This window comes from Quercus lobata, chromosome 9, assembly GCF_001633185.2.
Source record: "Quercus lobata isolate SW786 chromosome 9, ValleyOak3.0 Primary Assembly, whole genome shotgun sequence".
Classification (NCBI taxonomy): Eukaryota; Viridiplantae; Streptophyta; class Magnoliopsida; order Fagales; family Fagaceae; genus Quercus; species Quercus lobata.
The window spans coordinates 20,905,409-20,971,733 of NC_044912.1; the positions used below are offsets into that span (position 1 = coordinate 20,905,409).

The 66,325-nt window shown below is 35.8% G+C and overlaps 3 protein-coding genes and 1 pseudogene across 5 annotated transcripts; 2 read left to right on the forward strand and 2 right to left on the reverse strand.

The window, feature by feature from the left end:
- Positions 1–9,053: 9,053 nt before the first annotated feature.
- On the reverse strand, positions 9,054–14,149 carry LOC115960599 (8-hydroxygeraniol oxidoreductase-like). Of its 2 annotated transcripts, XM_031079536.1 has the most exons (7): positions 14,004–14,149; positions 13,112–13,254; positions 12,974–13,011; positions 12,405–12,807; positions 10,787–11,023; positions 10,111–10,269; positions 9,055–9,274 (listed from the first exon to the last, which is right to left on the reverse strand). In XM_031079536.1, exons 1-7 carry the CDS (start codon positions 14,038–14,040, stop codon positions 9,164–9,166), a joined length of 1,128 nt encoding a protein of 375 aa, XP_030935396.1. In that variant the 5' UTR covers positions 14,041–14,149; the 3' UTR covers positions 9,055–9,163. The 2 variants fall into 2 exon arrangements, with proteins under 2 accessions (XP_030935397.1, XP_030935396.1); XM_031079537.1 differs by lacking the exons at positions 12,974–13,011; positions 13,112–13,254 and having other exon boundaries at positions 9,054–9,274.
- A 33,816-nt stretch (positions 14,150–47,965) lies between these two features.
- On the forward strand, positions 47,966–50,597 carry LOC115960601 (annotated as a pseudogene).
- Positions 50,598–55,029: 4,432 nt separating this feature from the next.
- On the forward strand, positions 55,030–60,207 carry LOC115960602 (dnAJ-like protein slr0093). Of its 2 annotated transcripts, none has more exons than XM_031079539.1 (6): positions 55,030–55,536; positions 57,788–57,886; positions 57,996–58,071; positions 58,629–58,702; positions 58,841–58,911; positions 59,888–60,207. In XM_031079539.1, the coding sequence occupies exons 1-6, from the start codon at positions 55,507–55,509 to the stop codon at positions 59,928–59,930; spliced, it is 393 nt and encodes a 130-aa protein (XP_030935399.1). In that variant the 5' UTR covers positions 55,030–55,506; the 3' UTR covers positions 59,931–60,207. The 2 variants fall into 2 exon arrangements, with proteins under 2 accessions (XP_030935399.1, XP_030935400.1); XM_031079540.1 differs by having other exon boundaries at positions 55,037–55,536; positions 57,788–57,865.
- Positions 60,208–65,140: 4,933 nt separating this feature from the next.
- Positions 65,141–66,077, reverse strand: LOC115960600 (putative gamma-glutamylcyclotransferase At3g02910). Its single transcript, XM_031079538.1, has one exon. It carries the CDS (start codon positions 65,863–65,865, stop codon positions 65,317–65,319), a length of 549 nt encoding a protein of 182 aa, XP_030935398.1. The 5' UTR covers positions 65,866–66,077; the 3' UTR covers positions 65,141–65,316.
- Between the last annotated feature and the right edge of the window lie 248 nt (positions 66,078–66,325).

A 66,325-nucleotide genomic window follows, 5' to 3' on the forward strand; every position in this document is an offset into this window, starting at 1 on the left:
ATTTTCAATTCTTCTCAAATCACAAAATTTATCAAATTAATGCATGTGAATCATATGTATATGAACTAATAACAAAAGCCCATTGATTAAATATGAACAAAAACAAGTCAAAAATCAAAAACCCCAAGTTTCTCTAGTTAAAAAATCATGAAGAAAATGCATGAAAAATGTAAATAACTTGAAAAAAGAAGGGTAGTTAGGTCTTACCTACACTTGAGGACAAAAACCTTTGAAGATTTAAAGAGGAAAATGACAGAAAATCTTGGATTGGATCGGTCGAGAAAGAAAAGGAAGAAAAAGAAAGAAGACTATTTGAAAAAGTGAAGAACACGTGATTTGGAAAAGTCATTTATTTTTCTTTTCTTTCGAATCTCAATTGGTCGAGTACTGATCAGGTACCAATCGAGCCAAACAGAAATTTTGCTTTAAAAACTTTTAAATTTCGATAGGTTGAAAATTGGTTTCGATCAATCAAAAAATAGATTCGACTGATCGAGCACCAATCGAGGATCAATTGAACCAGGTAAAGACCAAGCTTAAAAATTAAGGGACTTTCGATTGGTCGAAAAGCACATTCAATCGATTGAAATTCTAGAAAACTGGATTTTTGAAAAACAATAGAAGTTTTATCCAGAAAACACTCAATTCAAAGAATTTCATGAACGAAATGCATGAGAATGAGTTTAAAAGTTTTTCGAAAACATTTGTTTTCAACCCAGAACTTCAAAAACAATATTTTTTTTTCACTTTTTACCCTCAAATTTTCAACCAATGAACATATTTTGTATCAAAATCATAGAATATATAATATTGGATGACCAAACCAAATTCACACACAATTTCATGTACTTAGTTTAGCAAAGAATAACTTGTGAAGTGTGTGCAACTAGTAACAGTATGAGATACATGTGAGATGATATGTAGATAGTAAGTAATCACAATGTCTACATTATTCATCACATAAATTTGAAAGTGACTATCAGTTAAAGAGTTACATCATATAACTCTCATATCTCCTAGAAAACAACCTTGCAATCATGTTTTTTATTTTATTTATTTATTTAGCCTTATTGTATACATGCCTTTTTTTAAAAAAAAAATTTATTTTAAGGCTACACCTTATTTTCTTTTTGTGCATGTGCTACACTTTCACGAGCACAAAATCTTATGATATGCATTAAGGTGTTCATGATTGATTAGTAAACAGTGGTGAGATGGTTATTTATGCCTTTCTCTTAGGATTTTTTAGTCTTTACAATAAAAAGCATGTGACTTCAAAATCAAAATCATGTGATAAAAAAACTATAAAAAACTCACACACAACATGCACTACATAGCTCAAACTAGCAAAGTGCAGAAAAATTAGCTCATCCAAGCTAATCAAGGTACTTAGGCTTGTTATGCAAAGATAATATGGCCAACCTTAACTACACATCCATGATATGTAATACAAAACATATCCTTCCACATTCCTCTTTCCATTTTTTTTGTTTTTTTTTTTTTTATTATTATTTTTTTGAAAAACAAACAAAAAACAACCTAATATGAATGCATGAATGTAATACAATGCAAATTCTAGAAAAGAAAAGAAAAGAAAAAAAATCAAGAAAATGGCCACAAAGGATTTTGAGATGAAGCACAAGGACTATGTTAGAAAGACTCAATTGGATTGAGCCTTTTGCGCTCATCCATAACCTCTTAGATGCAACTTTAGTTTTGGAGTTATTATTCATATTAGAATGATGAGCAACTTTAACATTGGTATAAAGGTTTAAAGTTTTTACTAATTCACCAATAAGTACCATAGGATCTTGTGCTTGAGGCACAGGTACTTTTTGCTTATCTGCTCGCTTTGCAGCTTGCAACTTGAAACAGTTTGGGTGAGTATGCCCAGCTTTTCCACAAAAATGACAAACCCATAAAAGTCTATCATGCTTCTTGTCCTTAGGGAGGTTAGGACTCTTAGGCTTAGATTTTGTAAGATCAACCCTAATCTTCCTAGGAGCAAGAACATCTTCTTTTGGTTTGACAACTTCTATCTTAAATGGTTCAGAAGAAGAAAAAAAGTTTGTGGAATGAGTTTCAGACACAGAGATGCTATCAACAAAACCTAAACTTGATTTGTCTAAGGGAGACTTCTGAATACTCAACATGTGATCAAGTTTATAACTAGCAGACCTATTTATTTGTTCTCTAGCAACAAATAATTCTAGTTCTAGGTTTTTAATCTTATCAATCAACATAATAATTTCAGTCTTCACCTTATTAACCAGTTTATTAGCATCAAGCAAATTCAACAACAAGTTTTTCTTTTCATGTTCAAGAGTGACTATCTTCTTTAGCCTTAAATCCACTCTCATTGCATCCTTTGTAGCAACCTTGCATAGCTTGTTGTAAGCTTCTTGCAAGTCAGCACACTCAGAGAATTCCTCATTAGAACGGTTCTCTTCAACCAAATCACTTTCATTAACTACAGCTGTAGCTGTGAAAGCAAAGAAGTTTCCATCTTCATCACTTCCAGACTCGTGATTAGAAACTTCATCATCACTAAATGTTACAGCCATAGCTTTACCCTTTAATCTCACAAATGTTAGACATTCAAATTTCATATGACCATACCCTTGACAACTAAAACATTGTTGACCTAGAGAATTTCTAGAAGATAGACCAATTTTTTCTTTTGATTTATCAGCATTATTGATTTTAGTTGGTTCATTTTTTTTAAAGTTCTTAGGTTCAGCATTGTTTCTACTTCTTGCCCTTCTATTATTATTCTTGAGAAAGTTTCTAAAGTTCTTGGCAAGATATGCAATCTCTGTAAAAGAAGTTCATTATCAAATCCATTATCATCAACATCATCAACTGACTTAAGAGTCATTGATTTGGATTTTTTTGTTTTGGGTAGGTCTAACTTATAGGATTGAAGAGATCTTACAAGCTCATAAACAAGGATGGAGTCCACATCCTTGCTTTCAGTAATGGCAGTTACTTTGAGTCTAAAGTCTTTAGTTAAGGATCTAAGAATCTTCCTAACAATCTTAGGTTAATCATAAATTTCACCCAAAATAAATGCAAAATTAACAATATCATTAAGCTTAGCATAGAATTCATCAAAATTTTCATCTTCAAATATCCTAATGCTTTCAAATCTAGTTGTTAATTGCTACAACTTGTTAATTTTAACTATTTTTGTGCCTTCATGCATAGTTTGGAGGATTTTCCAAGCAGTATGAGCAATCTCAACATTTGAGATTCCCCTAAACTCGTTCGTAGAAACAGTATTAAAAATATTATTTATAGCTTTGTTATTAAAAGTGGCTTCTTCTTTTTAGGACGTTGACCACTCACTAACAGGAGTAGTTAGTTTCTTCCAACCATATTCTATTGAGTTCCACACTCTCTCATTTATAGATTTCAAGAAGGTTTTCATCCTTACCTTCCAATAGGCATAATTATTCCCATCAAAGTGTGGAGGGATCACAAGAGAGTAACCGTATTTCATGACAACATGGGTCAATGATCAATTCTTAGATCAAAAGATCTAACACAAGAGCTAACCTGCTCTAATACACTTGTTAGTTTTTAGACCCTTTAATACAATATGTTTAACCCAAGTTGATTAACAAGTTTGTTAATTAAATCTAGGTTAAACAAATATGTGTAAAACAAATATAATGCAGAAAGTAAAGAGCACACAGATTTGATGACTTAGGAAAACCAAACAGGTAAAAAACATAGGGAAGATTTAACCTAGCTATCCTCAAGGTAAAAACAGATATACTATAAAAGAATTGAAGTTTGTACAATAAGACTTAGACCACTAACATCCTATTGCTACCTCATGTAGAAAACTTACTACCATGACCACGTGACAGCTCCGAATCCACGAACTACTTCTTTCCTTGATCAACAGCAACCACAAGTTCTCCTATTTGTGACTTTGAGATGCCTCTCAAAGGTTTCAAATCTTCTTGAAAGTTCTTTATGCAGCAAATAAAACAATCATTAAGTTCTTGATGTGAATCTTAATCTTGATAGTTCTATGTGTGTGTTTGAAGATAAACACCTCTCAGATCTCACAAAAGATTCAACACACAACTCAACAAAGACTTCTAAAACGTAGCTAGGGTTTTTCCTTTTATACTTCGAGTGAAACACTTAACTCTACATGTCATATTGGCTTGGGCAGGTTTGAGAATTCTGTAGAAAATTGCTGATCCATGATTTTCAATCGATCAAATCTAATTTTTGATCGATCGAGCCTTGCAAAAATTGAACAGTAATTTCCTACAATTACTCGATACAAAATTTACATCAAACCAAACTTTGAGCACGTCTAAACCTAGACTAAATATTTTGATCATGGTTTGCCAATATATACAAATTGAAGTTCTAATACATTAATTCCTAAAGTCTTAGAACCTAACAAGTTATATTTTTAATTACATGACCTATTTAATAAATCATGTAACTTATTTAAATAATTTAATGAGTTCTGTGGTTTAACACTTGTAGATAGTTTTATGAATCACCATATAATGAAACACATGATTGTATTGACCAATACAATACAAACATATTTATCTTGTCAAAGAAAAAATAAACTTAATATAATCATTTGTTTGAATTTAACTTGAAAACCTTACATAGTGCACTTAAAGAATTGTACTTTTCACTCTGAAAAATATTGGGTCCTTGGGCTTATTGCAAACAAGCCTAAAGAACTTGGGCTTGAATTTTGCCTATAACAAAGATACAAATTTTTTTTATAAGACTTTGGTAGTTGAATTTTGGTTATTTATTTATGATTATTTTATGATCTTGGTCTTAGCACATTCATCAAGTATCTTAAAGTAATTTTTGTTCTTTTATTTTTACTATCTACTTTATTAATCAAGTTTAATAATATTATTAAAATATTTCTTCAGCTTACCTATGATTTCATTAAGTTGTGCATCATACAAGTTGTTCTATAATATAACTCAAAAAAAAAAAAAAAAAAGAGTCATATTATATTCTATATAATAAAATTTGGGTCCTAAAATTGTGGTTGCACAAAATTGTTACACTCTCCTTGTGCTAAGTGGCTAATTTTTATTAAAGTCTCTTTATATGTGACATAATTTCTTCATAGTTTGGGATAGCTTCAAATAAAAATCTAAAAAAGTTGAAATCATTTTGATTTACACTCTTCATGAGTTGTTACTATTAATTGAGGTAATATAAATTCACACAAATTGTGATTAGAACATACCTAAAAACACAAAATCCTTTGATGTGAACTAATAAAACATATACTGTATATGATATTCGCCATTTAGTGGTTGTCACCAAAACATTTACAATAAAAATTAGGGGCTGTTTGGATAAAAAAAAAATGATCACTCATCACTCATCACTCAATAACTCATCACTTATCACTAAAAATACCCCAACTTCCTAAGGTGGCATGTTTGGCACTTGTTTCCAACTTCTGATAATTCAAAAAATTTTACTTTTTGTGAGACCCACGGATTGACTTGGTGTAGCTTTTACTTCTTACTTTTTTTTTTTTTTTTTTTTTTTTTTTTTTCCTTCAACCTCCAATACCCAAACTCATCAAACCGAAATTGCTCTCAAACCCAAAAAATTCATTAGCATCCTTGACAACCAAATTCTCTAGCTTCATCAACAAACCCAAAAAAGGAGAGGGTTGAAAAGAATGAGATGAATTGTTGCCCCAATCGTTGACCCAAATCATTCTTTGGATTTCTCTCCATCTGGGTTTTGTTTCCCAATAACACCTCCAAACCAAACCCATCTCCGATCTGAGACCACCCACTAGAACACCTAGTTCAAGAAATCACTCAAATCGGTGTGCTTAGAAGCTAGATCAAAGACATGCAAGACCGATTCCACCCCTTTTCTCCGCCCCTTTCCTCTCTTTCATTTCTTACTTCTGGGTTTTGTTTTTGTTTGGAGAAGAAATTTTTAGATTTATTGTGTGGATGAACATGTTTGTGGGTTTGTATTTGTGTGTTAGTGTGTATGATCGGTATCATGTGTTTATGTGTTTGATATTTTGGGTTTGAGAAATCAATACCCATGTGTTTCTCTTTTTTTCTTTTTCTTTTTTTCTTTTTTTTTGATAAAGTTACCCATGTGTTTCTGTGAAGAAGAAAAGAAAGAAAAAGAATGAAGAAGAAGAAAGAAAGAAAGAAAAAGAAAGAAGAAGAAGATGGAAAAAAAAAGCCGTTGAGTGAGTCTGTGAAGAAGAAAGGAGAGAAAAAGTAATGAGGAGAAAAAAAAATATAAAAAAATAAAAGTAAGGAAGTGACTTCTCTGACCGTGGGTCCAAGAAATGTGTGTGTATTTACCAAAATGCCATCATAACTCAGTTTCCATAACTTGAAAACACCCAAAAGTTGTTTTCAGTTTTGCTAATTCTTTACTCAAAAATTAGAGAATTAAGTGATGTAAACAAAAATTGAAAACAAATCCAAACACGCCCTTCTATCATGGGACCCACCAATTTTGAGTTATAGGTGATAAAAACTAAATGATGGGTGATGGAAAACATGAAATCCAAACAGCCCCTTAGTATTCATAAATATCCATTTCCAAATTCAAAACATTTACTAGAAGTTTAATATTACTAAATTTTTTTTTTTTTTTATATACAAGATAGAATTTCTACTCTAACCTAATCTAAATATATATGTATGTAAATCTCCCTCCTAGAGACTTAAACCCTGACCCTCACTCCCCACACCCCACAAACATTTATACTTGTGGAGTGAACATCAAACAAAGGGTGTGTGGTGGTTAATATTACTAAATTTTTAAAAACGTTGAAATACTATTTCAATTAATACTCAATTATCAAAAGTTTTAGCAAATTTTTTTTTTTAAAGTTTATTATTTATTTCAAACTATTTTATAATCTTTGTAGTTTTTGGTTTTTGATAAATACTTAGAGCTACATGACGTGCATTTGTTATGCAATTTAAAAAATTATTTTTATTCTTTACTTTTACTTTCTATATTATTATTTATTTTAATTATATTAAAGTAACCCTTTCTGGACAACTCCAAAATGGCAAGTTCATTTGTGCTGCTACTTGGAATCAGTTAAGACATATAGAGATGGAAGTGATATGGTGGAAATTAGTATGGTTTCCTCAAGCAATACGAAAACATGCTTTTATGGGGTGGCTTTGAAAAATAGGTTGACTACAAAAAAATAGATTGATGCAATGGGGTTTCTCTGGATATAGTTATTGTGCATTCTGTAGAAATAAAATAGAGAGTAGGGAACATTTGTATTTTGAGTGCTTCTTTACCAAGAGAATTTGAAAGCATGTTATAGGGCTTTGCCTAGTAACTGATGTTCCTATTATTTGGAATGAAATAGTCTAATGGTGAGTGACTAATACGAAGGGCAAAGGTTTTAGAGCTACCTTCTACAAACTGGTTTAGTGGGCCACAATCTATCACATATGGTTGCAAAGGAATAGTAGATGTCACAAAGGAGTTGTTTTGACAGAGAAACAAATTATGCTGAGAATTAAATGAGATATTAGAGCTAAAATGGAGCATGTTGCTATGGCTGGAAATACCATGCTTCACAAAGTTCTAAGCTCTACATAGGGCTGCTTGCACCTTGTTACCAGAGCATACTTCTTTGATATACTAATAGCTCTTATGGCCAATTATGTTTTCTAATGCTTTCTATAGATTAACCAGTTGTTTTAGTCAGTCTGTAATAGGAGTGCTAGTTCGTTTTTTGTTGTTCTCTGGTTTGCAAGTTGTAAAGTCTATCAGATGAGTTGGCTCTATTTTTATCAGAGTGTGTAGGCTTACTCTCTTTTTGTTATATAAAATTATTGAATTCTTGGAAAAAAAAAAAAAAAGAAGTCAGTGGCGTGTGAATTATGGGATCACGTGGGTGTAAACATTTATGGACGTAAAATAAAATAAAAGGCATGAAAAGATCATTCTGCTGTTGGGTTGCGACTCAAGATAGGTTTCTTCCATGGCTGGAGATAGAGACAATATATATATATATATATATATGTGCAGCAGTTGCAGTAGGGCAAGGGTATAGAGACATTATGCTAAGTTATCTTTATGGTGTTTTAATTTTCTGTAAAAGACAAGGGAAAGTCTTGGAGTCTAGAAGAGAGAGGACTTTTTTGTAGGGTAAATTTTCAAGAAAGCAGAAAAATATATTATAATTTTCAAGCAAGAAGAAAATTCAGTTTGAGGACTCAAAAAGAAATGTTCTGGATATTTTCCTATAAAATATTATGGATGGATAACAAATACTATGTATGGATAAAAAAGATTATGATTGTAGACCGACCATTTGTTCTTTATGTAAGGTTTTTGGGTATGCCACTACCTACTGCGGTAGACTTGTTTAACATATCCACACTTACAAGACACATCTGTGAGAATACTATATCTACATGTGAGACCAGCATGATAATGGAAATAGTATATTTGAAAGTGACTTTCCCAATCATTATAATTCTATTTCCTTTTGGTTCATTTTTTCTCCTTAATTATTTCTTTGTAATCCTGAGTTTCCCAAGAAGATATATAACTAAGAGTGCGTTTGGATTGGGCGTTTTTTGCCCAATCCGCGTTTGCGTTTTTCAGTTTTTTTTTTTTTTTTTTTTTTTTTTTTTTTTTTTTTTTTTTTTCACGCGATTTTCCCACAAGCGGCTACTGTTCATGCACTGTTCAATGAACAGTAGCCGCAAACTTTGACTTTTCAAATTTTTTTGGACCAATCACAGCACATCGTGTACTGTTCACGGACCCACAAATTTCACTTTTCAGCAACTTTTTCATTAAAAATGGGTCCCACGATACTATTCACACATTTAAAAATTATTTCGCTACAGTGTTTTTCAGTTTTCAGTTTCAGTTTTCAGTTTTCAGCTGTATCCAAACGGACCCTAAAGACTTCATATGCTTTTGTAATTTGTGTGGTGCCAACAATTAAAAACAGAAAAAGAAATGTCCCTTATCTTTCCTTTATTACAGTGCTTATACAAGTTAAGAAATAAGGGGGAAATTTTCATGTTCCCATCGTCTCAAATGTATCTTTATTACTTATTAAAAAAAAAGTATCTTTATTAAGCAACATGCATCTTGCTATCACTAGTATGATCAATCAAAACTTGATAAGAACCTTCACACAATCAGGCTGCTTCAATTTCTCAAATGCTTTATCTATATCTTTCACTGAAACTTCATGAGTCAAAAGTTCATCAAGTTGGATTTCCTGTGAAAAAAGAGTAAATCAGCGTTTCAAAGTTCCCAAAATTCGACATGATTAGTAATTTTTATTATTATAAAATAATTTTTACACAATATAATTGGAAATTTTTAAGTTTTCCATCTGAATATGAAAGCATAATCAGTGTTATCCCTATCCAAGGGGAGGGAAAAAAAAAAACAAACATGTGAAAGGAAATAAAAAGTAGTAGAACACACTAAGGTATAGATATTACTAATTAATTTTATTAATAAAAAGTAGTAGAACACACTAAGGTATAGATATTACTACTTAATTTTACTACGAAAGATATACAAACTAATATGATCATTATTTTTGCTGAATAAATTAATATGACAATTAATGGTGGGTTTTAATTAGCTCATTTAATAAAATATTTTTATTAATTGAATCATCCCACACTCTTGGTGTGATGGTCACTTCATGGGAAATTATTGTGTACTCCCAAAGTACCATAAATGCATACTCCCTCCTCTTACATAAATAGTGGGTCCCATCATGAACTTAATTAGTGAAACCCACTATTCATGTGAGAGGAGGGAATACGCATTTATGGTACTTCAGAAGTACCTAATAATTTTCCTCACTCTACAAGTATAAGTGTTTGTGAGGTGTGAGGGGTAAAGGCAAAGATTCAAGTTTCCGGAAGGAAATTTCATATACATATAGATTTAGATTAGGCTAGAGTGAAAATTCTATCTTGTATCAAAAAATAATAATTGAATTGTTCAAAAAATCAATTTTCATCTGTGAACATGAAGCAGCCACATTTTTTTAGTAAGCAAACTGTGAACAAATTGAACATTGTAATTAAAATTCACCTTATTTTTGCATTTGTCTATTATAATAGGAAGGTCAGTTCTGGATTTGAGCCCTCCAAAAACGCAACCCTTCAAAGTTCCACCAAACAAGAGGGAAAGGAAATTGACCTGGACAGTACGATCAATTCCTGCCCCAATTACAATTGTTTGTCCTTTTCCCTGACCATCATGCACAACCGAAAAATGTATTAAAAAAATAAAATAAAATAAATAATCCGCAATTAATGTATATATAGGTGTAATGTGTGTGTTTTTTTAATGAAAAAATATATATAAGAGGTGTTAAGTTATGAGGAGCCGTGTTTGTGTTTGATCTAGATTATAATCCAACCATATATAAAAGTGTTACCATTTTTAATAGAATATTTTCAAGATTTAGTCTATGAAGCATATGCTTGGGATATAAGTACCCTTTTTGACTCCCTTTTTTAGTCTATTGTGAGTATGCTATGTGTAATATAAATATTATTGTTTCATATTAGGGTTGAAGTGTTGTTTGAGTGAAAAATTGTACTATCATATTTTGTACTTTTTTCTGAAATTAGTAAAATAACTGCAATTCTGTGTACATAAGGAATGGCCATATTGGTTAGGTGTTGTGTGTGTTGCAACACTTAACATTGTTATATGAAAATATATAAAAAAAAAAACATGCATGTTGAATTTAGAGACGTACCATTTTTGTGGCTTGGAGGGCTTCATTGATCAAGGGAGGAACCCCAGTGCACTCAAAGCAATAATCCACACCCAATCCACCTGTTAACTCTTTGATTAGCTCGAAAATAGATTTATCATAATCATTAGGGTTTATAAAATCAGTCATTCCAAAAACTGTTCCCTTTGTTTTTTTCTTCTCATTTATGTCAATGCCAATTATCTTTGCTGCTCCTTGCACTCTCGCCCCTTGTATGGCCTGCAATTTACAAGGACATAATTTCATCCTTGATCCACCTTTGGGACATTAAAAGGAAAATAAAATGAGAGTTTTTTTTTTTTCTCTCTCTCTCTCTCTCTCTCTTTAGTAGGTTATCTGAACTGCATTTAAAAAAAAAAAATTCAACAAGGTATAGCCATAAAAATATTTAAAAAAGAAAAAAGAAAAAAATGGAAGCAGATAGAGATAGAGAATCCAACAAGTTATGCAATCTCATCAAATCGAATCAAGTTATGCAGGTTTATATTAAAAATAAATAAAAGAATCTCATATAAAAGTCTACTCCTCATATATGTTACAAAGTTGGAAATTGAATCTTAAAACTATATATGAGACATATTTTATGTCAGAAAAGCACATGATAAAGCCATATCTCTAGTATTTTGTACTACAATAAATCAGACCATGTTATATGATCGACTCTTTTTTTTTTTTTTCCTCTCTAATTTGAATTATTTGCTTTGAACTTAAGACTAATTATCCGAAATAATCATGTCCCTCTCTGGCCTTTAGGACTTGAGTTATAGAGTAAGCTTATGTCATGCGCCCTTCATGTACCTCTATAGATTTGTCATATATATCACATGTAATACGACAACAAAAAATTTCAGTACACATTTTTCTTTTCTATGACCAATTAGGTTAGGTATTATACATCCTGAAATCTTCAAACATGTGAATGTATATTGATAATGGGTTTTTATCTATCAAATTTTCATTAATTATTAAGATAATTCGATGGACAATTGGACACTGAACGTTTTGTTTTTTTGTGTTGTTATGGGTCCAAATGATTGGATGAAGTGAGAATGAAATGTGAATCATTATTTTTTTCACTTACCATTTGTGGATCCCCTTTAACGTGAAGTTCCTGATCAGTCTTTCCTTTTTAATTAGTGCTTTCACATTCACTTTGATTATTTGAAGTACCAAATTGGAACCCTAGCTGTACCTAATGAGAGTGGATATATATATACACTCCACTTAGACCATTTAATTAGTGGCTGTCTTTATCTATTTAATAATAGTGGCTGAGTGCATTTCAACCTTCTGTGCATATGTCTGTGGTGTTTTGTTTTCATACTTTTGCCATGTTCTAGTGGGGTAGGTATTAAAAACTCAGCCAGACATAATTATTAAAATAGCACACTAACAATTAACAATTATGAAATTAAGACAAATATATAATAAAAAAATGTTAAAAACTATAAATATTATTGTATAAAAATTTCAAACTAATATGTCAGCTGTGGGTTTCAATGTTGAATTATTTACTGTGATTTATGAGTTGTGAGATATGACACACCAATATAACCCTAATATCACTCTAAACTTGTTGAGAAAGAAAACACATACATACCCCTAAGCCAACAGCACCAAGACCAAGAACAGCCACAGTTGATCCGCTCTCAACCTTGGCATCCTTCCATGCAGCCCCAAAACCAGTTGAAAATCCACATGAGAGGAAGCTAGCATGTGGAAGAGATATAGTTGGATCAAGCTTGACAACATAATTAGCGTCAACAACCATGTACTCGGACCATGTTGAGCAAGTAAAAGCGTGGTACAATTTCTGGCCTCTAACAGACATTCTTGAAGTTTCATCAGGCATTAGACCACTTAAAGGTACAGGGTATTTGAGGCATAAGTTGGTCTTTTCTGACATACAATTCTCACATTCATAGCACTCCCCGATATATGTTGGAATCACAAGATCTCCTTCTTTTAGATCTGTTACTTCCTCGCCCACACTCTCTAGCACACTGCATTATAAATGAATTTTTTTCACTTTTCATTTTGCATTCAAAATCTAACACATCACTATGTAAGAGCTTATTATATATATAGTACCATTTATATTAATCTTTTAACATCAATCATATATAAAGTGTTGTTATTGGTCTGAAAGTTCATTAATTGAGAGCTTACCCAACACCTTCGTGTCCTAGAACTCGAGGGAAAAGAGGCTGTAGATCAAAAATTAATAGCAAATCCCTTTAGCCCAAAGAATACAAGTTGAAAGTAAATGATAGGACTGGAACAATTGGGAAGGAAATGAATACTAACAATTGGGAACCCTTTGGTGTATAAGAGGTCTGTGTGACACACACTAGCATATAGGATCTTGACGCGAACTTCAGATGATTTTGGTGGCTCTACTTGTATCTCTTCCACCTTCAACGGTTCCCCATTTCCCCAACATACCGCCGCTTTATATCACACATTCACACCCCATTGTTGAACAAATTAGAGAGAGAGAGAGAGAGAGAGAGATATATATATATATATATATAAGTTTATAAGTACAAAAAATAAATAAATAAATAATAATAATAATTAATAGTATTACATTTTAAATCATATAATACAAGGTGTAACAAATTAAATCTAAAAGTTTTACGCTTTACTTTTTGAAACTTTAGCTTTCAATTTATTACTTTTAGAATTATAAGTTCTAATATATATATATATATATATATTTAAAATATTAAAGTTTAATGTTTACTTTTATTTAATTTGTTAAACCCTTAAAATATAGGATTTAAAATATAAATTTTTTTTAAAAGTTTATAATACACAAATATGCATGCATATTATATATTACACTGAATTCAACAATTATTTATTTATTGAAATGAAATGAAAAGGTACTAAATTAATAAACATCTGAACTAATAAATTAAAAATTAACTGTATTACACAGATTTTCAATATATATATATATTTGAAGAACAAACTTCATATTAACTATCAATTATATATGTAAAATCTACAACAAACATAAAAAGGAACTTATAATAAGAGTATGGTTGGGGGCAGGAGGGGTGGTTTCCCTTGTTGGCTAAATGACTGAAACGTTGGGTACTGCATCTTCTGATATCAGACGTTTTTACTAAGCCATAAATATAAGTAGGAAATGAATCGATGATTATTTTTCTAAAAATGTAATCAGGCATACCTTTGCATGTAATGATTTGTAAGTCCCTCTTTGACATTGCCCAAGCAATCCAAAGTAACCAATACGATTCTGAGTTCAGAGCTCTTTGTGTGTGTGTGTGTGTGTGTGTGTGTGAGAGAGAGAGAGAGAGAGTAGGTGGGTGTTGAGGAGCTGAGTCTTCTTTGTGATTCTTTCTCCTCTTAAGCAATATAATATATACAAACATTTGGGGGAAAACGTGGTTTTGTCCTTATTTTTAAAATGATTTTTAAAAAGATTTCGACAATGTTCTTGTTTTGAAACTATTAAGCATTGTATTCCTGTTTTTGAAACTTGATTTTAACAAAATTGAGTTATATGAAAATTTTTAAGTAAAACTCAACTTTACCAAATGTTGAATGCTAAAGTCGAGTTTCATTTAAATTTTTTAAAAAAAATTTAAGTTGCAAAATATGTATAGATTTCGACATTACTAATATCGAGTTTCACCTGTAATTTAATTTTTTTTTTTAAAAGTGTTTCAATTTATTTATTTATTTTTGTTACACAGATATCTAAATCATATAATATTATTCGGTACATACAGTGTGCAATGAGTAATAATTATATTTTTTTGGGCTAAAACAATGAGTAATAATGTGATTGCGTACAATAGATAAGCAAAAGTCATTATTGAATGTCCCACATATTCAATTATTTCTATTATCTATATAAAAAAAGACAGTTGACGTTCTTTTCTTTGACAAATCGATACAAGCATGGCTTAAACGGCGGCTATTTTATAGGGCTGAAATTATTGTGAGCTAAAAAAAAAGTTGGAGTCCTTTTCGGTCTTTTCCTCTTCAATTCTAGAGGTTCTTACCTTTTTTTTTTTTTGAATAGCTAGAGGTTCTTACTTTAATATTCTGCTACCCACATGTTTGACTGAATTTACTGTATTATTCCTGATTTCACGTGTGAGCTAAAAAAAGGGGGCCCCTTTTAGTCTTTTTGTTGTCAATTGGAGAGGTTTCTTTTTTTTTTTTTTTTTTTTTTGAGAAACCACCCCAAGAATAAGGAGGAGAAATTCATTCAAGGAAAATCATAACAATATACAGCAAATAAGTCCGGAGGAACATCCTCCATCCAAACTTGATAATCAAAACAATTACAAGCCATATGAGCCAAACCATGCACAACTCTATTCCCCTGTCTGCGAGTGTGGCAGAAAGACACCTGTTGAAAGGATTTGGATAGAAGATTAATGTCATTCAGAATGTGACCAAAGCTTGAGGACATAAGTTCTCCCTTATTAATGGCTTTGATGATGATCTCCGAGTCACCTTCAAAGATTACCTTGGAAAAGTTCAGATCCTTTGCCAGGCAGATTGCACTGCGCGCTGCCAACACTTCCACTGTCTCTACAGAAGTAGGCAGGAGAATAGGGTGTGTATAGGCAGCCATAACTAGACCTTGGTCGTTCCGGATAATGGCTCCCAAACCAACAAGTCCATTGGATGAGAAAGTGGCACCGTCAAAGTTAACCTTCATCCAACCCAGAGGAGGAGGAGACCATTTAGCTGGTTTGAATGTGGGAGGAGCACGGTGGGGAGTGGAGGAAGCAAGCTGGAATTCCTGAAGGTTTTCAAGGGTCGTTGAGTTGATTTTCTCAATTGGAAGAACCTTATCACCCACACGGATCTGATTCCTTCGCGTCCAAATTAGCGCTACTGTCATGGCAAATAAATTCGATAGGTTATTATGATCCTGGCTTAGCTGAATGACATCCAGCAGAGAAGAGCAATTCACGGCAAGCTTTGTTAACCATCTAAAATGGACCTGCCACACCGGATACAGATAGGAGCAGGACCAAAGAGCATGGAAAGATGTTTCTTTTTCGTGAAAGCAGTGTGGGCAGGAGTCATCAGTCAGAATTTTCCTTTTCCTGAGGTTCACTCTGGTGGGTAGGGCCTCCGTACCAGCTCTCCATAGGAGAGATTTAACTCTATTTGGAATTTTAAGGTTCCAAATACCTTTCCAAACTTTTTTAGACAGTGACAAGTCAGAGGAAGACGGCTCGTCATTCATTTCACACTCCAGTAGCAATTTATACCCGGATTTGACGGAGTAAAGCCCATTAGAGTTCCTAGGCCAAAATAGCACATCCTCACAGCTATCTAGGCTTAGAGGGATGGCTTTGATCAGAAAGGCTTCATGAGGCAAGAAGGAGGAGTCAATCACATATTCACGCCAGCAGCATTTATCATGGTCAATCAAAACAGAAACTTTAGCATCATAACCAAGAGGGCTATAGGAGGAGATTACCTTTTGAGGCCGAGGGGTTGGAAGCCAAACATCATGGAAAATGTGAATAGAGTCACCATTGCCCACTCTCCATTGTAGGCCTTTTTTAATCACATCCTTGCCCTTCAAGATACTTTTCCAGGCAAAGGAACCGTTACCTTCTTTGGCCTCAAGAATTGGAGAGGTTTCTTGCTCTATATTCTGCTGCCCACATGGTTTTTTTTTTTTTTTTTTTTCCTGAAATTACTAAGATACTCCTAAGTGCATGGGTGCTCTACAAGTCTGTGAGGGTCTTTTTTGGTATTTTTGTCTATCACATCTGTCATGTAATATAAGATTTTACATTGAATCATAGAATTTATTGTGTTTTTAAATTTTGGAAATTTTTTGGATTATTTTTACTAGAGTAGTTTGTATTGTTACTTCATCTTAAATTTTAACTTGCTTAGGTAATCCTCATCTACTTTCCAGACCATCATTCTGTTTAATTTTCCATTTACAACAAGTGAAGGGGGTTTGAACTTTGAATACAAGTTTTGAACGTAATTAAAACAATTTTACTGTGTTATAATGTTTTCTCTCTCTTTTTTTTCTTTTGGATAGGAAAGTTACATTGCTCTTAATATTTTTTTTTATTATTATCAATAGTAGTGTATAAAAAGAGGACACCAAATGGCAATGTGGACATGTTTCTTGTTTGAGCAAAAAGATAAACAAAAAATACCTTGTACATGATTCTCAAAGAAAATAGAAGTAAAAGACAATAACTTGGACTTTTGTTGATATTGTTAAGGGCAACCATGTCGTATATAAAGTTCATTAAGAGTATCAGCATTGGTGGTGTAAAAAATTTAGCAATTTGACATCATAATTCAATATAATAAAATAATATATCTATTACAATAAACAACAACCACCACCACCAACACAATAAAATAATATAATTTTTAATAAGAATTTTTTTTTTTTTTTTTTTTACCATCTTAACTATAGTGCAGAGCCATCTTTGACTGTGCACTATAGCTCAACTGCCAAATTTTTTGGCTTTCTTTCCATATGGGTGGTAGGTAAGCCCATGGACCATTTCTTATTCCCATAGCATTCACATTGGTTTACTGGTGTTTGGAAAGGTGGAATAGATTTCAATTTATAGTGTTCGACCCGTGATGATTACTCTTTATCAAAATAAGATACCAATTAATTTTCGGTGTAAATGGCAAGGTCGATTCTTGCCTTAGACGAGTTATGCGACCTCCTGAGGCCCCAAATTAAGGAAGGCCTCCAAATTTTAATTAATTAGGTTAGTTTTTCTATTTTTTAAATTAATTATGTAAAATAAATAAATAATATAAAGGCTCAAACCTCTTTTTATTTTTTATTTTTTGGCACACAACTACACATTGCTATAAAAAATTATTTTTTTTTCTTAAATCTTTCTTTGTATTTGTTGTTGCTGCTCCCGCGTTGGACTCTCTCCACGGCCATTCAGATTCTCTTTTGGTATATTTGAATTGAGGGGGAGGGAGGGGGAGTAGAGTAGAGTAGAGTTGGCCCAAAATTAGCCTATTTTCAACCAACTCTACTCTACCCCCCTCCACTCCCTCCTCCACTCCCCCTCCCTCCCCTCTCAATCCAAATGGACCCTTCAGGTTTGAGGTTTTTCGGATCTGTTTGCTTGCTACTTGTTTCGGTGTTTGTTTCTTCACTTTCTTCTTTTTGTTTCTATAATGATAAGTGATGTAGTACCAATGCAGTTTCAGCCTTTACTTTATCTGTGGAAGATGGGTAGTGCACCACTTTTATTCATTCCATACGTTCATATCCTAACTTTTTTTTAAATACTAGTATTATGCTTGTGCGATATATGCACGGCTTAATTAAAATTTATATATGTTGAAACTATATTAATAATTTGTGAGTCACACAATAAAAACAAATTAATTAATTTTGCAACATGTATACGTATATATATTGAGTCACTTTGTGCATACATTGTGTGTGGTATATAAATTTTGCATATTAAAACATAAAATTATGATATATAATCAAAATAAATATTTAATTTATTTTAAATTACTTGAAACATTTGGCAATAGAATTTGAGGTGAAATATTAAAATTTGAGATTAAATCACATCATTATGATTACATTTGTGTGTATATATATATATTAACATAAAAATTATTTATTCAAAACAATAGAGTTAATTTAATAAAACAAATAACATATTCTATCATTTTTTCCACTTCTTCCATATAGGAGAGTTGTGTAGCAACCACCTTTTTTTTCTCTCTCACTCTCTATCTCCCTCTATTTTTATGCCTTGCATTTGATTCTGTGACATATTTGTATGCTTATTTAGACTTGCATATTTGCAAGTTCTGTTGTGTCTCCAACTTGCATGTCCAGCATGTGTCTAAAATATTATTTTTCCATTTATACCAATTAGTATTTATATATATTCAAATTTAACCAATAGTAAATATATATAGAATTATTGGCCTAATTTTTGGAAATTCACATGCTTTTTTACATGTCACACCATAGTTTTGGTTCATATTTTTTCAATTTTTTAGGAGACTCATATCCATTCTCAGCATTGATCTTATTAATATAGGTCGTTCAATAAAATGTTATGTCCTACAAAAAACATGTGGTAAATGTTATCATTCTAACACAAATCTCAATATTAACAAAAAAAAAAAAAAAAATTCCTAACCTATTCTTTTTCAATCTTTATAAAGGTCCCAATTAACAAAATGCAATGACTCAATTTTTTTTTCTTTCTCATAAAGGCTGAATTCGGATTCTTCAAGATTGTATTGAAATACAACATATTAAAATAGTCTATTGGTGAACTATTTTAGTTCACAAAATACTAATTTAAATATATATATATATATATATATATTGGACATATAAAAATTGAGAAATATTAGAATTGACATATTTTATAATTGACGCCCATTAAGTAAAGTCTCAAAAATAAAAATTACAAATATTAATTGTAGGGGCACAATTTAGTAACCAAATTCTTACTGTTACAAGTTTTGGTCGAAAAAGCCCAACACAACGAATTCTTGTAGAGTATGTTCTAAAGAACTCGGTTTAAGTAAGTTTAAACGGATTATTGCATGGGTTAAGGGAACACACGAACAAGAACAAATGCTATTGTGTTGAAAGGTCACCCGGAATGATAGAGCTAAAAACTTGATTAATAGATACAGATCAATGCAGTAAGATTCCTCTACAGTATTCTCTCCTTCTTTCTCGTCCTCCCCTCTTGGGGGACTTTTACATATTATATAGACCCTTTCCAATCATCTAGGCTTTACACTTGTTGATCATCCAAACCCCCACTTGAGCTCCTGTTCCATCAGACACCTCTCTCAGTTCTTTGTGAGTTGCGGTAGCCAAGGTAGCACTGTTCAGGGGTCTTCTCCATATTAATGCGGCTAGGAGAGTAGTTGTAATGCATTTAATGTGGTGGTGGCAGTCTTTGCTGAGATATTTCAGGCTTCCTTCCTTTTTACGTATTTAGAAGATGGACTGTAGTGGCTTGGATGTACCTTTGCTCCGGATTTTGCAGTATTCGATGAGAAATTACTCCTCGGACATGTTTTCTTTGCCTCAGTAGGCCTGAATAAGGATTGCTTAGGTCACGCTGGCTCCTCGGATGGGCTGCGTCCTCGGACGGGCCTAGGGCCTAGCCTGTTATTTTGGGCCAGTCCCCACAATAGCCCCTCAAAACTCCGGTTTTTGATCTCCTTCCGATGAGAAAAGCGGGGTTTTGACATTACAAAGGATGAAATTAATTAGCTCCTGATTCACACGTGTGGGGACAGTTAATTTTGACACGCTACAATTTACGAGGCGCGGCTATTTACTCCAGGTGGCTTCATGTCTCCCTTATCTAACGGCAAGGCGCAGATCTAACGGCTGACATTTTTCCCAGAGTTCTTGAGCGGGAGCGATTCCCTTTTTCCCCCTTGCTATATAAAGCCTTAAGGAGACTTGTTTTTCTTTTCGTTCACCAGAATATAAGAAGTTTAAAGAACTCCAGAGAACTCCAGTGCCCAGACATCCACGAACACTCCCGACCTTCGGATTTCTGTAACTATTTCTGTGAGCCATCCTTCCCTGAAGAAATTTCTAAGTGTTTCAGAGATTGTCGCAGGGACACCCGTAAGTTCCACTCACTTCGTTGCTTCAAATTTCTCCTCGGCTTTCAATTTTCACCTCAGTTTTCTCTCCCATTCCTCCGGTTTAACTTAGATGGGTAGATTCAAGGATCTAGTAGATACTCCGGCTGCCATGGAGATTTTTAGGGCAAAATATCATATCCCATCGGGGGTGGTTCTGCAGTACTGTCCCCCAGAAGGAGTATTAACAGATAGAGACATAGGTCAAGTCGTCATTCCCATGATTGCTTTTATAGAAGAATGAATGACACTTCCTATGCGTAGGATTACCCAGGACTACTTGTTCAACCATAGGTTGACACCGCATCAGTGCGCTCCAAATATGTTCAGGATCTTAGGCTGCATAGATGTCCTGAACGAGCGGATGGGTCTAGGTCTTACCTGGCACAATGTAGTTCATCTGTACGAGTGCCACTATCTCGAGAAGGGGGGGTATTATCTTAAATCTCGGTCCGAGGTCGTTAGGCTAATCTCCTGCCTCCCCCTATCCAATAAGACTATGAAGGATGATTTCCTCATTGCCTTAGGAGAGTGGAGTGATGGTTTTCATTGTCTAACTCGGGTAGGAATTCCAGGTGCGGCGCCTCTAGGGCCAATCCTTTAGGGAGGGGGCTTAGCTCTTTAGATTCATTCCTTTTTTTTTTTTTTTTTAAGAATCAAAAAATTTTATAACTTAACCACAATCTCCTCCTCGGCCATTTTGTAGATAAAGCTCACGTTACTCCTCGGCTAAGCCACATAAACGTTCCGGCCTTGAACTATCTTTTGAGGTCAGAAATCTACGTTAAGGAGGACGGGCAACTACTCGCGGCTCATCTGGTTTTGGGCTACCAACCCCTATCCCGCGCCTTCCAAGACATCGGCCATGCCATAAGAGCTGGTAATTTGAGGTTAGCTAGGATCGATGTGTCCAAGCCCAAGTTTTTAGCTCGAAACGATCTCAGGCCAGTCATTTGCATTCAAAATCCTCCACCAGTTGCGCAATTGCCTCCACCAGATAATCTCGAAGTTGTCACACAAGCTGAAGAAGAAGCTGAATCATCTCGTCTTTCTCTAGAGGAGGAGATAGACGAGTTCTACTTCGAAGAAGATATCCCCAAAGCTCCTCTGATTGAGCTTTCAGATCCCGAGGGAGAGCAGGATCGAAATTCAGTGGTCGGCGTGCCAATTGTTATAGCCTGCTCGGACGACTCCTCAGACGAGGAGGTAGATAATATGGCTTCCAGCAAAGGAAAAAGCCTACGAGAGTTGATGGCCTCTCGAGGCAAAGGTCAATCATTGAAGGCGCCCTCCAAGTCCCAGACCCCTATTCTTCCCCCCGTTGCCCCTCAACCCCCTTCCGATCCTGGCCTAAAAGTTAATCCGGACCTGAAGAAGAAGAGGCCGGTTGAAACCCTTAAAGAAGACGAGGTGGGCCCCCGCCCGAGTAAACAACCAAAAACGACCCGGGAGCAGAAGAATAAAAGGGCTCCCTCTGTAGAAAGTCGAGAGGAAGGGGACCGAGCCGAAGTGCATGTTAATCCACATACTTGGAGCTCGAAGCTCGAGGTAGACAGGGTTGCCATTCCTTGCACCGCTTCGGTACGAGAATACAATAGGGGCCGAGCGGGATATATAGCTGAGGCCCTAGAGCAACCGTGCTCCTTCCCCGGGACATGGAGGCTTACAGGCGATTCTCACAGCCTGAGCTCTTCCTATCCTTGAAGAGGGACCTTGCAATGGTAAAGCAATTCGTCCTACCTTTGATAACATCATTAGATCCTATCACATTTTAACATATCGTTTTGTTGTTTTGTGGGCAGATTACTCAGCAAGTATTCGTGGCCGAGGAATATTGCTGTAACAACCGCAAGTTAGCTGAAACTGAGGCTCTGTCTCGTGCCGAGGTGGAGAAGTTTGTAGGGTCCCTTAAGCAAGAGAATTTTGAACTTTCTAAGAAGGTCAAAGAGGTTGAGAAGGGCCGCAAGAGCGCTGAGGCTGGACTGAAGAGTGCTGAAACCCAAGCCGAAAACCAGCACCAAAAACTGTTCGGGACCGAGACCGACCTTGCCACTGAAAGGCAAAAAGTGTTGGATCTTACGGCCGCATTATAGAAAGCTGTGGGGGAGGCTCGGCTGGCCAAAGGAGAGGCTTAGCTAGTTAGGGAAGCAGCCGAGGCTAAGAAGAAAGCCTCTTATCAACTGAGGGTGGAGGAGACTGAAGCTAGGCTTTCCGAGGAGCTATCAGAGGTATGCAGGGATTATTGCAACATCTCATGGGCTCATGCCCTTCATGCTGCAGGGATTCCTGCGGACTCGGCCTTAAGGTTGCCTGAGAAGGTCTTTTTCCCTCTTGAGATCCGAGAGATCCCAGATGGCGCCACTGAAGCTTTTGAAAAAGCTACGGTTATTCCTAATGCCATCCCTTTAGTTGATAAGGCCAAGGATCCTGCTAAGGAGTCAGTCTCCGAGGGCTTAGGGGCAGATTCCCAAGCTGAAGGCATTCCCCCTCCTCAGGCAGAGCAGAAAGAGAATCCTCCTACTGAGACTTAACTCCAATAGTTTTTATTACTGTATTTTCTTTAAAACGGGAGTTGTCTTATCTTTTGTTCTTTTGTAAAGACTTCCCTTTTGTACTATTCTCGGCTTATTAATATAGAATATTCTTTTTCCCATTTCTCTTTTTGTATTTATGACTGATGTTGATATAATTTCATTATTTTGTTCAAAGTTAATGCTACTGTTCCTTTAGTTGATGTTTGCAACAATCCTTAAGATTCTATCAATATAAAGAAATGAGGAAGGGCAATGTCGTGCGGCGAACTTAGAACAATAGATGTTATTATACGAAACTACGAACGTACCTTAAAATTGCACAGGAGTCCTGAGTTGTTAATTTCCCCTAAGTCTGTGGTCCGAGGAGTCATGCAGGACTTAGGTTCTGTTTAAAACTTAGATAGACGCCATAAGTTGTTAATTTCCCCTAAGTCCGTGGTCCGAGGATCCATGCAGGACTTAGGTTCTGTTTAAAACTTGGATAGATGCCATAAGTTGTTAATTTTCCCTAAGTCTGTGGTCCGAGGATCCATGCAGGACTTAGGTTCTGTTTAAAACTTGGATAGATGCCATAAGTTGTTAATTTCCCCTAAGTTTGTGGTCTGAGGAGCCATGCAAGACTTAGGTTCTGTTCAACACTTAGATAAGTTATTAATTTCCCCTAAGTCTGTGGTCCGAGGATCCATGCAAGACTTAGGTTTTGTTTAAAACTTGGATAGATGTCATAAGTTGTTAATTTCCCTTAAGTCTGTGGTCTAAGGAGCCATGCAAGACTTAGGTTCTATTTAACACTTAGATAAGTTATTAATTTCCCCTAAGTCTGTGGTCCGAGGATCCATGCAGAATTTAGGTTCTGTTTAAAACTTGGATAGATGCCATAAGTTGTTAATTTCCCCTAAGTCTGTGGTCTAAGGAGCCATGCAGGACTTAGGTTCTATTCAACACTTAGATAAGTTATTAATTTCCCCTAAGTCTGTGGTCCGAGGATCCATGCATAACTTAGGTTCTATTTAAAACTTGGATAGATGCTATAAGTTGTTAATTTCCCCTAAGTCTGTGGTCTGAGGAGCCATGCAGGACTTAGGTTCTGTTTAAAACTTGGCTAGATGGAAGTTGACCAATGGATATGCGATGATCACGGAACAAAAAATAGGCAGAGCTGTTTTCATTAATAATAATATCTTCTTAGATTATTTACATTCCACGGGCGAGATACAATTTTTTCATCTAAGTCTTCTAGGTAATAAGCACCTATTCCGGCCACAGAAGTGATGCGATACGGTCCTTCCCAGTTGGGTCCCAGCTTGCCCCAAGAAGGGTTCTTAGCACTGCCCAAAATCTTCCTCATCACGAGGTTGCCTGGACTCAAAGGTCGCAGCTTTACATTAACATCATACCCCTGCTTTAGCTTCTAGTGATAACAGGCCATATGGATCATCGCTTTTTCCCTTTTTTCCTCAGCTAAGTCAAGACTTCTCCCCAGTAACTCGTCATTGTTTTTTGGGGTAAAAGTGCTAGATTTCAATGTGGGGAAGTTGTCCTCAAGTGGGAGTATGGCTTCGGCCCCATAAGTCATTGAAAAAGGAGTTTCGCCCGTTAACCATCGCGGCGTCATTCGATAGGTCCATTAAACATGGGGGAGCTCTTCCACCCATCTCCCCTTTGCATTATCCAACTTCTTTTTCAACCCGCTCACTATGACCTTGTTTACGGCCTCAGCTTGCCCGTTTCCTTGGGGGTAGGCAGGAGTGGAATATCGGTTTGTGATCCCAAAGTCGCAGCAGTATTCCCTGAAGTTTTTACTATCAAATTGAAGACCGTTGTCCGAGATGAGGGTGTGAGGAGTTCCGAAGCGCGTAATGATGTTTTTCCAAATGAATTTCTTGGCGTCCACGTTCCTGATGTTGGCCAAAGGTTCAGCCTCTACCCATTTGGTGAAATAATCGGTGCCGACTATTATGTACCGCTTATTCCCTGCTGCTTTAAGGAAATGACCGACAATATCAAGACCCCATTGAGCAAACGACCAGGGGCTGAAGAGGGGGTTAAGGACTCCCCCCGATTGGTGGATATTTGGGGTGAATCTCTAGCATTGATCACACTTCTTTGCATATTCTTAGGCCTCTCTCTGCATGTTTAGCCACCAGTACCCATGGGTGAGTGCCCTATGCGCCAGCGATCTTCCTCCTGTGTGACTTCCACAAATCCCCTCATGTAGTTCTTCGAGTAAGGACTCGGATTCCTCTGGGTGTATAAATAATAGGTACAGTCCAGAATAGGAACGCCGGTATAGCTTGTGGTCCTCTGACAACCAGAACCAAGGAGCATTCCTCCGTATCTTCTCGGCCTCCAGTTTTTCTTCTGGTAATGTATCGTCTTTGAGGAAGTTCATTATAGGATCCATCCAGTTGGGATTCCTTCTAATCTAATGGATCTGAGCTGTGTCTCTTCTGGTTGAACTTGTCTGGCATAAATCCTCAACAAGGATCATTCGTGACAGATCATGCACAGAAGACGTGGCAAGAGTGGCCAGCGAATCCACATGTGTGTTCCCACTTCTAGAAACATGCGTCAGGTTAAAGGATTCAAATTCTGACTGTGTGCGTTTGACTCGACCGAGATACTCTTGCATTCTAGCATCTCTAGCTTCTAACTCACCCATCACTTGGCCAACGACCAATTTGGAATCCGAGAACGCTTCCATTGTCTTTCCACCCAATTTTTGAACCATCATCATTCCTTGAAGTAAGGCCTCGTACTCGGTTTCGTTGTTCGTAGCTGAGAACTCGAGTCTTATCGATTTTTCAATGGTAATACTTTCGGGCGATATCAGAACTAGCCCGATCCCAAATCCTTTTTGGTTGGCCGCGTCGTCCACATAGACCTTCCAACGCGAGGTTTCTCGAGTTGAGATTATGCCAACCGATTTTCCATCCATGTTTTCCCTTTGTGTTACTGTTTCCACAGAAGGCTCAGCGAATTCTGCGACTAGATTCGCGAGGACTTGACCCTTTACAGAGAACCTAGGCATGTATTTAATATCAAAAGCACCCAAGAGCGCGCTCCACATGGCAATTCTTCCCGTGTAATCGGCACTTCGGAGCACTGATCGAAGGGGAAGCTGGGTTAGAACAATGACCGTGTGTGCCTGAAAGTAATGAGCGAGTTTTCGCGTGGCATGCACTACTGCCAGAATTGCTTTCTCCAATGGTAAGTAGCGCACTTCAGCCTCATGTAATGATTTACTTACGTAATACATTGGTCGCTGTATTCCATTATCATCCCGTATCAGTACCAGGCTTACAGCATGAGGGGCTACTGCTATGTATGCGAACAGTACCTCGTCTGCCTCAGGGCTAGACATGATGGGTGGTCGCGACAAATATTCTTTGAGTTGCTGGAAGGCCAGGACACAATCCTCTGACCACTCAAACCCTTTCCACTTATTTATTAAGAGGTAGAAAGGTCGGCATCGGTCTGCAGATCGTGATATGAACCGGTTCAACGCTGCGATCATGCCAGTGAGTTTCTGCACTTCTTTCGGATTCCGAGGAGCCTGTAGGCTATTAATTGCCTTGATTTGATCTGGGTTTACCTCTATTCCTCTGTGGGTTACCATATAGCCTAGGAATTTCCCAGACCCGACCCCAAATGAACACTTGGAAGCATTGAGCCACAACTTATGCTCCCTTAAGACGCCAAAGATAATCTCCAGGTCTTTCACGTGCTCGGACACCACCTTACTTTTTACCACCATATTATTTATGTAGACTTCAATGACCTTGCCTAGCTGCGGTTCGAACATTCTGGTCATCATCCTTTGGTAGGTTGACCCTGCGTTCTTTAGTCCGAAAGGCATCACCTTATAGTGGTAGTTTCCGACAGGTGTCATGAACGTCGTTTTCTCCTAATCCTCTAATGCCAGTGGTATCTGATGATAGCCCTGGAAGGCATCTAGGAAGCTCATTCGAGGGTGGCCTACAGTCGCATCTACTAGTCGATCTATTCGAGGTAACGGGAACAGGTCTTTTGAGCATGCTTTGTTCAAGTCTATGAAGTCCACACAGACTCACCACTTCCCTGTTTTCTTTCTTACCACCACCATATTTGCCAGCCACTCGGGGTAAAAGACTTTTTTAATAGCCCTTGCCTTTTTCAGCTTCGTCACTTCGTCTCTAACGGCATTGGCATGCTCTTTCGAGGGGCGTCAAGGTGGCTGTTTTTTGGAATAAAAGATGGGTTAACATTTAAGTAGTGACAAATGAGACTAGGGTCAACCCCCGGGGCATCGTAACCGTCCCATGCAAATATATCAACATTTCTCCTCAGGAACCCAACCAGTTCCTCTTTTTCTTGAGGAGGTAAGTCCAAGCCGACCTGGAAAAATCTCTCTGGGTTATTGTCAACGATAAACTTTTCCAAACTTTCACACCTTATCTCCTTGGCTAGCCCACTGACTTGCCCCGCCGAGGTGGTTGATTGCTATAAGTTTTCAGAAGCCGATGACTCAGCATTAGACTGATGTGAGATGGCGGCCACCATACACTGCCTAGCCATGGCCTGATCTCCACGAATCTCTTCCACTTGGCCTCCAGACGGGTATTTTACCTTTTGGTGAGTGTGGAAGATACGGCTTCTAGGGCATGGATCCATAGCCTGGCTACTATCATTGTGTAGGGCGAGTAGGCATCGACCACGATAAAGTCCACCTCCACCACCTCTGACCCGGTCTGTATGGGTAATCTGATCTGCCCTTTTGATACAACAGTCTTCCCTTCGAAGCTGATAAGGGGAGAGTCATAAGCCATCAAATCCTCCGGCCTTAAGTTCAGCCCCTTGTATAGATCAAGGTACATTACCTCTACTGCGCTGCCCGAGTCTACCAGTACCCTCCTCACATCGAAACCTCCGATTCTCAGCGTAACCACTAAGGCATCGTTATGAGGTTGGATAGTTCCCCTCTTATCTTCGTCCGAGAATCCTAATATTAAAGAGCTTCCCTTTTTAGACCTTTTAAATTCTCTTTTCCTGTCCTCGACGGAGAGCCGAGCCACAGACAGCATCCTGGAAGGAAATGAACCGGTTCTTCCTAGAGCGGCGAGGATGACGTGTATCGTCCCCGTGGGAGGTCTTAATGATACATCTTTTCGAGGCTCTTGCATTGCCTAGCCTAGATGACCGCTTGAGGGGTGTAAAAGGTGACATAACTTTCCTTCTCGGACTAGCTGATCTAGGTGATTCCATAGATTCCTGCAATCCTCAGTGGTATGCTCATGGTCCTGATGATAATGGCAATACAGGTTCTGTTTGCATTTCGAAGGGTCCCCAGCCATTTTTCTCGACCATCTGAAGAAGGGTTCGTTCTTGACTTTCTCTAGAATTTGCTGTACTGGCTCTTTGAATACGGCATTAACCGTTTGCATGTTGCTTTGTCCAGCTTGTCTCGAAAAATCTCTCTTTGGCTGGTTATGGTTATATCGTTCCGACCTGAAATCATTCCCTTTGGGATGAATGATCTTCTCCTTTCCTTTCCCTTGTAGCTGATCTTCTTCCACCCTTTTGTACTTGTCGATTTTGTCCATCAACTGATGAACGTTGGCAACGGGTTTACCAGTGAAAGATTTCCTTAAGCCATGCTCGGTGGGGAGACCGCTTTTGAATGTGCTGATAGCGACATCATCGTGGTTCTCATCCAACTCATTATACATCTCCCAATACCTATCCGAATATGCCTTTAGGGTCTCTCCCTCACGCATGGACAAGGACAATAACGAACTTAGGGGCCGAGGGACTTTGCTATTTGTAATAAAGCGAGAACAAAAAGCGTGAGTGAGATGCTTATACGAGCCTATGGAATTTGTCTTTAGGCTGTTGAACCATCTCATCGCCATTGGCCCCAAACTGGACGGGAAAACTTTGCACATCAGAGCCTCATTTTGGGAGTAGATGGTCATTCTTTGGTTAAACTGGCTCACATGCTCCACCGGGTCTGCTCGGCCGTTGTAGATGGCAAACGTTGGTTGATTGAAACGTCGGGGTAATTTAACCCCTTCGATCCTATGCGCGAAGGGTGATCTGGAGATCTAATCCAATGCCTTGTTCATGGCATCATTACCCAATCCCTTGCTAGATGGGCTCTTATACCTCCGTGCAAGGCGCAACTCCTTCTCGTAAGAAAAATTTTCACTCGAGGGAGTTCTCGACCTCCGTCTGTAGCTGACGTCCTCCTCCTCATTAGAGGACGCATCTAAGCTGGAGGGAGATTGCTTTTGCCGTGCATGGCGCAGCTTTCTTTTCAGGTCTTCTATTTCTCGTTGCATGGCCTGATGATCGTTTCGCCTTTGGGATACACGACTACCTATTTGGGTACGGCTTTGGCTGTCTGGGTAGTATGTACGCTTCCCTCATGATTCCTTCCATTGCCTGGATTTGTTCCCGGGTTGGGAGGATTATTTCGTCGTTGAGAGCCAACAGGTTCCGTCAGTTGAGGGTCAGTTTGGTGGGGATTCTCCTGGTGTGGACCTGATTCTGTCATGCCTAACCATCGTACTTGCTAACACTTAAGTTCTTCCCACAGACGGCGCCAATTGTAGGGGCACAATTTAGTAACCAAATTCTTGCTGTTACAAGCCTTAGTCCAAAAAGCCCAACACAATGAATTCTTGTAGAGTATGGTCTAAAGAACTCGGTTTAAGTAAGTTTAAACTAATTATTGCATGGGTTAAGGGAACACACGAACAAGAACAAATGCTATTGTGTTGAAAGGTCACCCGAAATAATAGAGCTAAAAACTTGATTAATAGATACAGATCAATGCAGTAAGATTCCTCTACAGTATTCTCTCCTTTTTTCTCGTCCTCCCCTCTTGGGGGACTTTTACATATTATATAGGCCCTTTCCAATCATCTGGGTTTTACACTTGTTGATCATCCAAACTCCCGTTTGAGCTCCTGTCCCATCAGACACCTCTCTCAGTTCTTTGTGAGTTGCGGTAATTAAGGTAGCACTATTCAAGGGTCTTCTCCACATTAATGTGGCTAGGAGAGTAGTTGTAATGCATTTAATATGGTGGTGGCAGCCTTTGCTGAAATATTTCGGGTTTCCTTCCTTTTTACGTATTTAGAAGATGGACTGTAGTGGCTTGGATGTACCTTTACTCCGGATTTTGCAGTATTCGAGGAGAAATTACTCCTCAGACATGTTTTCTTTGCCCCAGTGGGCTTGAATAAGGATTACTTGGGTCACGCTGGCTCCCCAGATGGGCTGCGTCCTCAAACGGGCCTAGGGCCCAGCCTGTTATTTTGGGTCGGTCCCCACATTAATATATACTTAAATACAATCACCATTAATATTAGGAAAAATGAATAATAGTAATAACATAAATAATGTTAATAAAATTACAAAACAACAAATAATCCATCGTTGTTCTCCCTTTCGGGAATAAAACGTGATGTGCTAGGAACATGTGTGTGTGTGTGTCCAATGCAATGTTGTATTTCCCCCAAAATGAACTGTAGTTTTGTGGCTCGCCGCCCAGGGTTTCTCTACTAGGGTTTATCTCTTGCTAGGGTTTCTTCAAGGTGCGTGTAGAATTCTGTCCCTACCTCTATGTAGGTTTCTTTTTCCCTTCAGTACGCTCTGCATTTCTGCTAGGACAGGTTGTGGATCTCTAGTATCCTTTGTTTTGGTTTTCTTCTCTGCTCTTTCACCATGGCATTGCTTGATGATCTTTGGTCTCGTTTCTCTCTAACCGAAGAACAAGAGCAGGGTATTGATGTGCCCCAGCCTAGTGTGCCCCTTATATACAGATTGGCAGCCAAGTTTTTTACAAAGCGGATAGTGAATGTTGAAGCAGTTGCTCGAACTTTTAAACCGCTATGGAAACCGAGTGGTGAATTCAAAATCCGAGACATTGGAGGGAACATCATGGTTTTCAAATTTGATGATGCTCTGGATTTAGATAGGGTTTTGGAGTGTGAACCGTGGTCCTATGATAAAAGCCTTGTAGTGTTCCAATGTGCAGTGGATGTGGAATCTACCTCACTTCTGGAGTATACCACCTCTGCTTTTTGGGTGCAACTTCACAACATCCCAAAAAAGAGTATGACTCAGGAAACCGACGAGGCAATGGGTAATACGATAGGTAAAATTGTGCAAGTGGCTGATCCTGAGAATAATGGCCAAGGGTGTGAGTTTTTGCTGATCCGTGTGTCCCTTGATATCACTAAACCCCTTCCATGTTGCTGCAAGCTTTGGTCGGAGGGTGAGCATATTGGATGGGCTCTCCTCAAGTTTGAGTGCCTTCCAAACTTTTGCTATTGGTGTGGTCGAGTTAATCATAGTGAAAGGGATTGTGATCTTTGGCTTCAAGGAAAGGGAAAATTGAAAAAAAAGAATCAATAGTATGGAGAGTGGCTTCGGGCAGAACCCATTAGGCAGAATCGTAAAACTGTGGTTGTGGTTTCAGGAAGATGTCGTGGAGATACAATGTGGAGGAAAGGTCCAGCTATGCCAAAACACACTAGCCCAGCCTCAACACCAAGCCCCTAATACGGCATTAATCAAAATAAGATGCTGATGGAAGGGGGGGACCATTTCATGGAGGATATTTGCAATTTGGAGAATGATGATGTAGGTGGGGTTAGTGATAGGTTGGCTGTGAAGTGTAACATCTCTAAGCAACAGGTTCCAACACTTGTGGACAAGTCTAATGAGTCTATTCCTACGGGTATTTACTCTTTTACTGCAAGTAAGCCGAATCTAGTTGATATTACCAATAGTGAAGTCATTCCGAGTGAGACAAGAAAATGGAAAAAATTGGCACATGTAGCAAACAACGACAACTCCTCTGCTGAAATGTCTGAACAAGTTGATTGACGTCCTCCTCTAGACTTGGCAGATACTAGCATGGTGAAAAAGTTGTGTAGGAATGTAGGGGGGTCAGAGAATAAGGAAAACAATCAAGTGGTTGCTGGGGTCTAACACCACCATGTCTAATGAGTTGCCTAAGCTGGAATTGTCGTGGGCTTGGGAACCCATAGACAGAAGAAGAGTTGGTTGCTTTGATTAGCAAAAAAGATCCCAAAATCGTGTTTTTGATGGAAACCAAAGTGGAAAAAATTACTATAGAAAGAATATGCCGGAAGTTGAAGTTTGTGAATTTTTTTGTTGTTCCTAGGGTGAATCAGGGTGGTGGTTTAGCTTTGTTATGGAGAGAAAACATTAATTTGGTTGTGCTCACTTCTTCTGATCGTCATATTGATGCTAGTATAGACTTTGGAATGGATGACGCCTGGTGTTTACGGGTTTCTATGGTGACCCTGAAACTACCAACCGGGAACATTCCTGGTCTTTACTAAGGGATTTAAGTCAACGTTTATCCCTACCGTGGGTTTGCATAGGGGATTTCAATAAAATTATTTGGTTGAAGGAAAAGCAAGGTTGGTTGGATCGTACCGAGAGACAGATGCAAGGATTTAGAGATGCCTTAGACTTTTGTGGTTTGAAAGATCTTGGTTTTAATGGTTTTCCCTTCACATGGTGCAATAGGAGACCTTGGGATCAGAATGTGTGGATTCATCTAGATCGTGGGATAGCTATAGTGGATTGGATACTTCGTTTTCCTACTACTTGAATTCACCATCTGGATGTGTTTCATTTGGATCATAAGGCCATTCTTCTTATTTCAGATTCAGAACAACAAAGGTTTTATTGTAATGGTATGCCGTTTTGATTCAAAGCAATGTGGTTGAAAGATAATTCATGTGAAGATGAGGTGAGACAGTCAAGGAATGAAGTTTCTGCATCTTCTCCGGAGGTAGTGTAGACAACAAAGTTAGACAAGTGCTAAGAGAATCTAAGAACCTGGAACCAGGAAACATTTGGGCTGGTACAGAACACACTTGCAAAGAAGTTAAGAAAGCTTAGTAGGGCGGAGGAGGCTGGTTTATATGTTACTGCTCCTAACCGTATTTACAAGCTAAGGAAAGAAATTGAGGTGCTAAAATCCAAGGAAGAGACCATGTGGAAGCAAAGAGCACATGCCGATTGGCTGAAGGATGGAGACTAAAACACTAGGTACTTCTATTGCCATGCAAACCAAAGGAACAAGCATAATTTAATTCTGGGTTTGGAGGATGAATCCGGGCTGTGGGTAGAAAATGAAGACCATGTGGGCAGTATGGTGGAAGAGTATTTCCTAAACATTTTCTCTACATCAAATCCCACGGGTTTTGATGAGGTTTTGGTTGGCATGTCACCCACTGTTACTGCATAAATGAATTTAGAATTGGACAAGAATTTCACAAGTGAGGAAGTCTTTAAAGCTCTCAAACAAATGGCCCCTCTCATTGCCCCCGGACCCAATGGTATGTCACCCATTTTCTATAAAACTTTTTGGCACATGCTTATGGGCATGTTCCTACTAATTTCAACTCTACTTTCATAGCTCTCATACCAAAAATTAAAGATCCAAAAAAAGTTTCAAACTTTAGACCAATCAGTCTCTGTAATGTGGTCTACAAACTTATTGCAAAAGTTCTGGTTAATTGGCTGAAATGTATCTTACCATATATTGTCTCAGATTCTCAGAGTGTTTTTTTATCAGGTCGTCTCATAACTGATAACATCTTGGTGGCTTTTGAGACATTACACTATCTTAAAAGAAAAACCCAAGGGAAGTTGGGCTTCATGGCCTTAAAGCTTGACATGAGTAAGGCTTATGATTGGGTGGAATGGGCTTTTTGGGAAAAAGCAATGTTGCATTTGGGTTTCTCTAGGAAATTTGTGAATATTATCATGTCTTCCATCAAAACTATCTCTTTTTCAACCATCATTAATGGGGTCCCAGTTGGTCACATCATTCCTAGCAGAGGCTTAAGGCAAGGTGATCCACTCTCCTCTTATCTCTTCCTGATATGTGCTATGGGGTTTCAAGGATTGATCCACAAAGCTGAATCAGAGGGGTTGCTTAAGGGTGTCTCAATTTGTAGAAATGGTCCTCGGGTGTCTCACTTGTTCTTTGCAGATGATAGTGTTCTCTTCTGCCGAGCAAAAGAATTTGAATGTCAGGTAATTCTTGATATATTATCTACTTATAAGAAGGGGTCGGGGCAGAAAATAAATAGAAACAAAACTAATATATTTTTCAGTGCTAACACCCATCATGATATCCAGGCTAGTATTCAAGTGCTATTGGGTGTCCCATCCATTAGACAATATGAAAAATATTTGGGCCTTCCAGCTTTTGTTGGGAGAGCAAAAAAACATAGCTTTGTCTATATTAATGAAAGGATTTGGAAGAAATTGCAGGGGTGGAAGTAAAAACTCCTTTCTCAGGCTGGTAGAGAGGTGCTCATTAAATCAGTAATCCAAGCGATCCCAACTTACTCCATGAGTTGTTTCAAACTTCTCAAGGGTTTGATAAAAGATATTGAGATCATGATTCAAAAATTTTGGTGGGGTTACAATGGTGAGGCAAGAAAAGTTCATTGGGTGAAATGGGAAAGGTTTTGTGAAGCAAAGGAGGTGGGAGGTATGGGGTTTAAGGAGATTGAGAAGTTCAACCAAGCTCTCTTGGCCAAGCAAGTATGGAGAATGATTAATAATCCAGATTCTCTATGCCATAAGGTTTTCAAAGCTAGATTTTTTCCAAATTGCTCAATTCTAGAAGCACCCGAGGTGAATGGGGGGTCTTATGCATGGAAGAGTATTTGTAATGTTAGAGATGTGGTTAAAAGGGCATGGTTTGGCGGATAGGGAATGGTGCCTCTATTAGTATAAAGGAAGACAAATGGCTTCCTGATCAATGCTATAGAATGGTCATCTCTCCTCTCCCCAATATTCCACCCAATGCCAAGGTCAGTAGCCTCATTGATTCAACTTCATGTGCTTGGAAAGCTTATGTAGTTCACCAAAATTTCCTACCGCATAAGGCTAAAATCATTTTAAATATCCCGCTGAGTTTCAGACTCCCTAGTGATCGTCTGATATGGTCTAAAACTCCTTCTAGCCTGTTGACTGCCCGAAGTGCCTATAAGTTACTGGTTTGTGATGCTTCAGCCAACAACACTAGTGGCTCAAATCCTAACCCCCAGAATTCATTTTGGAGAGGCTTATGGATGTTATGGATCCCTTCCAAGATGAAGCATTTTGCGTGGTGTGCTTGCAATGAGGCACTACCCACCATGGTCAACTTGTTCCGTCGACTTATAGCTAATACTGATAGATGCACAGTCTGTAATGCCTAACCCGAAGATATTCTCCATGTTGTGTGGGGATGCGAGGCACTAGAGCATGTGTGGAGCCAACTAAGCTAGGCCCATAGCTTAGTTGCAATCCGTCCAGGGGATTTTTCTATTCTGTTTGCTCATTTTTTGCAGGTATCTAATGATCTTAGAGCAGAAGTTTTTATAATCAGTTCTTGGCTTCTGTGGAACAGGCGTAATTAGGGATGGCAATTTCTACCCGATCCGAGGGTACCCGGCCCGGCCCGACCTTAATGGGCCGAATAAAGAATAAGGTCGGGTATGGGTTTTAAAAAAAAAACCCGGGTCGGGTCTGAATTTTTACAAAAATCCAACCCGAACCCGACCCAACCCGATTACATAAGAAATCACTTAAATACCCTCTTATATATATATAGTTATAAATTAACCCTAACCTAACTCATTTCATTTTTCCTCACTCAGCCGCCTCTCTCTCTCTCTCTCTCTCTCTCTCTCTCTCTCTCTCTCTCTCTCTCTCTCTCTCAACAACACCTCTTTCTCTCTCAAGCTCTCATGGCCTCACTCACGACCCCATGGCCTCGTTCAACCTCACGGCGTCGGCTCTGTTCATTCAACCTCACACCCATGATTTTTCTTTTTTTCTTTTTTGGTTCATTTCGTCTTTCATTGTTTTTTTTCTTTGTTTGTGTTTTTTTATTTTTGTGTTTGTGTTTGTGTTTTTGATTTTGAAAAAGAAAATCATAAATCATAAATCTGAAATTTTTGTGTTTGTGTTAGCGTTTCGATCTTTGTGTTTGTGATTTTGAAAGGGAAAATCTGAAATTTTTGTGTTTGTGTTTGTGTTAGGATTTGTGATTGTGATTGTGATTTTGGAAGATAAAATCTAAAAATTTTGTGTTTGTGAAATATGTTATGTTTGTGTTAGGATTTGTATTTGTGTTTGTGACTTTGAAAGGGAAAATCTGAAATTTTTGTGTTTATGAAATCTGTGTTTGTATTTGTGTTTGTGATTTTGAAAAGGAAATTCGTAGATCTGAAACTTGTGTTTTTGATATCTGTGTTGGTGTTGTGATTTGGGGATGGGCAAGACGGAACGGGGCCTATGGAGCCCGCGAGGCCCGGCGGGGCGGGTTTGGGGTTGGAAAAAAAACCCGTTTATTAAACGGGGTGGGTTCAAGTAACAGGTTTAGGCCCGCGGGTCGGGTCCGGGCATAAAGAAACCCAGCCTGAACCCGACCCGTTGCCATTCCTAGGCGTAATTGCCTCCGATTGGGCCTCCAATCCATTCCCCTGAATCAGATTGTACAAAAAGCTAGTGGTCTCTTACAGGACTTCCTCAACGCCCAAGATTCAAATCCAATTTCCACCCAGCTATCGACTTCAGTTCAGTGGCGCCCTCCTAAGCCAAATCAGCATAAAGCTAACTTTGATGGTGCAGTTTTCCAGAGCACAAATTCTGCAGGTCTTGGCGTGGTGATACGGGACTGGCGAGGTGCTGTCATTGGTGCTTTGTCAATGCATATTTCCCTCCCACAAACAGTAGCTGAGGTCGAAATCCTTGCATGCCACAGGGCTGTTATTTTTGCTTTGGAATTGAGTCTTCACAAGGTGGTATTCAAAGGTGATGCTGCTGGGTTTATCAATGCTATCAAGTCTGGAACGGCTAAACATTCTTCTTTCGGTCATATCATTGATGATATTTACCATTCTTGTAATATAAAATAATATTTGAGAGCTAACTGTGTTTCCACTTTTCAATCGGCAGCAAAAACGGCATAGAAGATAATATTTTATATGGTATATTAGCTCTCAAATCTTATTTTATATATATATATATATATATATATATATATATATAAAATAAGATTTGAGAGCTAACTGTGTTTCCACTTTTCAATCAGCAGCAAAAATGGCATTTTTCAAGTGAGAAGATAATATTTTATATGGTATATTAGCTCTCAAATCTTTTATATATATATATATATATATATATATATATATCGCGTTTGGTCACCAAGAAGATTATTATTATTTTGGAGAAGAACCAAGAAGATTATTTTGGTTCTTAAAAGTTAAAATGAAAATGAAGATTACTAGATTCATGTCTTTGGCTTCATTTTTTTTTTCTTCAGCTTTTAACTTTCATATATAACTTTTCAAAAATTCATTAACTTTTATGTATAACTTCTAAAAATTCCTTTTTTTTCACCCTCAATAAAAAATTTGTAAGGGTGAATTTAATCAACTATCTTGTTGGCTTTATTCCGTGCCAAATTTGCTTGTATTTCAGCATTTAGTAACCTTGTATTTAGGTGGGATTGTTGTAAGGGTAGTAAGTGATATAAAGTGTTGAATTGCTTAAGAGTGTGCAAGAAAACAGAGACTTGCGACTTGATCTTGCGGGTGACTCGTAGTTTCAAGCCGCCAAAAGCAGTACACGTGCCAAGCATGCCAAAAGTTGAAGCGTCATGCTAGTTGAAGCACTACAGAACAAAATAGGACAACTAGCCGTTTTGTTATCTCGCGGCTGGATCTTGCAACTCAGTCATGTCGCGAGACCAAGCCACGAGCCAGCCCTGTTTTGAAAAACCTGACTCTTCACATTCCATTCTCACCCTAGTATAAATACCCCTTATACCCACAAAAGAAAGAGAGCTTCCAGAGAGAATTTTGACAAAGAAACCCTAGTGTTATACAAGATTGATTCATCCACAATCTTCATATAAGAGACTCTTCAAATTCCTCAACTCTCTTCCTCTCCATTGTTAAACCCTTGAAAGGTCTTTTTACCAAAAACCTTTTCTCACCATATCCATTACTGTGAGAGGGCTGTTTGGTGTTCTGGGAAGCAGTTAGGAAGGAACCAATCTACATTGGTTAATGCTATGGTTAAGTAGTGGAATCTGGGAAGCTAGAAAAGAAATAGGTTCGGCGCAACCTCGTTGAAGCAAGAAGCTTGGAGGGCTTAGGTACATTGGATAGATTAGGCTTGGAGGGTCTATTGTTGTTCATGTATTCCAACTACATTTTCTAGTGGATTACTTACCGCTTAGAGGGCGGCGGAGAGGTTTTACGCCGAGGCCTTCAGTTTCCTGTTCAATAACACATCGTGTGTTGTCCTTGTGTTTGCATCTTCCTTCCCTTTTATCTTTGCCTTTTATTATCTGTTGTAGTTGTGATTTTAATTGGCTTAGATTGTTTACCAATTTTGTTTATAGCTTTTGTTCATTTTCCGTACACTAGTTGTTTGTCATAAAACTTGAATTAGTTATTTTGTAATTGGGGGTCTAAACGTTCAAGGGTGTTTTATACACTATTTGAACATTCAAAATTAAATAAGTTGATACTAAATGCACACAAAACAAACCTATGAAAAATCATTAGATGAAAATCCAAGAATCCCAAACAACATTGAAACCCATTTACGCCACTCTAGCAAGACTACCACTCAGTTGTTATTAATGGATTAAAAAAAATGATATTTGTGGTGGATCTATATTAGAATCACTAATAACTTATCACCTAAATTTTGCTGTGAAATTATTGTAAAAATGTACTGAACAACATTACTCATTAAAAAAAAAAAAACCAAAACCAAGAGGAGCACAGCAATATTTATGAGATTTCTTCTCTATGATAGACCAATCATAATCAAAATTATCGATTATAAATTCAACAATGTACTAAAATATATCTTGAATTACTGTAGAGTATCCATGGATCTAGCCAGCAATGCTCATTCTTAATGAGACATGGTTGGGTGGTGCAAGAGCTGAGTAGTCGGCTAGGTCCCTACCTTAATTTGGATGGCTCTCTCTGCAGCAGCTAGAGGTATACGTATAACTCTTACAAAGTTTGCAGTTTTGCACATTCTTATGGCTCATAATTTGTATAAATCATTAAATGGAATGAATTCTTCCACCCTTAGGCAGCATGGCGGCTGAGGATATGCAGAATGTATAAATTCAATGTGTCATAAATAAACTATATTATCTTTCTATCAAAAAATTTATTAAAAAAAAAAAGAACTGTTCTAGCTAGGTATCAATTCAAATGAATTTTCTATATTTTGGTCTCGAAAAATTATTTTTTAGCTACAATCCAAAACTATTTTCTGTTCCTTTTTGTTCTCAGTATTTCTTTCAGCTTACCAAACATGTTTATTACTTTAAAAGAACAAGATTTATTTATATAAAATAAAAAAATAAAAAACTGAAACAGTTATTAAATGCTACCTAAGCTCCTGCCCGTAAATTCCCATAAATCATTGCAGTTGAGGCAAAAGGAAATAGATGGGCAATTTTATTGATCCATGAGCTAAATTTAAGAAAAGTAGTAATTGAATAAGACTCAAAGATCTGTACAAATGCTATTAACAAAACTTTGAAAGGAAAGACCTATTTCTGTTCCTTGGGAAGTTATGGCCCTGTTTGGGTATTCACTTTTCATTTTCTCTTTTCTATATTCAAATTCTAAAATTGAATATATAAAAAAAATGACACATTTTTACATTTTGAGGGTGTTTGGTAAATTATTTTGAATACATAATTTGGGTATAGAATTCATCATACACGGTTTGGTATTGGTTTTTTTTTTTTTTTTTAAGTTACTTTTTTCACTTACACACACTCACATCAATCAGGTGGGGCCTTTTACGTTTTCACAATATTTACGAAATTGCCACTGTATACGTTTTCTATGAAAATGAAAACACTAAAAATGTGTTTTCATTTTTTATATTAAAATCCAATTTTTAGGATACTAAAAATGAAAATTAAATACAAATTCTTAAACCAAATAAGTTTTTTTGCGGTGGGTCCCATTAAAAACTGAAAATGAAAACAAAAAACACTACTTTTTAGTTTTCTCAGCTAATCAAATATGCCCTATATGTATTGTAAAAGACTCTTGTGGTGTTGTCAAAGAACTAGATTCAATGAAATTTTCGTAGATAAATCGTGAAGCTAATTTGGCAGCTCATTGTTTAGCCAAGTGGGGGTCTTAATAATAGGTGGCAGAGATTTGTCAATGAATCATCCTTACCTGATCAGTTTGTGAATGTGATCAAGAAGGATGCTTTGAATTGTATTTTGTAATGTTTGTTTTCTAATGAAGCTTGCTTGGATTTTCAAAAAAAAAAAAAAAAAGTAAAATAGTTTTGTCCATGTGAAACTTAATTTAAATGTTTGTAAAAGTGAAGGAATGAGAGGATGGATTTATTAAGAAAGGAAACCAGAAGTTTACCCTCCGTTATTGGTGTTGGTGGATGATTGCAGGTCACTGCTGCAAAGGATCCCTAACTCCACTGTCCAACATGTGTACATAAAAGCTAACAAGAGTGCTAATGCTCTTGCAAGACTGGGATGCTCTCTCCTGTCTTATTTTGTTGTCTTTTCTACCCCCCCCCCCCTGCTGTTTGGGGCTGTTTTGTAATGTATAATTCGACGGCATAGGCGAAGTTAAGGGGGGCCATGCCCCCCCAAGCTTTTTGCAATTTTCAACTATATATATATATATATATATAGTATTCAAATAATAAAAAATCACAAATTATAAAAAATAAATAATAATAAAAAAGTAGTTATTATTCCTGAACACAAATTTTATACACTATGTAATTGTTTGGGTTTTGGATAGCTCCTAATTAATTTTTTTATATTTAGCTTCGCCCCCTAAAAAAATTTTCTAGCTCTACCACTATTAGACTGTGACTTTTTCTTGTATTGTTCCGGTTCCTTAGTTGTTTGATATATCTTCTATTTACCAAAGAAAAAAAAAAGGATGGATTTACTCGTAAGAGTCAAGAGACACCTCCTTTGACTAATCTATTGGTCAAGAAAAATATTGAAACTATTAAAAAAATAAAATAAAATAAAATAGTTTTGTCAATGAAACTTAATTTAAATGTTTGTAAAAGTGAAGGAATTGAGGGATTTAAAGAGACGCCCCCTATGACTAATCTATTGGTCAAGAAAACTATTGAAATTGTGGCTAAGAGTAGACCAATCAAATCTTTATGGCAATCTTGACACAATCTTGACTAATCTATTCAAATAATTATAAATTAAAAAAAAAAAAAAAAAAAAAAAAAAAAAGATCACAGTTTATCATCAAGTCATCAAATAGTTTGGTATGGGTAGGAATTAAACTATAAATCTTTTATTTTAAAATAAGAAACTCTACCAAATGAGCTAATTGGAATTTACTTATTATAACTTCATCACAATCAATAGATCAAAATTATATCTAATTTTAGTTGCGTATGTAATTTTTTTTCCTTATAGCAGTTTATTTAGTAAATCAAATATCATGTGTTTGATTTTTTTTTTTTTTTTCCATTTTAAACTTTAATGATTTTTTAAGGAAATATAAAAAATGTATACGTAACAAGTTGTAATTAGTAGAATATAAAGTGAAACACAAAAAATGAGATAGAGAATTTATATTTGTGATGTAACAATCCTATTTGAACAAGACTATAATAACTCCTTACCCACTAGGAGATTAATGCCTAAGTAGGTGAAGCTGAGAGAAACCCAAATTAAAATTCCAAATTAGAGTTTTAATTTTGCGTCATGTGTCCTAAATTATTTATTCTTAAAGAGTTTTATTTCTTAATTTTAGAATTAAATGTGGGACCACATTATAAATATTCATCCAAGTGAGTTATTAAGTACAAAAACTAAAGAGTCTAAAATAAATGAATCCTAAAAAAAAAGTGCTTCACAATAATTTTTTTTAAAAATGAGCAATTTACATTTTATACCTAATAATATCCTTACAAAATTTTTTAAAGAGTTAACAAAATATAAAAAAGACTATCAATAGTATTTAAATTATATATATATTTATATAGTAGATTCCAATTAGCTCAACTGGTAAAGTCTCTGATGGTTGAATAAGAGACCTGGGGTTCAATCCCCGCCTACACCAAAAACCAATTGGTGTCTTGGTCTGATGGTAAAAAGTTATTATCAAGAGCAGACGCTATAAGTTGAAATTCTAAAAAAAAATTATAAATATATGTATATAAATTATATTATGCATCTTATTGTATATCTTTAAGCATATTCATGCATATGCATGGGGTTATAAACTAGTCTATATATATAATAATAGGTAAAGCGGAGAGAAACTCAAATTAGAGTTTCCAATTTTGTGCCATGTGTCTAGATTTATGTGAAGACAACACTATAATTAATTATCCACTTAAGTTTGTGTCATATATCCACTTAAGTTTTTTAATCTTTGTGTCAAGTGAGTTAATGAGTGCAAAATACTAAGAATTTAATATTAATAAACTATAAAATTTAAAATAAAAATAAATAATCACATATACTCAATAAAAATCACTACACATTCTATCTTATTAAAAAATAGAAAAAAAAACTATCATAAGTAGTATTAAATTATAATATGTGACTAATTACGTTTACTTTTTTAAAAATATATGTATAATTTGACTAATTATTTATATTTTTATGATAAAAACTATGTTTAATTTAAATGTATCTACACATATGCATGTGTTACATGCTATTTTTTAAAAATAATTTGACTAATTATTTATATTTTTATAATAAAAATTGTGTCTAAATTTATGCGGGAACCACACTATAATTATTCACTTAAGTTTGTGTCATTTGTCCACCTAAGTTTTTTAATCTTTGTATCAAATGAGTTAATGAGTGCAAAATATTAAGAATTTAATACTAATAAGCTATGAAATAAAATAAAATAAAATAAAAAGATTAGTATTAGATTTTTATTTCACATATACTGAATAAAAATCACCACACAACAAAAATTACCACACGTTCTATCTTATTAAAAATTAGGAAAAAAATGATTATAAGTATTATTAAATTTAAGTAAGAATTTTAATATGTGACAAATTACGTACATTTACTTTTTTTTAAAAAAAAAATTGACTAATTATCTATATTTTTATGATAAAAATTATGTTTAATCTTAAATGTAACTATATGTATGCATTACATGCTATTTTTTTAATAATAATTTGACTAATTATTTATATTTTTTTAATAAAAATTATGTTTAATTTTAAATGCATTCATGCATTTGCATGGGTTACATGCTAGTATTTATATATAGCCAAAGCTGAGAGAAAATCCAATTAAATTCTAAATTGGAGTCTAATTTTGTACCACGTGTCTCATCTAATTTTTAAATTTGTGTGTCAAGTGAATTATTAGGTGTAAAAATCAAAGAGTCTAAATTCAATTAAATACTAAATTGAATTTTAATTGAAGTTCAATTTTGTGCCATGTATCTCATCTAATTTTTTAAGTGTCTCGTATAATTTTTAAATTTGTGTGTCAAGTGAATTATTAGGTGCAAAAATCAAAGAGTTTAAATTCAATTAAATTCTAAATGGAAGTTCAATTTTGTGCCATATGTCCCATCTAATTTTTTAATTTTTGTGGCAAGTAAATTATTGGGTGCAAAAACCAAAGAGTCTAGATCCAATTAGATTCTAAATAATGTCTAATTTTGCATCATGTGTCTCATATAATTTTTAAATTATTGTGTCAAGTGAATTATTAGGTGCAAAAATCAAAGAGTCTAAATTCAATTAGATTTTAAATTGAATTTTGATTGAAGTTTAATTTTGTGCCATGCGCCCCATTTAATTTTTTAATTTTTCTTGCAAGTGAATTATTGGGTGCAAAAACCGAAGAGTTTAGATCCAATTTGATTCTAAATCATGTCTAATTTTGCGTCATGTGTCTCATATAATTTTTAAATTTTTGTGTCAAATGAATTATTACGTGCAAAAATCAAAGATTCTAAATTCAATTAGATTCTAAATTGAATTTTAAATGAAGTTCAATTTTGTGCCATGTGTCCCATCTAATTTTTTAAGTGTCTCGTATAATTTTTAAATTTGTGTGTCAAGTGAATTATTAGGTGCAAAAATCAAAGAGTTTAAATTCAATTAAATTCTAAATGGAAGTTCAATTTTGTGCTATATGTCCCATCTAATTTTTTAATTTTTGTGGCAAGTAAATTATTGGGTGCAAAAACCAAAGAGTCTAGATCCAATTAGATTCTAAATAATGTCTAATTTTGCATCATGTGTCTCATATAATTTTTAAATTATTGTGTCAAGTGAATTATTAGGTGCAAAAATCAAAGAGTCTAAATTCAATTAGATTTTAAATTGAATTTTGATTGAAGTTTAATTTTGTGCCATGTGTCCCATTTAATTTTTTAATTTTTCTTGCAAGTGAATTATTGGGTGCAAAAACCGAAGAGTTTAGATCCAATTTGATTCTAAATCATGTCTAATTTTGCGTCATGTGTCTCATATAATTTTTAAATTTTTGTGTCAAATGAATTATTACGTGCAAAAATCAAAGATTCTAAATTCAATTAGATTCTAAATTTAATTTTAAATGAAATTCAATTTTGTGCCATGTGTCTCATCTAATTTTTTTTTTTAATTTTTGTGGCAAGTGAATTATTGGATGCGAAAATCAAATAATTTAGATCCAATTAGATTCTTTTTTTTTTTTTTTAGAAAGGGATCCAATTAGATTCTAAATCATATATATGTGTGTGTAATTGTAATTGGTTTTAAATGTACCCGTGCATATGCACAGGATTACATACTATTACAATAATAATGGGACTGGTTTCTTAGGTGGGTTAAGTCATAATCTTACCTCAACGCAATCTCACCTCAACGCAATCTAAGATTCAATTTTTTTTTTTTTTTTTTTTTTTTTAAGATTTACGAGAGGACTTCATGTTGTTCAAACAAACAAAAAAAGTAGAAACAGAAGAAAGAAAAAGTTGAACACCTAAACTATAGAGTTCAAAATATAACATTTTCTTATTTAAATTCTATCCTTTACTATAGACTATATGATTAAAAGGTGAAAATTTAATTATATTTGAATATTACCTTATCATGTTTAATTATTCACCCTACGAATGAATTATTGATTTGAGATATTTTTCGTATTAAAGTTGTAGGAGCAAAGACTCAAAATCATAAAATGGGCTTTGGGCCCCACTCGGGATGATTAGCAAATTCCGAGTAGAGGAAATGGTTGCTAAAGGGATTTCCAACTTAGCTCTTATAGGCAAGGGCCATTTGGAGGACGATCCGAGGAGGAATGCCTCCTCGAACGTGATGAATATAGTTCAAACATGCACTCTGACAATCAGAAGAACCCCCCCAATAGGCATTAGCAATAGGGACGTGCCTCACAAACCCGCGGGTAAGAAGGAAACACAAAATATCCAAAGAGAGGTTGCTGCTACCGCATTAAATGCATTGCAGCTACTTTTCTGGCCACATTAATGTGGAAAGGACCTGTGAACAGTACTGCCTTGGCCACCACAACTCACAAAAGGCTGAAGGGGGGTGTCCAATGGGACAAGCACTCAAGTAGGGATCCAGATGATCGACAAGTGTAAGACCACGATGGCTTCAAGAAGACTATATAATATGGGGAGTCCCCATGAGGAAGGGGATGAAGAAAAAAGAAGAGAATACTGTAGCAATCTAAATTGTCATAATACTCAAACGGTGATCAATATATATTCATTTTACCTCCTCGGACTGAAAATCTATGGATGTCAACATGTTTTATTTGTGTTTAATCGTCGCATAGCCCAATGCTAACCGTTGTCCAACTCGCTAGGACCTAATTCTACGGCCCATTCTCTACAAATTCATTGTATCGGGCTCATTGGACCAAGACTCCATACATATTTGGGCTTGGGCCCCAAATTGTGACCCTACAAAAGTCTTTATGATCTTACATAACATGTCAAGTTATATAAGTTTAATAAAAACATGATAATAAAAAAAGGTGAATTTACATTTTAATATTTATAGTGTCTAAACCCTAATTTTATGAGGATAGCATGTGGTAGACAACATTTTTTTTTTTTTTTTTAAATCGACAAATACTGACCAACTAACATAAATGACAATGATTTTAAATTGACACAAACAATGTCGTAAAAAAAATGACAATATTATGTGTTAGCACGAATGAGCTATAGCTAAATTGGTATTTCCATTTTTTCCATGATAATAAGTTAGATGGTAAGGTCGTGGGATTTAAACATACTGGATATGTGTGTGCAGTTTGTCAATCCCAAAATAGTTGTTCTGCGTTGCTTGTTATATATTGCCTTTCTTTAACATGTCGATTCTCCTTTTATTAGTGCAACACAAAAACATTGGTTCCCATATTTGGGGAATCGTGAAAATTTTCCCTCAAAATTGATTGACCATATTAGTGAACACTATAGTCTAACACACAAAATTTGAAATGCGTTTTGAGAATAAAGAGAACAGGTAATCCTATAACGTAATTTGTGTGTGTGATTTATATAATATTAATTTAATAAAAAGTTATCAAATGGTATAATATTTACCAAAAACAAAAAACAAAACAAAAGTAACTTATTCTCATTCATGCATAAATATTAGTATATCTTGAAGAGAAAAATAATAGTAATAATAATAATGAGGACAACTTAATGCATAAATGACATCGTTAAGGGCTCCATCTTCAAACAAGCTCTAACAAGTAGAACCATGGACCATGGTTATCAATACGAGATCCTAGATCCTATGATCCTACTTCTTGAAATTGATTTGGGTCGATCTAGGTTCATCTAGAGAGTAATGTTAAGAACACAAAAAGTTACATAATTTTAACCACAATTCACCAAGTGGTAAGTTGCGAGTGGTGAAGAAAAAGAGGCAAGTCCATGTGAGCCCACACCTTCTTTTTTGGTAAAAAAAGGTAGATAATTTAATTAACTACTAACAAGTCTGTTACAAAAAAAAAGCCAGCCTTATCAAGAGCTAGCAAACTGACCACCATAGGCGGTGGTTCAACAAAAACAACAAAAGAGGAAACAACACTTGATCCCAATCTAGCTAGTGCGGCAGCACATTGATTGGCTTCCCGATACACATGTCGTATCCGTTTATTAGGGATTGCTCTGTACAGGCTGCTGCAATCAAACAGTAAAGGTTCCATTAACAAATTTGGCTTATCACTAGATAACATATGAACAACACTTAAAGCATCTAGCTCAACAATCAAATTACAAAGCCCCAATTCCTTAGCAATGATGAGGCCATCTCTGAGAGCCCATAATTCTACAGTAAAACTGTTAGTAGTCCCCAAAGCTTGGTTGTATCCTTTGATCCAGTGACCAAGGTGATCCCGAATCACACCTCCCCCACCTGCTTTGCCAGGATTGCCTAAGGCAGAGCCATCCGTGTTGAGTTTCGCCCACCCAATAGGAGGTTTTACCATGCTACGGGAACACAGATTTTGGATGGATGGATTTTGGTTTTCATACCAATGGAGAAATATTCAGCACTGCTCTGAACACATCTCTTGACAAGGTTCGGATTGTCCCGCCCAGTTCTAAAAACAACTTCATTTCTGAGCCCACACCTTCACCACTCATAATTTACCCCATTACAAATTATGTAAATTTTTGTGTTTCTGGCATTTTTATTATATGGGAGGTGGAAACAAGTAGGATTGTGTACAACCGCAATCCCGATCCCGATAGTACAACACAAAATGAACTCTTTTTCTTGTTATTTCGGGCCTCCAATATTCGAGCCCAGAGTGATTACTGAAAACAAGTCTGCTGAGCGTTTTTCGAGCCAAGCCCAAAACATCATTAAAATCTGAAAATTTACAATCCAAAAAAAAAAAGAAAAAGAAAGAGAAAATCTGAAATTCCATTCTCAGAACAGAGAGACGAGAGTCTCTGACGGCACAGTGCCTGTGAGGTTTTTTTTTTTTTTTTTTTTTTTCAAATTCCGGTATTGATTTGTTAATATTTTCCCATTTTTTTGGATTTTTTTTAATGATTTCGTTGGGTTTGTTCATGTCATGATTACTTGAATTTATCTGATTTGTTCATGATTATTGTTCCATTCTGATTGTTTGTAATACTGCTTATCAATAAAACTGTAAAGTTTGCGCCTTTTTTTCTGTTTCTCTGCTTATTTGTGATACGTCAGCTCATTTGGTTTCTGGGGTCTTTTTAGTTTTTATTAGTATTATTGCCGTTTAAAACAATGAAGCATGTATTTGTGTAAAAATGGCTTCTTCAGCTTTTGTTTTATAGTTTGATGCAATTGAGTAGGGTGCAGTGAGTCCTTGGTTGTTGTGTAGTTTATATAATCTGAATGTGTGTTACTGAATTCAAAGTTTTTGATGGTTGGTATGTTCTGATTTTCTTGATTTAGAGTTAGAGTTGAACCCAATTCCCCACCACTGTGCTAAGATGCCCGGACTTCACTGACATGGATGGCATTATGCCATGTAGATATATTGTCAAAAAAAAAAAATTTTGGGTATTTATATGTTGGTGTTTTAAAAGATTTGATTTTTTTTGGACCCGAGTTTTAATACAAAGATTTGATGAATTTGTAACTTGGGGTGTCATATTCATGCATTATTTGCAGCAATTGCAACTGATTATGGTGATGCCAATGAACCTCCAAATGCATCAAGGGATTTTGGTGATTATCCCATGGATGATTTGGGTGCTAAAAATGACATAGATGAGAATGTATTTTATGATGATCAACCCCCTTATGAGGAAAACATTCAATGTTACAATGACCTTGGTTTGGATGATTTAGTATGCTTGTGGCTTTGTTTGAAATGCTGATATTTGCTTTGTGTTGTTTATGTGTATGTTTGTGGTGTTAGAAGTTAGAAATTTGTATTTGTAAGTTGTAACTTTGAACTATGAAATTTGTTCAAGTATTTGTTATTTGGTAGTTAGCAAGACTTGCCCTTTATTAGTAATTTGTGTCAAAATTTACTTTTTTTTCCAATGTTTCCTTAACATATTATGAAGATTATAATCATTGGTGTTTTGTTAACCAGAAAGTAGAATCTTATGGTCCCTGATCCGATTCCTGAACCCCTCTCACTAATCCTGCGTAGGATTCCCATCCTGACAACCTTGAGTACAACAGGCAAAATCAAACAATCCTAAACCCTAGAGGGCTTTGATCAATGGCTCTTCGGTGAGCTTCATCGAGCTTCTTTAACAACCTCGTCCATTCTACGATCCGCCAATCTGCCCACAACAACATTGCTTCTCATTGCAATTTTTCCTCTGGTACTTTTCTTTTCCACAACTCTCTCTCTCTCTCTCTCTCTCTCTCTCTCTCTCTCTCTCTCTCTCTGTGTTTGGTTGCCGAGAAAACTGTCTACATTGACAGGATTTTTTTTTTTTTTGGTTACAAAGAAAATGGCAAAAAGAATAAGAATTTGATTATTATTCTTATTACTATTTTTAATTCTGAATATGTGATGAACTCTAATTTTCTTGGCCAAATTTCTGTATAAATCTCATTTGGGGCGTTGAATCCAAGTTTCTGCTTGGTTGCTGCGAATTTAAAGAAAATTTGGAATTTCAATATTATTGTTGCTTTGTTTCTTGGGAAATTAGTTCTACTTAAGTCAAATTTTCAGTCATAGTTGTGAGAAGCCAGTTTGGCATTTTCAAAGTGAAAAGACTATGAATTCAACCCAAGTAGCCTTGCTAGTTGTATTGGGCTTAATTCTATATGAGTGCATTGCTTTATGAAACTAATCAGAATGCAAATTTTTTGTACAAAATCTTATTGTTCTTTGTTTCAATTTTCATAGATGTAGTTGGCACTCATAGTTTGCGTGAGAGCATGATGAACCAGATGCTTCATCTTGACATAAATTCACAAATTGGGAGTTGTATGCCACTATTGGAACAATGATCCACAACATTGAGGTCAACCCGGGTCAAGGTGGCAAGCTAGTTCGAGCTGCAGGAACTTGTGCAAAGATCTTGAAAGAGCCGACGTCTAGATACTGTTTAATTAAAATGCCTTCAGGTGCTGAGAAGTTGATTGATTCACGGTGCCGGGCCACAATTGGTATGGTGTCAAACCCAAGCCATGGGGCTCGAAAGCTCAGGAAGGCTGGGCAAAGCCGGTGGTTGGGATGAAGACCAGTAGTTCGAGGAGTGGCTATGAATCCAGTAGATCATCCTCATGGTGGAGGCGAGGGTAGAAGCAAGAGTAGTGGGAATCATGGAAGGTGTTCTCTTACTCCTTGGGGCAAGCCATGTAAGTCTGGGTACAACACTGGAACCCTGAAGCGCAGAAAGTAGTGTGGATACATTATTTTTTTGAGATTCTACTTTAGAATCTAGTTTTCTTTTCATGCTTCTCAAATGCAATTAATACTAGGCTCACAGCATTTCTTACAACTTTGAGGTGGCAACCTATGAATGACTGCCTATTAACTTTATATAAACTCATCATATTTTTTTACTACGCATCATCCGACACATCAGAGTTATAGCACAAAAAGTTGTGGTCATATTATATATAATAGATTAGGCTAACATGACAATACACATGACAGTCAATGTGACGAAAATAATATCTTATGTTAGCTGTTAGCAAGGTCACCATTTTACATATATCACTTAACAACATGAACTTATTTGACACAATACCAAAAGTTTAGAAACTAAATTGATATATTTGAAACGTTAGAGACCAAATTGACACACAATCTAAAAATTATGGATGAAAATAATAATTTACCTTTAAAATCTATATAAAACATAAGACATTTAACTTTTAGTTTAACTCATTGTATTTTTTTTTTTTTTTTTTTTTTAACCAATTAGAAATCTATCCTAAAGTGCTCCCCTTGACCCTCTCTCAACCCCCAAGCTCAAAGGCTTGGGGGGTGGGGGAACGTTTCACCATCATCCAGCCTAATAGGTGGGTGGTTACCGGATACCACTACCATGTTGCATTTTTTCATATAAGCTTTTGAGCATTCACAATTTAATACGTTATAACTTTAATATGCATTTTCTAACTAAATTTAAATTTCATTCTATATTTAAACCATCTTTTAGAATCTTAAAACATCATTTTTTTTTAATATTAGAATATATATAATTCTATATACAAATATAGTTACAATAAATTCTTAATTGTAGAATATTTATTTTTATATACACGGTCATTTATTTATTATAATGCCTATTAGTAACTATAATCATTTTTTTAAAAAAAAAACCTATATTATATTAATACATTGCTCAAATTGCTGGGTTTTTTTTTTTTTTGGAGAAACGCACGATTTGCTGAGTTAATAATAATTAAAAGGATAGAGTTTTAAGAATCTCCTCTAACTTATTAAGTGAAGATTTATATAAGATTATTTGCATATATTATCTATATCTATATATATATATATATATATAAAACCAAAACTTTTGACTTTTTATTGACCTCTCCAGACCTTACCACATCATTATTATTTTTTTTAAATAAAATTATTTTTATTTAGTCTAAACTTAACAAAGAGTAAAACTCTATCTCTTTAACAAGTCCAACTTAAGTTCAAACTCATCATTATCATTTTTTAAAACAAAATTATTTTTGTTTAGTCCAAATTAAACAAAGAGTGAAACTCTATCTCTTTAACAAATTCAACTTAAACTCAAAGGTTGATAATTCAACTTAAACTCGAAAGTTAATAATTTATTTCCAAATTTGCAAGGTTAATCATGAACATTATAAAAGCAGTGCAAACCCCAAATTTTTTTTTTTTTAAAGCCAAGTAGAAGTATGAGCTCTTCTTCTATTATTTTCTTCTCCTCTACTTTGTAAAAAAATAAAATATATATATATATATTATGGTTTTTCATGTATTTTTTAAAAAGTAATTTTCATACATGAATCACTAAACTCTTTTTAGCCGTTTTTTACAAGAGGCTACTGCATATGTCTTTGTTTTACCTCACGATACGAAAGTATGTTAATTTCTTTGACAAAAAGCTTATATACAATATATTAAGAGAATGTATGACTTTCATTATTTCAACGTGGGCTCTTGCTCAACATTTTTTAGCGTGGGCCACATGCTGATAAGGTTTGTTTAAAGTTTAGACCCATTAAAATTTAAAACTTATTGCTTTATGAGTTTATGGATTTTTTTTTTCTTTTTCTTATGGTTGAGTTTGGATTGCATTGAAAAATAAAACTCCTTGCATTTGGCGTTTTTCCTATAGATCTTGTACATTATTCATGGGACCCGCAAGTACAGATTTCAGCAAATGTTAAGTTAAAACTAGGTCTCATGACACTATTCACACATTTAAAAATTATTTTGCTATAGTATTTTTAGTTTTTAATTTTAGCAATAAGCAGTATTCAAACATACCCTATATTTCTTTTTTGAATAGTCATATTTTTTGAATTGTTTCAATAATTTATTTTTTAATTATATATCTTTTTTGGCATTTTGGAAGTTTTAACATTTGAATTTATGTAGTCACACACATACACATATATATAATTTATAAGCTCTGAATCTTTTGATTCCTTTTAATAGTTATAGCCATGAATTATTTTTTTGAATATAACACATTGTAAGGGCCTTTTCTGTGTGATATGGTATGTTGGGTTGCCTCCTGCGGTAATGGGCTAGATTGCCTCCTGTGGTGATGGGCCCTAGTGTTTCTGAGTAAGGGAACTGGGGCCGGTCCAATTGTAATTCAATTTGGGTCGGTTTGTGCATAAACTTATGCCCTGTCTGCCAGGAACAAGTTTACGGCAAGCAGAACTGTTGCAGACGAGTTACGGTAGACAGATATAATAATAACTAAAACAGAGTACTTTGACTGATTTAAATAAACAGCTATGTATTTTCTACTAATAAAGCATGATTACAGTCATAATGATATCGATCATAGAGAAGAACGAAGAAAATAATACTGGTTAATTTAAATGGACATAAATTAAGCTTTAAGCTTAGTCTGCCACAGTAAAGCCAAAGAGGGAAGAACGCCTCTTCTCAATGCAAATAACCCCCTCAGGAAAAGGATCCTGCCGTGGGGATTAATGGTTTTGAGGGAGTCGGACCTGAATGGTTGTTGCCCAAAAGAAAAAGTCATTGTTTGCGTTTTGGAAGAAGGTAAGATTTGAAGGGGGAGAGGGAGAAAACGATCTATGGGTGCATGCCCTCTTTGAAATAACTCTCGTTTTTCTTATCTTTTTCCTTTCTTCTTGCTTTATTTTCTCCTTTTTACTCAAGAAAATATACTCTGTTTTTCGATCCCCTTTACAGGGCATGGCAAGAGCCTTTTTATAGTGCTTGTCGCGACCATGGTTTTACCATTTTGCCCTTTAACCGCCTCTATCTGGTCTGGGCGTACTTGCCGACCACTAGAAGTGTGTGCCACTCAACCTTGCCAAACAGAGGCAGGTTTCAGTTCTCCCCCTGCCGTAGCACTTCTTTCCTGCCACGGTATAAATGCTTTCTCTCTCTACTCTCAGAGCATGCACCAACGGTTCCCCTTCAAACTTGCCTCTTTTGGGTGGTCTATCATCCTAGCAAGATGTACCTCCCAAAAGAGGCTTGGGCAGGAGCCGTAAATAGATCTTTTCCCCCTTCCCCACCACCAAACCACACCCCCTTTACCTCTTACCTCTGACTCATGGCCCCACCATGTCCTATATTGGCTGGGTACAGGCTGGTGGTGCTTAGGCCTTGCGCGTGCTTCCATTTCAAATTTGTCCAAGAGTCTGCCTGCTGCTCATGCGTCTGCCGTGATCTGGAGACTCTCTGTCTGCGTTTTCCTGGCCTTTCATGTGGGCTTTCCTTTGGTTTTTCGCTCCATTCAGGAGTTAGGCCTTGTATGATAATGGGCTTCACATTTCCTTGACCCACTTTTGATTTTCTTTACTGTCTGCCATGTTGAACTGTTATTCCTGCCGTAATAACTTAATCTTGCTGGACCTCCTTTTGGGCCAGCCGTTTATCCCTTTTCTCAGTGGCCTATTGTAGGCACTGTTTTACTTTTACTCATGGGCTCCTATGTCCCTTTAGGATTTTCCTTTGGACATCCGTGGTCCGATTGCTTTCTTCGGGCTTCCTCGGCCCGTTTGCTAATTTCACACTTCCATGGGCCTTTTTACTAATTTCATTGGGTTTCCCCAGCCCAATAACCTTATCCTTATCTTTGGAGTTCATAGGTCTGCCATAAACTCCTTACTCTCTTAGTTTACAATTGTCTTGGACCTGCGGCGACCATTTCTCACTTTTCTACCTCATACTCTGCCCATGGGATGCTACTTTTTTCTTTCCTGACTTCCTTGAGCCCGCTTGCCTCTTCAAGACCCATTTATTCATGTGTTGGGCTTATGATCCATTATTCCTGCCACTTGGCCCTAATGATTTTTTTGCTATTTACCTTGTCAATTCTTTGTAGCCCTCATTATTGGGCTTTTCTTGTCTGTTGGGCTTCCACAAATGGCCCTCAACACACATCTTTCTCTTATATTTCTCTATTGTTTAGTCATATATATTTTGTTTTGTTTCAATAATTTCTAAACAGTGAATCATCTAATTCTTTAATATTTTTTTGTCTTTCAAAAGTTTTAATATCTGAATTTTTGAGTTATTTTTTTTTCAATATCTGAAACTGTCTGACAAATTTTTCGTAAGCTATTACACATTCAAGCAATGACTTATTCATCAAATTATAATACAAATTGAAGTCATATAAGAACAAATAATACAATAATGTAATTTCTTCATTAATTTAAGATTTTATAAAATTATTTTAATTTACCTCACAACTGTAAATAACACGGTTACCAAGTAGATTGAGGAAATCACCTGACCCATTAAATGGATAAGGATACAACTAAAAACATACTTGGATCATGATTTGATCAGATGGGAATTCCAGCTATTTTATTACAAACCGGTTCAGAGATATTTTCTTCCCCTAAAATAGACCAGAAGGTTTTCTTTAAACCGTAATTCTGTCATATTTTATCTTCTTCTTTTTTGTTTTTTTTTTTTTTTCTCTCCATGAATGTTTTACAAAAACCCCAGTAAAATTTCACGTGCAGGATTTGGCTATATTTTTCACGCAAAGAATTAGAGAGAGAAAAAAAAAAAAAAAAAAAAAGACACAAAATCTGATATCAAAATCCATACAAGTTGTGGCATTGAAAGCTCCACTCATCTCTCTTTTTCCCATCAAAAATCCACCACAAAGCCCAAAAATCCTTCTGATTTTTTCTATTAAATTTTATTGATTTCAAAGGGTATACGATATTCATATCTATGTGTTCAGCTGAATAAAGAGCTAATAGTAATTAGCTTGCACTTCTCAAATGAAATATAGAGAGGAATCTGTACTGTACATACCAACCCAGTAGATGGAGGTCAATCATAATACCACCCCAAAGGTATCCAAATTTTCCTGACCCACTTCTCTGTTTCTTTTCTTTCCTTATATTTTTTTGGGTGTGTGTAATTATTTTTCTGTGATGCAATGATTTTATTCTAGTACTTGGTCATGATTCCTGTAATTATTTTAGGATTTTGCTTCTGGGTTTTCATTTTTTTGGGTTGTTGTTATTGTTGTTGCTCTGTTTGGTAGCTGAAGAAAGATGAGAAAGCAAAAGAAAAAAGTGAAACTTTTTGGGTAGTTTGATTTCCATTATGTGTGTGTGTTCTGTAGTTTTCTCAGTTGTCAATAGAGGGGTGCTGTTTCAATGTTTTCTGCATATGGTGGAGACTGTCTCAATTGGGTCTATTATAGTTTGGGTATAGACTGTTTCAATGGGTGCCCTTATGGGGTAGCCAAATCACTGCAAAATATGTAAATAGTTGCTGAGCTTTTGTCAGCAGAACACCCAATGAACCTTTCAAGAATCAAACCTGTGATTGGAATTGTGAAATGCTAAAAGAAGAAGAGCCAATGAGCTATGAAATGGCACTTCCTTTCCTACAAGAATGGGATCGGGTGCATGTTGAGGTTGTGGGTTCAAGGCCCACTGGCGGTGTATCTAACTTACTGTTAAAAAAAAAATGCTAAGGGATAGAGGTTCATTGTCAACATGAGCATTGTAGCTCAATGGCATTACTTGTTTCTTTCTATGGGAAAAAATTTGGGTTCAAATACCCCCACCTCCACTTATTGTAAGGAAAAAAAGATTGACAGTAAATTGGTTCTCCCCTATAAATTTTTTGGTTCAAGGATAGAGCAGGTAGGCCTGCTTTTTGTAGGTCTAGACTACATATTGTGAGCCAGGATCTTAATGGAAGTAATGATCATTTAACATTAAGTTAGACAGTTTCATGCCAAAAAAAAAAAAGGTTATACAGTAAAAATACATTTGTGAGTAACTAAACCTATGTTATCTGCTAATACAGGCAGCTTTGGTTCATGGATGAGAATAATAACATAATGTTGGGTGGATTTTGCCCAAGACTCATATGGGGGAGTGGGGAAGACTCTTTGAAGAACATTAGTGGGTTTCTTGGAAGAGTAGTTTGGTAGATTTTTTAGGTTGAACGATGCTTGTTTTGCGAATTGAGAGTTTTTTTTTTGGTTAGTGTGGGAGCATCATTGGCTGTATTAGGGTTTTGACATTGAGTTTGTACATGAGGTTTGTGAGTGAGGTTTTGTTTATGTTTGTGTTTGTAAGGTTTGTAAGCCTAGTTTGTGAGAGTCTCTGAGTCTGATTTGTGAGGTTTGGTTGAGAGTGATTTTAATCTAGATTATTGATAGTGGAATTTGGTTGGCATTGCCTATGGATATGGGCTTGGAGTTGGTCAAACCACGTTAAATATTATTGTCTTGTGGGGATGTTTATATTCCTTGATCCTGCAAATGCACTTCCACTAGTCCCAAATCACAATAATTACTCTTAAATATGATATGACAGGTGTAGGACTTTATAAATCACATATGTGGAGCATTATGAGGTAGTTTTTATTGCAATAATGATTTGAAGCAATAAATTGTTGATGAAACAAATATCTCTGAATTGCTTCAATTTTGCTATTTACAAGAAGAAATGTCATGTAAGAAATAATTAAGTATATAAGTAACTGACCCAAACTCAACCTGCTATGGTTCTTGCTTTTTAGTCCTCTTTGAAGTTAAATACATTTTTTATTGAATCAGTATAGTATTTTGTTTCTCCTGATGTGCATACCACAATGTCGAGTACTAGGAAATCAGCAAATGCAGATAACCTTTCTTTGTGAATACTGTCTACAAGATTGGTAGTGTGCAGAGGTATGGGTATAGTTGCAATGCATGTATCTCGGAGATAGAGCATGCCACAATGAAGGTCTTTACAGGGAGATCTTCCTGGCAATGAAATAATTAGTAGAAAGTGAAATAGGAAGCACGATTATTCTAATGCTTTGCATATATGCTATCAGAACTTTGATTTCCTGGAACTTGAAATACTACAATTAGACCATTCATTAAATTCACATTGTTAGCTCAAAGTTATTTTCAGAGCTTCTGATAGGACCTTAATGGTGGGTTTAGGGCCTTCAGGCAACACATCTAAAAGATTTTTATCATCTTACAAGATGTTTGTGGTTCAAATTTACATGACTTGTTTCCAAGGGATTGGGATTGTAGATTTAACTCAGATGTTTGATCTATATTTGATGGCGGGCTTTACTTGTTTGAAGGATTATTACAAAGTTTTGGAGGTTGATTATGATGCAACTGATGAGAAGATCAGAATAAATTACCGAAGGCTTGCACTGGTTGGTCATCTTTCTTTTCTGGTAGCTCCTTGAATAGTGTTATTTTTTTCATTTCTATAGGGTCAAATTTTTCTTTCACTAAATGCAACATTACACTGAGGAAATCTACATGATTCTGTGGGTTATACAGAAGTGGCATCCTGACAAGCACAAGGGTGACAGTGCTGTTACTGCAAAGTTCCAAGAGATCAATGAAGCTTACAGAGGTAATTCTTATGGATACAAATGAAATGGTCTGCATTGGTTTTAGTCTGCTGAGTCCACTTACAGCATTTGCTACCCTTCGAAATCTTCTTGGTCTCTCATCTTTAGAATCTTCAAGAGTCCTGAAAAATATTTTTGAAATCTAGTGAAACAGTCCCTGACTAGTGCTCATTCGGAGATCAAGATCTTTGATTGTGATATTGAACTATTGGATGTCTGATTGTTTACAACATTAAAAATGCTAAACTAATTCCTTTCTGGTTATTGTCATATATTTAATTTCAAGATCATGGGACCCACTTCTCTCTTTAAAAGAAGATTGTATTTCTCTGTACATCAGACTATTATTCAATAAAAAATATTGAATAATATATATTTTGGTCCTGAATTATCCATCACTTCTTTTGTTGATGTGAAGAAAGTACAGCAATGTTACATGTTCTTTATACTTATCAAAAAAATGTTATATGTTCTTTATAGCATTTTTGGTTTTAGATCATGCATTAATATAATTGTACAAAATAAGTAGTATAATATTACGTCTTAATTTCTTTTGCAGTTTTGAGTGATCCTGCTAAACGAATTGACTATGATCTAAGTGGAATCTATGAGGTTGATAAGTATACTCTGCGGGTAAGAAAATGGAAAAATCATATTATCAGGTCTAGATATGTCAACTTACACTTGTTTAGGTTGTTTTCAAGGCCCCCTTGGTACTGATTATTAATGTTGCATGCTGACTATCTGGGACATTCTACCCTTTGTATGCAGGAATATCTTGCTAGATTTAAAGGAATGATACTTACCTGTAATGGGCTTGGTATTAGTCAGACAGCTATATGGTAATATTTTAATTAATGTTTAAAATTAGCTTTGTTCAACAGGGTGCTGAATTATTTGATCAATGACTATGATGAAAGACTGCGTTTGTTTACTAACTTTTTGTTTGTGTGTGTGTGTGTTGTCTGATGTTGAGTATCTGGAATGTCAAGATATGTGCAGTTCTTTTAATTGTCAAGAATCAAGATATTAACCCTGAAGAAGAATTAAGAATTATTTCCTTTTTAAAATCAATAACTGCTTTTACAATGTTATAAAAATCATAATGCAGTTCACGATATGTTTTTTTAAAATGGACACTCTAAAAGCAATATATTGTAAATCCTAACCTTTTTTTCTTTTAGATATGTTGTTTGCTTTTAATTCATTAGAAATGTCTGTCCAAGTTCTTGGAATGGTTCCAATAGAGTTGCCATCCTTTCAAAAAAAACTCCTGCATATCTAAGTTTTGGAAAAATGGAAGGACTCTATCTTCAGACAGAGTGGCTTACTCTAGGACATGCCCTCCAAGCCATTTATAGAAGAAGCAAAGCACACCTCATACTTCTGGTGACAAATGCTGGTCTCCCCTTGTGTGGTAGCCCTACCCTACATGTACCCAAGCATGAAAGGACTGCCCTATCTTTACTGTTGATCATGTCCTTCTGACCTCTTTGATGCCTTTTTAGAGCTTGCATCCATTTATTCACATTATGAAAACATTTTCCTAATTTCTTTTGCTCTTTATGATGTTGTCTCTTGATTTTGTTGGCTGTTTTCCCTCCAAATTTTGATCTCATTCCCTAAACAGTATCATTGCTAGAAAAAATTGTATCCAATGTCCGTATTAGAATCATTGATTGATATTTTGTTCAACACGTGTGTCTTCTTGTGTAAATTAGATTCAGCAGATGTGCCTGCCCAATATATATACTTTGGAATCTTTTGTAGTTTTATCAATTTTGTGTAGTTACTTATAATTCCTGTATACTAATGCAGGACACAGCAACTGATGGAAACTGATGACTTAATAGATAAATGAGGTTTGGAATCCATTTCCAACTTTACAATTTGCTTTCCTAATCAATTCTTTTGACATGCTGGTATATGTAATAAGTCTGATAGTTCTGTATATGTTGTTACAGATTTTCTGTATGAAATCTTAGCTGATTAGAGTTATTAATATGCACACCCGGCTCCTATATGCTTATGTACTTGAATATAGACCTGATCCAATTTGTAATTTTAGATCAATATGGGTCAAAATGAGAGTGTAAAATGATTACTCATGATTTAAAGGCTGTTTCATTTGGATGTGAGTTGTATGTGTGTTGGTCACTCCCACCCCTAACCGCCCCCCCCCAAAAAAAAAAAAAAAGAAAGAAAGAAGAGAGAGAGAGAGAGAGATGGTTATTGTGGCTAAATGATGGGATGAGATTATTTATATCATCTCATTAAGCTTGTAGTATGGTCTGCATACAATAACCAAATTGGTTTGCCCTTATCAAATGAAATCTACTCTAAACAAATGAAGCTCCTAGTCTAAAAGTAGGGAAGGCACCAAGAGTTGCTGTCATTCTGCTAGGAATTTGGGTTGTGTAGGAGTGACATCCTATGGAGCAGTCTTCAGAAGTGTCAAGAACTTTGGTTCCATGGGCATGATACTCGACAATGACATCATAAAGAAAAGAATGATTCCATAGTCCTAATAACTAAAATAGACAACAATAAATCTACTTCAGTTGCTTTAAAAAGGAGAGGGGATCGATTCATTTTATGAAGAAATTTTATTTTTCGTGAATTTTAAATTGTACTTAATGTTGCGTCTTATTGAATTTCATGTCATCACATAAAAAAATTATATTTCATTTTTAAATAACATGATACCATATTTACCTTTAAATTTTGGACACTATTTCAAAAGCAAATCGTGAGAGGTTTATGTGTGTGTTTTCTCTTGGTCAATAATGGGAATGAAGTGAACTGTGACTTTACTGGCAGATCTTGCGATTTAATTTTATAGACCAACACTTATATCCACCTAGAAAAGGATCATTTTCATTTTATTTGAACTGGAGAGTATTCCATTTCATAGGAATAGAGAGTGTTATCCGATTATTATGGGAATCAAGGTATTAACTGACTTCATTGGTAGATCCTGTGATGTGGTTTTATATGTCAACACTCACATTTTCCTAGTAGATGATCCTCTTCATGTACACTTCATGAGAAGGGTTTGGTAGTCAATAAATTCATAGGTAAGTTTAATGATATATTATTTTAAATCAGTTCTTATTTCTTATTTGGTGGAGAAGATTCTAATCCTATTTAACCCACCACCACTCCAGTTTCAATTAATTGTCAATTTTATTCATGTAAAACCTCTTATTATTATTTCCCAAAAGAAGAAAAGGATAATAGATTCTTAAACCAAAAGGATGGTAATAACATATCTTCCATTTCAATGCTATGCAAAAACGCTATTGAATTATGCAGATTTACAGTATTCCAGACATCCTTTTCTACACATGTTTGATCTTGCATGTATCTCTATGTCTGTGAACGTGTCTAAAATTTAATATATTTTCTCCTGGTTGGTCTGAGTACGAATGCCTTTTTTGCTTGCTTTTTATTTTTTTGGGTTCTTGATTATGTTTGAATGTAGGACTCAACAACTGTAATAGTTGAATGAGAATATTCAATTACTGATAATACATTTTGTCAATAAACAAGCAACATAATCACTGTCACTGATACCTACCACACGATAGTTAGGCCAAGCCAAGCCATCATCAACAATATTTAGCGTTCAATAATAGTGGCTGAAGGTCATGTGTAATGCTTAATATTATAAGGTTGCGTTGATGCTGCCTGTTGAAGAAATTGAAAAATCCTATGCAATAACGACAAAATGTAGACGTGTAAAAGGAAATAGAAGAAATAGTAAGTAATGTATAAAATGCAGCAACGGTCATTGTATAATTTTCCATTACACGGTATGAAAGATATCGATATAGTTTTCGTCTATTAAAATAGAAGATATTTTTTAGTCTACCTCACCTAGTCACCTCACTATTTAACGAATCTGTTTCTCCTATATTTTAATGCCGATTCCTGTTGTTGACAAAACTTGCGGCCGATACCACTGAATATGTCAATTCTGAAATTTCAAAAAGAAAAAAAAGATAAAGAAAATGTCAATGCAGATTGAAAGTGACAAAATGGTCAAAGTCGGTGATCTATCTTGTATGTTTGGATCCTAATAATCTATTACAAGTGTACCAAAAATAAATCTTCAATGAGTTGAAAATGATCTAAAATAAAAAGAACTCGAGAACGAACGAAAAAAAAAAAAAAACAAGTTGGCGCATTATATGCCAAAACGAGCTTCTTCTTTCTTGTGTGTGTGGGGATTGTGCTTTCATTGCCTTAGATCACTTCCAACATGATAAAATTACTGGAGAAAATGGTTATTTTATATGACTTATCTTTTCATTCGGAAAATTAATTAAAAGTTAGAAAAAATTTCTATATGAATGGTGCGAGGGCAAGTGGTTTGAGCACGTTTTTCGGGTTATGGGCCTTGACTGAGGACAAAGGAACACCCAAGGAGGGTTCAAGGGTTCATGCATATCTAATCCAAATGACCAAGGGGAAAGGAGAAGATTGGTGTTGTAGCCAAGGTTCTCAAGGAGCAAAGACACCTCAAGAATTTGGGGAGTCAACCATTTTGGAAGGACAAGGGGAAGTAGCAGAACCATATCAAAAACGGAAAGAAGAAATATTTGAGAAGGAGATTGTCACCACCACATTAAATGCACTACGTCAAATAAACTAGCTGCATTTATGGAGAAATGACACCTAAATAATGTCATCCCAGCTCATAGCTCCTCTCATTGCTTCCAAGAAGGCCTTAATGGGACAAGCATCCAAGGAATTTCCTAGAAAGTGAACAAGTGGAGAGTTGGAATGCATGGTGACAGGACTATATAAGGAAATGGCTATCATAAAAATAGAGGAGGAAAATCGGAGAAAAAAGAAAAGAAAAAGAGAACACTTTGTAAACATATAAACTTGACCAATACAAGAACATCCCATCCTTAGACTTGATTGAGGAGCGATATTTTCATCAGTTTGTGTGTTAAATCTTATTGTCTTGGATCTAATATGTTTAAGGCTTGCACTTAATTAGCGTGGTAGCTTGTTTACTAGACCCACTCTCTAACAAATTTATTGTTTTAGTCTTTTTGGGCTAGCTTCCACTGTTCTTGGTGGGCCTAGGCACCATTCTCAATCCTTACAAATAGTAATTTGAACAAATGAATTTCAACCCCCAAGAGTGGTATTTTCAATTGAGGAAAATAGATATTTACTATATATAATTCAAGCAAAATAATCAATTGGTTTGGAATTTAACCAAAACTATGACCTATTTGGAGCATAGGAAACTAATAAAAAATGAGTCATTTTGCTATGGTGTCTCATCGTGACTCCATGAGTTTGTATGTCTTGTTCTTTGCAATAATCTAGACCCAATTGGCTCGATCGGCTCAGGCAATTCTAATTTGGGCATCAATTCTTTTTAAAATAAAAAATGACATTGATTGTGTGCATGCTCAGTTCCCAACTAATGGGCTAACCTTGCTTTTGGGCTCACAATTTACTTATTTTAGTGGGCTAGTGGATATCCTACAAGGGGTAGCTCCTATATAGGTTTATTTAGGGCCCGTTTAAGTAACTAGCCTCTCTAACTGAACACTATAATGTCTATCGGTTACTTCCCTAGTCCTAACTCTCCAATGTCTAACCCTTTACTCTTAAGTGGTTCCCCTATTTATAGCCTTGTCTCAGTGGATTAATAATGATTATCTGTCTCACCACTCATGTGGGTAGGGCCCGGTTAAATTATTCCTAACAAAAGAGGGTCCTACATTGGAAATAGGAGCCTTGGAATTGGCACTAGACATCGGTCATTGCTCGGCAATGATATTACACAAGACACTACCAAGGACTACCAAGGTCATTTAGGTCGAGGTCAGGTTGCACTATACTTGTGGTCGGTACCACCACCATCCTAGTCTGCTAGGCAAGATGCCCCCCCACCCCCCCTCTCCCCCTCCCCCTCCCCTTTAAGTATAACTTGTCTATTCCAATTGTTTGGGCTCTTGACCTTGGGGCCAAAAGTTATAGGTCCATGATCGTACAGATTGATAGACCATTAATGATAGGTTTTAGAAATTTATCACTAACTTAAGAATATATTTTACATTCTTGTCTCTTCTCTCTTTAGAGAGAGAGAGAGAGAGAGAGAGAGAGAGAGAGAGAGAGAGCATTTATGCCATATTCAACCTTATCTTCTCATCTCTCAAACTCATCTTCAATAAGAAGTGGCGATGCCAAAACTTTTTGTCAATGGTGTGCTGTTTTGCATCTCACTCCCTCGTCTAGTTGTCCCTCAAGTTGATAATTTCATTGTGTGTGCCAATTAGCCCAAATTGACTAAGAAAGACAACAACGAGCTCAATAAATCTACCTTGATGCAGTTGACTAAACACTCTTTTGCAATGAATAAGAGTTGATGTGGTTGAGTAAACACTCGTTCGCAATGAATGAGAGTTTTCAATAAATTAGGCCTTGTGACATTGCAAAATGATCTTAAGACACAAATCATACCAAATCATGCAAACCCTAATGTATGATAGTTCTATCAAAAATATCAATATCTACATTCCACACCTCCCCCCCTCCCCCCCAAAGAAAAAAACCAGATAACATGTTCAAGATTGGTTCTTGTTTTGTGAAAGAAGCTCAAGCTTGTTAACGAATTATTTAATTAACCTGTTCTTTTCCAATATTAATAAAATCTACAACTAACTTGTTAACAAATTATTTAATTTACTCTTCTCTAATTTAGTATTTTTACCTTCAAATGTCAACCCCATCAGATTCAATTGACCAACACTTTAAGTAAGAGTCACCAAATAGCCTATGACCCATGGCGTGACGGTCTACCGAGCTAATAGGTACCTTAGTCCACTGTTGTTGAGGCCCATGAGTAACCCACTAGCTTAGTGAGTCAAGCTATGGACTACTTTTTATATCCATGAGCTAGCTCATTAGCTCAACTCGTTGCACTAAGTCAGAATTCATAACAAATAGTAGGAGCACGGGAGATTGATAGACATAAATAAAATTTTTAATTGAACTTCCCTTATCACTAAGATATTGAAAAAAAAAAATTAAAAATAAACATTTTTGGAATAATTAATTGTAAACATTTTTTATTTTCGGGATTTGTTTTCTGGCAAAGATTGAGAGATTATAATCTAATCAAGTAACACTGCAGCATAATTTTCTCGACTTTAATCCAACTACAACTAAAACAAACATACAGAAATCTCTCAATTTTTTTTATTCATGATATCATATCAATCTTGGGAATGAAGAAAGCGTTGAATGTGATCTAAGAAAGTAAGGTTGTGAGGCCTATCTTTCCGCTTCACGTACCCTTTGGCTTCTTTCTCGGAATACACAGTCAACCCCTTCATCCCATTTCTCTTCCACATCTCCGCCGCGTAGCTCCCGTGCGCATAGTACGCCTCCGCGCACGTCACACCCTCGCCGCCGCACGATCCATCATCTCCGTCACCGTTATTTAGCTCCACCGTTATAGACAGCCTCTCGTAGTGTCCCCGAGTGGTGCCCTCCAACTCGTCCAACCTCGCCAAACCCGAAGCCGACACGGCGTACAGCTCGCCCATCACAGGCTGACCCGACCCGGCCATGTTGAGCAGGAACGGGACCCGGTACGGCCCGCAAACGAGCGGGTAGTTCTCTGCGGTGCGACAGGTGGAGACGAAGGTGGCGTCTCCGGTTCGCATGAGGTCCTGCATTAGGGTGTGGTTGGAGAAACCTCGTTTCAGCGTCCCGTACGTGAATACTAGGCTCTTCGTACCCTCTTCTTTTTCGGCCACCATGTTTGTTTTTTACCTGGTAAAATTCAAAAACACGGCGGAGATTCTTTTTAGAGAGAGAAAGAGAGAGAGAGGGAATCAAGGAGATATGGTTTTGAGAGAACGGAGGAAACGAGGAGAGGCTTTTATTAAGGCTATGTTTAGATTGAGAGAATCTGAGATTGGGATTTTGGTCAGACTTTGCTGATTTTGGAGTCCTATTTATGGTACTTCTGTCGTGCCTTTGCAATTTGTTTGTTTTGTTTTGTTTTGTTTTTTTTGGTTAACTAGTGTCGTAAGTGCTCAAGATTCCCAAGTGCTCAATTATGAGCTTTAATGTTTTTTTTTTTTTTTAAAAATACACATTTTAATAATTTTTTTTATTATAAATTTTACTTTATTATTAAGGATTAAGTTAACAATGTTCTTGTTTCTCAAAAAAAAAAAAAAAAGTTTAACAATGTTCTTTTTCTCAAAAAATAAT

Coding starts and splice junctions, on each gene's coding strand:
- LOC115960600 (XM_031079538.1), bottom strand. CDS start 65,865: ATGGTGGCCGAAAAAGAAGAGGGTACGAAGAGCCTAGTATTCACGTAC.
- LOC115960599 (XM_031079536.1), bottom strand. CDS start 14,040: ATGTCAAAGAGGGACTTACAAATCATTACATGCAAAG. Junction 13,255..14,003: donor ACAAATCATTACATGCAAAG/GTATGCCTGATT, acceptor TGTGATATAAAG/CGGCGGTATGTTGGGGAAAT. Junction 12,808..12,973: donor CTAGGACACGAAGGTGTTGG/GTAAGCTCTCAA, acceptor TTTATAATGCAG/TGTGCTAGAGAGTGTGGGCG.
- LOC115960602 (XM_031079539.1), top strand. CDS start 55,507: ATGGAGGTCAATCATAATACCACCCCAAAG. Junction 58,072..58,628: donor GATCAATGAAGCTTACAGAG/GTAATTCTTATG, acceptor TTTCTTTTGCAG/TTTTGAGTGATCCTGCTAAA. Junction 58,912..59,887: donor ATTAGTCAGACAGCTATATG/GTAATATTTTAA, acceptor ATACTAATGCAG/GACACAGCAACTGATGGAAA.